Source organism: Triticum aestivum, chromosome 1B (assembly GCF_018294505.1).
Source record: "Triticum aestivum cultivar Chinese Spring chromosome 1B, IWGSC CS RefSeq v2.1, whole genome shotgun sequence".
Classification (NCBI taxonomy): domain Eukaryota; kingdom Viridiplantae; phylum Streptophyta; class Magnoliopsida; order Poales; family Poaceae; genus Triticum; species Triticum aestivum.
The window spans coordinates 10,374,427-10,446,515 of NC_057795.1; the positions used below are offsets into that span (position 1 = coordinate 10,374,427).

A 72,089-nucleotide genomic window follows, 5' to 3' on the forward strand; every position below is an offset into this window, starting at 1 on the left:
TTGGTCACTCAGAGGCATCGGGTGTTCGGCTCCAGCCTACTGGGACCAGAACAACTTCTCCGTTGAGCTCCCCTCTTCGACACGGTAGAACTCCGCGACATCCGATATGCTGCGTGGTAGATCTGCGAATGCCCCTGGGGAGCTCCAAATTTAGGTAAGTAAAAGAAACGCCTCCTCCACATGCTTGCTTTGCATAAAGAATGTCTTACCCGCCGCTATCTTCTTGGCTGCCTGCATTTCCTGCTGGGCCTTTTCGGCTTCGGCCTTGGCGTCTTTCATGCTCAAAAGGGCCTTCGCAAGTTCAGACTCCTTCATCTTGAAGTCACGCTCCAAGGACTCGAACTTCTTGCCGAGCTCCTGGAGCTCTTGCTGTACCTCGCACACCCTGGCATTTTGCTTTTCACACTCAATGTGCTCCATGGCCACCTTGTTTTCGGCCTCAGATAGCGCTTTCTTCAGGGACGCCACTTCAGTCGTGGCCCCTATTGCAAAATCATGATGTTTTTTAGCGTCACCAATCTTTTATTCTTTGTGATATGTGAACGGGGTATCACTCACCTTTGTTTCTTCGAACTGCTTCTTTGTGAGGCTGAGCTCTCCCTGGGTCTGCTCCAGGTCCCGCTTGAGTCCAGAGACCTTCGTTGTGCGGGCAGCAGCGGCAAGCAGCACCGCCTGCTTATCCACATAGACACCTAATATTAGACTCCTGCGGATTAAAATTGACCCCCGTTTGGCTTTTCTTTCTGAATACCAAATAGAGTGTTAGGGGCTACTGTCTATCGGGTGACAATTTCACACACTTTTGATTACTTACCTCAAAGCCTGTCAGGAGGCTGGTGCAGGCTTCGGTCAATCCGCTTTTGGTGGACCGAACCTTCTGAATCACCGCACTCATAAGAGTACGGTGCTCTTCATCCATGGAAGCGCTATGAAGCGCTTCCAGTAGACTATCCGACGCCTCTGGCGTAACCGAAGTCATAGGCACGGACGGCCCGCCCGCCTTAGTGAGGGGCTGCCTGCCCGAATCCGGAGCCTTTGGAGGTTCCGGTACAGTGTCCGTTTGGGAACCCGACTTGCTGCGGCTCCCGTCGGCACAATCTGCGGGGATTTTGCGCCCCGTGTGCCCGACGTCTGGGATTTCGCCTTGGGGCGTCTCCAGAGTCGCCTCCCCTTGCTCAGGGAGCCTTTGGGACAACACCTCCGTGTCATCCGCAGGCCGAGGGGAAGTGGCCGTTGGGAGCGAATTCATCGCCGAATCGCTCAAAGACCCATCCGAAGAGGATACCTCGGGATGGGCCCTGGCCGGACTACATATGCGTGTTCGGCGTTATAACAGACTATGAAGCAAAGTCGCACTAAAATACAACGGAAGTGCGGATACTTATGATCTTACTAGGGGCTTCCCCCTGGGCAGCCACTCCTCCTCGCTGTAGGCGGCCGTGGTGGAGTAATCCGGAAGGGACACCTTTTCCTTCTTGGGCGTCCTAGCCTCCCCCTCCGGGGCGGCTTTCCTTTTCTTCTCCTCCCCGGTGCGTGGAGGTGGAATTTCTTCGTGATCCCTCCCGCCTCCGTGGGAGGAATCCGCCTCGTCGTCCTCAGACGACGAGCCTATGACGGCCTTGCGCCGGGGACCTTTCCTGGTCCCCTGGGCCGCCCTCCTAGGCCGATGGGGCGGCCCTTTCCTTCTCCTTCTCCTCCTCCCCGTAGTGGGAGGAGTGTGCCTTGTCGTCTTCCGACGAGGCGTCCGGTAGGACCTTACGCCGGAGACCCTTCCTGGTCCCCGGGGCCTTCTTTTCGACCTTCTTTCCTGGCACCTTGTAGGGCGCTGGGACTAGCATCTCCGTCAGGAGAGCGGTTGCCGGAACTTCTGGCAGTGGAGTGGGACAGTCGATCCGCTCCGCCGTCTCCACGTACTCCTGATTAAGTACACACGATGACTTAAGATCCTCCCATGAGTATGCTGGGAAAACTACATCTAGTGATGGTTAGAAAACTCACCGGACGGGGGGGGGGGGGCGTGGAGTCCGCAGTCCTCAGATGTGGGAGGGGGTATTTCGGAGGCCTTGAACAACACCTTCCATGCGTCTTTGTGTGTCGTGCCATAGAGCTCTTGAAGTGTCTGGTGTTCAGCCGGGACGAAGTCCCACAGATTAAAAGCCCGTCTTTGGCACGGAAGGATTCGGCGGAGGAGCATGACCTGGACCACGTTGAAAAGCTTGATTTTCTTGTCGATCATATTCTTGATGCAGTTCTGAAGTCCGGTCAGCTCCGCAGGTTTGCCCCAGGCCAGGCCCTTCTTTTCCCAGGAGGTGAGCCACATGGGAATTCTAGATCGGAATTTGGGGGCCGCCGCCCAGTTGGCGTCGCGCGGCTCGGTGATGTAGAACCACCCCGATTGCCACCCTTTCACGGTCTCCGTGAAGGAGCCGTCAAGACAGGTGACGTTGGGCATCTTGCCCACCATGGCGCCTCCGCACTCCGCTTGCTGGCCGCTCACGATCTTCAGCTTCACGCAGAAGATTCGTAGCCACAAGCCGAAGTGAGGCTTCATGCAGAGGAAGACCTCGCACACGATGATGAATGCCGAGATGTTGAGGATGAAGTTTGGGGCTAGATCGTGGAAGTCCAGCCCATAGTAAAACATAAGCCCGCGGACGAAGGGATGAAGTGGAAATCCCAGTCCGTGGATGAAGTGGGCAAGGAACACGACCCTCTCGTGGGGTCCTGGAGTCGGAGTGATCTGCCCTGCGTCCGGCAGCCGGTGCGCAATATCTGCAGCCAAGTATCCGGCTACACAGAGCTTCGTGATATGCTCCTCCTTCACGGTGGAGGCCACCCACTTGACCCCTGCTCCAGACATGTTTGTCTGTGCGGAGGAGGTGTGAACTAGGGAGCTGGGGCTCGAGGGTGCTAGAATGGATAAGCAGAGGAGGAAGAAGGCGTGGGTCAAAATGGGGAAATCCTTATCCCTTTATAGAGGCGACGAAGATGGTGCGCCTCCCCACTTGCCTGTTGAAGATCGCCTATTTCCCAAGCGCCACGATTGATGGTGCGGTTGGGTTACCCATACACGCATTGATGGGAATCCCGTGATAAGGGGACATGATCTCTGCTTCGACAAACGTGCCGAGGAAACCGCCTCGCAATATGCGTTGTGGCTAGTTGTGGGAAAACGGTTCGAATAATGGCTCGACCGTAGTGTCATGTCACGTCGTCTATAGTCGTCAGAAGACTATGTTTGTGGAATATCGTTCTCTCTACGGTGGTATGTGAAGATCATCTTGCGGATCCGGACATGATTTAAGTGTTCGATAATTACTTTGGAGTATTCGGGGATGGAACCCGCCTTGCAATGCCGAAGACAAACTGTGCGCCGGACTCATCGTCATTGAAGACTGGTTCATGAGCTACTCAGGGAGTCCTAGATTAGGGGGTATCCAGACAGTCGGACTATATACTTTGGCCGAACTGTTGGACCGTGAAGATACAAGACTCAAGACTTCGTCCCGTGTCTGAATGGGAATCTCCTTTGCGTGGAAGACAAGCTTGGCGATCCGGATATTAGATTTCCATCTTTGTAACAGACTCCATGTAAACCCTAGCCCCCTCCGGTGTCTATATAAACCGGAGGGTTTGGTCCGCATAGGGACGATCACAACAATCATAATCATCATAGGCTAGCTTCTAGGGTTTAGCCTCTACGATCTCGTGGTAGATCAACTCTTGTAATACTCATATCATCAAGATCAATCAAGCAGGAAGTAGGGTTTTACCTCCATCGAGAGGGCCCGAACCTGGGTAAAACATTGTGTCCCTTGCCTCCTGTTACCATTAGCCTTAGACGCATAGATCGGGACCTCCTACCCGAGATCCGCCGGTTTTGACACTGACAAGCGGTACTACTGCTTGCGAGCGGTACTAAAAAAATACATCCGTGCCTACCACTGCTGGACCTATGACGAGTTTTTGGTCCGGAGTAGTACTACCCCTGTAGTAGCCGCGGTAGTACCGCTCTGGGGCGGCAGTAAAAAATTACATCCGCTCCTGTCCGCGGTAGTACCGCTGCAGCCTTTTCAGAACACCAAAACTGCCACAAATTTTGCAAACGGACTCCGAATTTGATGAAACCAACTTTGCTGGGAAGCTAGCGACAAGGGCTAACACAATATTTAAAAAAATATCAATAAGATGCAAAATAGAAAAGGCCCAAGATAAAATGGTGAGAACCCTTCCTCGATTAAGACCGGTAAAACCTCCAACACCGAAAACACAATAGAAGAGGCATATGAAATCCGTTTTCGAAGTACTAGAGCTTGTCACCAAGATAACCACAAGCTATAAAACCTCAAAATAAAACACAAATAAGAATCAAGAAAGATGATGCAAGCATGCAAAGGTTTGAGCTCTCGACGAACGAAATGATCAAGCTACTCACTTGAGAGCCCCCCTTGATAGTACGGCTATCGATCCTATAACCCGGTCTCCAAACTATCACCATGAGACTAGTAAAATATAAAACCTATCAAGGGCAAACCTTTGCCTTGCACGACGTCCACTTGAGGTAGATGATGACGATCTTGACTCCCTCAAGTTGGACCACCTTTCTTGATTGCGTTCGCTCGATGAAGACTAGTTGATTGCTCCCCCATACTCCACTATGGGTGAGCCACTCTTTGGAACATCTTCACAAGTCCATTGATACCATAATGGACGGCAAGCTTCAAGCACTTGATCTCCTCGTGATACTCCACTTGAACTTGCACACGACAATCTTGTTGACGATCACCACTTGATGTCATCCTCTCCATGGGTTGAGTGATATCTTCCTCTTGACGTATGCCCATGAACACGTACCTAATCCCACATAGAACTCTCACATAGACCATGGGTTAGTACGCAAAGCACAATGGACAATGCTTACCATACCATGGGATCACTTGATCCCTCTTGGTACATCTTCTACGCTTTTTGAGTTGATTAACTTGATTCACTCTTTACTTAGTCTTGATCAACCTTGAATCTTTCCAACGCTCTTCATTTGGATGATGTCTTGAAGTTAAACATGAATGATCACACAATCTTGTTCTTCAAGACATGCTTGCAATAAGCTCGACACTCACATGACCAATCTTTGGATAATTCCTTAATAGCACCTTGCTCAACTCATAAACTCCTTGAAACCAACACATGGACTTCAAGAAAAGCCTATGGACAAATCCTTCAAATATAACTCAAGACAACCATTACTCCATAGAGATTGTCATCAATTACCAAAACCAAACATGGGGGCACCACATGTTCTTTCAATCTCCCCCATTTTGGTAATTGATGACAATCACTTTCAAGAGAGTTTATATAAGGAATTATGCATGACCATGCAATGAAACAACCAATAATGCATGCGTAAGAGATGCAAATGCTCTTAGGAACAAACCAAAGCCAGCAGAGACAACTCTCTAAACTTCTCCACAAAACTCTCTGAAACTTCTCCCCCATTGGCATCGATTGCCAAAATGGGCGAAAAGCCTAGAAGGCCAATATAAATTGTGTTCCTCCATAAATTGTGTATTTCTCAACAAGAGAGTGGAATGCCATACACATATCCAAAGGTAAATACTTGGAGGAAGACAAACTACATTGAGGCACAAAGATTGCTAAAGAAAGATATGCCACAAGGACATAACAAAGAGAGACACAAGAAATCAAGCAGTCAAAATATACCAATTGAAGCAAGCAATCAAAGGATATCAATTGAACCAACTAGACCAAGGATCCTATGAGCCACAAGAATAAATGAAAATATGATATGAGCAGAGGAGTGTTCTAAAGAAACTAGAGAAGCTCCCCATGATTTGTGCACAAATAAGAATATTTGTATTGGATACAACGTGCACAAAATAGGATCATAGCTCCCCCAAAATCAATAGAAACTCACAACCAGTGCAAGTGGGCAAATAGGAGACAAAGCCTAGCACTTGCAACAAGCACATGGTTGAGCAACATGTAAACGGGGCAACTTAAGAGTAGGCTCAACCAAAATGATGTGTGTGAGTCATGGCAAAGCACTTGAGAAGACTAATGTAAGGGTGAGCATTAAGCATCAACATGGTCTTGAAAAGTATGAGGCACACGGTGCAAGGCCTATGATTCCCACACACAACTAGCAAAAGGGTTCACAAGCTTACTAATAAGAAAATAAGGAACCTATGCTTGTGACAACCCATGGTGAAGATATAAAAGGAAGCTCCGTTAAGAGGAGGGATGCCAATTAAATTGGCAAAGCCTCATCATAACAAGCAAGAGGGAAATAATCTTCACCACACAAGAGTGCAACAAGATGCAACGAGAAATGGCCTGCACTCAAGATAGATCCTTTCACGAAACCACCAAAGAAAAAGGTGGACGTGAAAGATAAGGATATCAACTAGAGATTTAACTTCTCTCAACTGTATAAGATTCTCGGTAGATCAAATCATGATGATATCAATCCACAAAGAAGGGTGTACACATGAAATAGATACAACAAGAAAAGAACAAGATATCCACAAGGAAGTCATACATATAGCAATAAGATATTTGCTTGGAAGCATAGCACATGGCTAGATATGGTCTTATTGTATATAAATGAATTCCTACCACACAACCATCAAAGACATCACAACTAGCAATAAGAGATCATTGTTGGGATGCTTTGAGAAATGAAACAAGTATCACAAGAAAGAATGAATTACATGCCATGATACAACCTACACAAGGTTGATGCAAGAAATGTGTGCATGAAGTAGATGATGATACTTGTTACCGAGATACCATCTGAAGGATGTAGTAGATACCAATTGAAGGTAGATAGTAGTTCATTGATCATCCTAGCTTGACTCCAATAAGCACATGGTGGAAACACCTTCCTTGTGAGTGAGCCGAGCATCCAATGCACCTCCAAATGTTCCTAGAAGAACAAGACAAACTAAATAGTACCCAAACTCATTGGGACCACATAGTTAGAAACACCAATACATAGGACAAACTCCACATAAATATGTGCATATAGATATGAAAATAAATATCATGCACATCTCATCCAATTTGAGACTTGGTGGAGTTTCCCCTATATATTGGTTCAAAGAAAGAAAGCATGCCAAATAAAATACGTGAAGTAAACATGCATGCTCAAAACTTTCAAGAACCGAAAACAAATGAAAATGAAATGCCAAGTGAAAAATGATACCAAATAGATAAATCATCACTTGGAAGATATCATTAAAGATACATCAAGGAATGAGATATCCATTGATACACACTAAATTAAAGATGTCAAACTCCCAAAGAGAGGATGGTTCCAAACAAACCAAGCTCTCAACAAAGTTTCATGATGGCACAAGGTACCAAAAGCAAACGGCTTGCCTTCCACCAACACACACTTGATAAGGATCACAAGATGAGCATTTTATAGAAAATAGGATAGCTCCCCCACGAGCTGTGCATTATAGAGAATTTGCATTTGAGTACACAATGCACAAGGTGAGATCACCACTTTCACTATATCTAGAAAACACTAGACAAGAACAAGAAATTAACAAGATCCACAAGTGGTATGGAAGACAACGGGAGTGACACAATCCTTGGCAAGAGAAAGGGCAAAAAAAAGCCAATGTAAAGATGATCAATAAATTCTACCACACATAAGTGACTACCAATTGTCAAAAGACAAGAACTATTTGTAAATAATTTCCGGTGGTAGATAACAAGGATATCCAACATCATCTTCACAACAAACACAAGCAAATTGCCACTTGTAGAGCTAACATGTCACCTAGGAACAATATAATTAATAATATCAACTCTAAGTGACAATATCTCAAATGTACACATTTTCTAGGCTTGTAATATGCACATAGCATATTACTCCCCCATAATGTGATACCAAAGAAAACTTAACAAGAGGTAATAAGTGGATCCAACGAGAGATAGTCAATGGACTTTTAGAATTTGAATTTCTCATAAGAGATATACCACCTAGCAACTAGATAATCTTGTAATATCAATACTAGATGGTATTCCTCATGTACACACATTTATAGGATTGTGAGGTGCACAAAGCACATCACTCCCCCAAAATGGGATTTTCCATTAATCTCTCACACAAGCCAACTAGGATACAAACAAGAAGCAAAAAGGCTCAATGCACGACACACACGTACATGATGTGCAAACCAACACACACATACTTGATTGCTCAAGATAATCAAGTTGTAAGCACAACATATACAAACACATGCAAGGAACAAAACCAAAACATGCATGGGGGCAAGTAACTTTCCATATAACCAATTAAAGTACAAGTTACCGCAAGGAGGCACATTGGATATAAGATAGAAACTTGATAATCCAATTGACTTGGCTTGAGACAAAAGGAATGATGAAGTCCCCTTAATTCTTCATAATGTAGCCAAATCTCCAATGCCGTCCAACAACACCTATTGATCAAATTTGAGCTTGGTGGTCCCCAACCAAGTTGGGTCCCAAGAGGTTAGTCACAATAGGCTTGGCTACCCAAATGGTTCTTTTCTTGACACCACTTTGAGTACCAACAAACTTGGCAAACACATTGCCAACCTTATCCTTCCCAAGAGAATAGATATCATCAATAGTAATTGGGTTGGATAAGTTACCACTAGTGCATGAAGAAGCGACGTGACCTTTCTCACGACGTAAGTAGCAACGTCTACTCTTCACTTTCTTCTCACTTGATTTCTCAACAAGAGAAGCATTAACTTGAGTCTTCTTGGGAAGTGGCCTTTCTTAAACTTGAGGTTGAGCATGAGATTGAACTTGTCGCCTCTTCCCTTGTTGCTTGACACTAATGGCCGCCTTCTTCAATGGGAAAGATCTAACATGATGCCCTTCAATTTTGCACTTGAAGCAAATAATCTTGGCCGAATTCTTGACTTGGGCTGGGGAGCCGAGCTAGAGGCCGCGCCGGGTTCCCACTATGACTTCCGCCGCTCCAAGAACCCTAGGTGGCCGCCAACCTTGGCTCTTCCCCCTGGTTCGTTCACATTGGTGGCGGCGGATTGTATTCAGCCGGATTCTTTCCAGGGGCACCCAGGAGGAAAGGATGACATCTAAAAATCCTTCATAGGTTATTCATTTCATTTCTTGCCCCCTGATTGTACGCAGTTTCATCTGCAAATCCTTCCTAGGTTCTTTGGTCTGCCTGTGGCCGCGTCCTTCTAGGATTTAGAGCATCTCTAGCAGATCACTTATATCGGGGACCTTTAAAGTGAGTATAAGGGCCGTGAAAAACGTGTTTTGAGGGCTGACGTGGGCTGCGGCCGGGTCTGTTTGGACGCAGCCCGCACAAGCCCTCAAACCAAGAAATGAAGTCACGAACAATCGCAATGGTGAAAAGTAAACACAACTAAAAGAAAATCATAGTTTCATACCTTGCGCTCATTTCGTCGAACACCTCGGGGGCGCTGACAGTAGAGGCGGCGGCGGGCGTCCTCGGGGGAGCTCTTGGGGTAGCAATCGGAGGAGGTGTTGGCGCGGTGCTCGCAGGACCTTTTGTGGCCGCCTTCTTGCGTTTCACCCCCCACCTTGCGCATCTTCACCGACAGGGTGGGAACGGCCTGCACCGGATTCTCAGCGGCGACGGCGGCGGCGGGTGGGCGTTCCTTCCCGGCGGCGGCTGCGGGAGCGCCGCTCTGGACGACGATGTTGACCTGGCGCTTGCGGGGATGGGCGGTGGAGGCTTGAACGACGACGGGCGCGACACGACCGGCGACGAGATCTGCTTGAGGGGTTGGCGCGTCCATGACTTCCACGATGACGGGCGACGGCTGGGAGGTGTCGATGGCGGTGCTACAGAGCCGGGGAAGGTGGTCTGGAGCGGACGGAGGAAGAAGAATGGCGGCGGACAGAAGGGAGAGTGGGAACTGCCGCACAGAAATGTCCCTCCCGCCAAATCTCGCTAGCGACAGAGGTCACCCTCGAGTCGGCCTCCTGCCCCGTGTTTCTAAAGGTTGAGGGGAAGAATTTGCCGCGCCCCGTAATTTCTTTTAAAGGCCGTGGTCCGGTACTGTATCTGTTCGTGCCACTTTTTTCACGCAAAACTGCAAACCGGCAGTTATTTTGCAGTTCGGCGCGATATAAGGGGTCTGCTAGAGATGCTCTTAAGTTAACCAATACTAGATCTTATTTTGGAGTTCAAACCAAGATAATTTTTACCTGTGCCCCTCTTGCTTGTATGACTGTCATATGTGCAAGGTGATTCTTGGATTTACCAAAATACATTCCAAAAGTTTGAGGTGGACAGCAACTATAAAATTTGGAAGTAGGGACAAAAAAAGGGTCCGGTGTGAGCCATCCTATGAATTGAGAACATCGGAGTTCTCGTCCAACAATATGTCCATTTGCATGCTCCGAAAAAAAATGAAGCATTATGCCGGCTGTTTTTGCACACTTCCTCTCTTTTTGTTTTTTTCTCATAGAACGCAGACTTATACAGTAGTAAAATTTTAGCTGAGAACATTGAAGTTGTCGTCCAATAATTTGTCCATTTGCCTTTAAAGTTGTTGGCGGAATTTTGTTTTGGAATAAATTAGATCACACATTGTAGGTAGCCAACCTTACCAAACCATTCGTACGTCCTCTGCCTCCGATACACTAGCAACAGTCCTGCACTCCTGCTCCTCCGATAGCAAGAACCCTCTGAATCTGAGCTCAAAGCCTCAACAACCATGGCGGAGGGTGTTGTTGGGCTGGTGGTGGCGACGCTCGGCGCGGCGCTGGCAACAGAGGCGGCGACCTTCGGCTGGTCGCTGCTACGCAAGGAAGCCGCCGCCATCAGGGACGTCTTTGGCAAGATCCGCCAGTCCAAGGCGGAGCTGGAGAGCATGCAGGCCTACCTGCACAAGGCGGAGCGGTTCAAGGACACCGACAGGACCACCGACATCTTTGTTGGCGAGATCAGGGGCCTCGCCTTCCAGATCGAGGACGTCGTCGACGAGTTCACCTACAAGCTGGAGGACTGCAAGCATGGAGGGTTCACCGGCAAGATCAGAAGTAAAGTTACCACAGTATGGGGAATGCCTGGTGTTGGTAAAACCACTCTGGTTGCTCATGTGTACAACATGTTGAAATTGGATTTTGATGCCGCAGCGTGGGTAACCATGTTGAAGAGTTACTGCCTCAAAGAACGGCTGAAGAAGATAGCCGCCGAGTTCGGCATCGCAGTTGATGTGGCCACCAGTGAGATGAGAGGCCTAGCAGAGTCCATCCATAACTACCTTCAAGGTGAAAATTTCATCGTGGTCCTGGATGATGTTTGGACTCCGCTTGTGTGGTCAGAGATAAGGAATGTCTTTCCAACATCTAATTGTACCGGCCGATTTGTTATCACATCAAGAAAGCATGAAGTGTCACTGTTAGCAACTAGGGAGTCTGCAATTCACTTGGAACCGCTACAAGCATATCAGTCCTGGCTGTTGTTCTGCAAAGAGGCCTTTTGGAATAATGATGACAAAGAGTGCCCATTGGAGTTGCAAGAATTGGCCCGGAAGTTAGTAGCAAAGTGTCAAGGCTTGCCTATTGCAATTGCATGCATTGGCCGCCTACTCTCCTGGAAACAACCAACTTTTGCTGAATGGGAGGATGTGTATAGGGGTTTGGATTCGCAGTTCATGAAAGATGTGATCCCTGATGCTCATATGATCCTAAAGGTCAGCTTGGAGGACCTTTTGTATGATAAGAAGAATTGTTTCTTACATTGTGCATTATGCCCAGAAGATCATGTATTAAAGAGGAGGAAGGTAATGAGGCAGTGGATTACGGCGGGGTTTATCAGGGAAAAGGAAGAGAACAAAACATTGGAGGAAGTGGCAGAGGGCTACTTAGCCGAGCTTGTGAATCGAAGTCTACTGCAGGTAGTGAAGAGGAATCATGACGGGCGACTGAAACACTGCCGGATGCATGATGTCATACGCCTACTTGCCCTCAACAAAGCCAAGGAAGAATGCTTTGGAAAATTTTATAATAGCTCTGCTTCTGGGGCACTCTCTGTAGAGGGTGCACGTCGCATATCTGTTCAGGGTGAAAACATTGAACAACTGAGCCGTTCTGGTGCAACACATCTCTGTGTGCTCCATGTGTTAGGGAGGTGTATCAATGTTGATTTTCTGAAGCCTATTCTAACATCTTCGAAATTTTTGTCGACCCTTGATCTGGAAGGTACTCATATCAAAATGCTGCCCAATGAAGTATTCGACTTGTTTAACCTGCGTTATTTGGGTCTTAGAGATACCAAGATTGAAAGCCTGCCTGAAGCAGTTGGGAGGTTACAAAACTTGGAAGTCTTGGATGCTTGTGAATCTAAGCTGGCGTATTTGCCAAACAATGTTGTTAAACTACAAAAGTTGAGATACCTGTATGCGTTTACTCCTGGTTCACCAGTAAATGAAACTGGAGATGGAGTCAAGGTGCCTATTGGCATACAGCACATGACAGCACTGCACTCTCTCCAGTGCATCAAAGCCACTCCAGAGTTTCTGTGTGAAGTTGGATCTTTGATAGAGCTAAGAACACTCAGTGTCTGCAACATTAGAAGCGAACACTCTGCTGGCTTGAGCAACGCTATTACCAAAATGAGCCATCTTGTTCATCTTGAAATTATCGCTGCAGCTGAGAGTGACGTGCTGCAGCTGGATGGGCTACGTTTACCTCCAACCCTTTCTTGGCTTTGTTTAGGAGGGCGGCTAGAGAAAATATCGATGCCTCAGCTTTTCTCTTCCTGGTCACACCTTAATGGCCTGACTCGGTTGCAGCTGGGATTCTCTAATATTGATGAGCAGACCTTTTCCTGTCTCTTCGTTTACATGGTCTACGCTCTCTTGGGCTAAGGAAGGCTTTTGAAGGGAAAAAATTGGACTTTTGCTCAGGGTCATTTCCAGAACTTAGGCATCTATACATATGGGACGCAACAGAGCTCAACCAAGTTGGAATACAGGAGGACGCGATGAAAAGCCTTGCCAATCTATTGTTCATAAACTGTCCTGAGCTAAAGTTTCTTCCTGATGGCATTGAACACCTTGCAGCTCTCGAGAAATTGCGTCTGGAGGACACATCAGAAGAGTTGATAGAAAAGCTCCGGCAGAAGAGAGATTCAGATGAATGCAACGAAGATGTAATGAAGATTAGTCACATAAGAAATGTCACAGTCAGATTGAGCCATAAAGGACTTTTGGAGAGGATTAGGTGATCGTCGTTATTCACAAGTTTAGCTTTCGTTTTTTTCGTACTCATTATCCTACGTATGTCTTTCATACTTATTATCCTAAATTAATAGGCTGAGTCGACTGTGCTATTAAGTGGCGTTTGCAAAGATTCTCCCCTGATTGGCCGACTAACTGAATCTTTTGCAATTTTTATCAGACACATTTTGCTCAGCAGGGAGGAGGCAAGGACATTTGAGGTGTTGTAGTTGTTACATTAGTTTCTCAGTGTAAATTTGCGCTGTTCTTTCTTGTTATGACTTCTCTTTATGAGCTGCTTCCTGATTTGCATTGAAGACAAGTAAGAAGACCAGCTGTGGGTCAGCTTCTTGATTTCCGTGGCATGATGATTTTCTAGCTCCAAAGAAGAAAAAGAACTATGGGCCGGCATACTTGCCAGCACACAATCCTGAAGGGGAGAACACATGTTCTCTTATTCCACAATACGTCTTTCCATAGTTTCTGTTGCCTAGCTACTTTCTTTGGCCACATGCTGCTAGAAATTCCATCTGGAATGGTGTTGCTGCAAGCTAAAACTGTATTCAGTAATTTCCTGATGAAATTTTGTAACTGATTTGTCCTCCTGTTATTAGAAAAACTTGTCGTATTCGTCCCACGGGAGGCGGAATTAATTGTTGGGAAACGGAGCATGTAATTTCAAAAAAATTCCTACGCATTTATCCATGGAGATGCATAGCAATGAAGGGGAGAGTGTGTCTACGTACCCTCGTAGACCGTAAGCGGAAACGTTTCACAACGTGGTTGATGTAGTCGAACTTTCTTTGCGCTCCAACCGATCAAGTACAGAACGTACGACACCTCTGCGTTCAACACACGTTCAGCTCGATGACGGACTCACCTTCTCGATCTAGCAAGACGGCGAGGTAGTAAATGAGTTCCGGCAGCACGGCGACGTGGTGTCGGTGATGGTGAAGTGATCTCCACAGGGCTTCGCCTAAGCACCACAAAAATATGATCGAGTGTGTAAACGACGGGGGGGGGGGGGGGGGGGGGGGGGGGGGGCGCACACGGCTAAGCAATTGTTCTGGATGTGCTAGGCGCCCCACTCCCACATACCCACATATATATATATATATATAGGTGGGGGGAAGGAGGGAGCAGCCAGGAGGCACCCCAAGTAGGATTACTTGGGGTCCTCCCAAGCCGGCCGCCCCCCTGCCATATTTGCCGGAGGAGGGAAGAAAAGGGGGGAGAGGGAAAGGAAGGGGAGGCCGAGTCCCCTCCTTTCCTTCTCCCACTTGGCCGGCTGCCATAGGGGGGGTGCGCCAGCCCCTTGTGGGCTGGTGTGCTCCCCACCAATGGCCCATTAGGCCCACTATCCTCCCGGGGGTGCCCGGTACTCCGATAGCTATCTGGTTCTCTTCAAACATTTCCAGTGTCTGAATACCATCATCCCATATATCAATCTTTACCTCTCGACCATTTCAAGACTCCTCATCATGTCCGTGATCTCATCCGGGACTCCGAACAATATTCGGTCACCAAATCACATAACTCATATAACACTATATCGTTAACAAACGTTAAGCGTGCGGACCCTACCGGTTCGGGAACTATGTAGACCTGACTGAGACACTTCTCCGGTCAATAACCAATAGCGGAACTTGGACGCCATATTGCCTCCTACATATTCTAGGAAGATCTTTATCGGTCGAACCGTTATGACAACATACGTAATTCCCTTTGTCCATCGGTATGTTACTTGTTCGAGATTCGATCGTCGGTTCTCTATACCTAGTTCAATCTCGTTACCGGCAAGTCTCTTTACTCGTTCTGTAATACATCATCTTATAACTAACTCATTAGTCACTTTGCTTGCAAGGCTTCATATGATGTGTATTACCAAGAGGGCCTAGAGATACCTCTATGAAACTTGGAGTGTCAAATCCTAATCTCGATCTATGCCAACCCAACAAACACCTTCGGAGATACCTGTACAACATCTTTATGATCACCCAGTTACATGCTGACGTTTGATAGCACACAAGGTATTCCTCAGTTATCCGGGAGTTGGATAATCTCATAGTCCAAGGAATATGTATTTGACATAAGAGAGCAATAGCAATAAACTGAACGATCAATATGCTAAGATAACAAATGGGTCTTGTACATTACATCATTCTCCTAATGATGTGATCCCGTTATCAAATGACAACACATGTCTATGGTTAGGAAACCTTAACCATTTTCGATCAACGAGCTAGTCTAGTAGAGGCTTACTAGGGACACGATATTTGTTCATGTATTCACACATGTATTTAAGTTTCCGATCAATACAATTCTAGCATGAATAATAAGCCTTTATCACGAATAAGGAAATATAAAATAACAACTTTATTATTGCCTCTAGGGCATATTTCCTTCATTAATTGCCTTTTGACTGTTATTGATAGCATGAGTTGGAACGGAACACTGTGTGACTGTGTCATTGATTGAAAATCTAGTTTTGTATACAATATCAACCAGATGGGCAAGCTGTGTCTCACAAAATCTATTCACCATACCAATGTATCACTGACCAAATTAATTATGGTTACGTTCTAAGATCACCATCTCATATTATATACAAAAAATTTTCTGCAGGCGATTAGGTACCTTGAAATGCCTAACCTGTCAACCTTAGTTAGGTTCTAGAACTTCAGTGTAATGAGGTATGGAATGAATTCTAGTTATGGAATTAATTGTAGTTCCCTTAAGTGATATGAGTGCAGTGTCATCCTGAAGCAAGATAGTGTCCTTAATTGACATGAGTTTTTGTTGGTTGCCTTTGGCATGCTAATACGCTGCTGGAAACTCAGTCTGGAAATGATGTTGCTGTAAATTATAAAGACTTCAATTTTGTAATAATATTTTTTGTATACAAATTCATATTTGAAATATGTATTAGATGTACACAGGTTGCCTGTTACAAATTCTGTTCACCATAAAACTATGGATCATCTCATATAATGATGTTATGTACACATTTTTGTCTATAGGTGGTTATTAGTTGCCTTGGCATGCCTAACCTCAACCTTTGTATTCATTTAAGCTTTGAACTGACAAGTATAGTTCTGATTTTAGAATTTCGTGGTGTAATGAAGTAACTAATGAATTTTTGCTCACAATTTTTACTAACTCTAATTACTAATGAGTTCATCCTGGAGCAAGACAGTGTCATTGAAGCCCTGGCCTTGATATGTAGTGTCATCTATTTATCAAGAAGATACCACTTAAACATCTTCAATTCTACCACTTGTCCCGCCTGGTTTCTCAAACACATATGTGGAGGAAAAGGTCCAGTCCCAGTGGTCCAACATCGCGCTTGAACCAAAGGTGCACATTTTGGCATTGTTTCAGTTATATTGTTAAGATGTCAGCAAATGCAGGCAATTATCATATAAGTACCAACTCTGCACTCTGTACCATTAGCTGCTAAGCTATTTTATTAGGAAAAACAAGTTTAGTTGCTTTCATATTCTCTCCGATTGATGTTCGTTGGTCTAAAAATTGCAGTGAAGTATGGGATGCATTGCTGCCAACAGTTTTTGTGGATTCATCTTTTCTTTTTCAGTATATCATTGACAGGAGCTCAACATAGCATACTAGTGGACTTATCCCTAAGCCTGGCTAGCGCACATGTTTCACTTTCAGGCACACAACACGGTTTTGTTTTTCTCGCATGTGCGCACAGTTCAACGCTAGTGCCATAACAAGACACTTCATCCACCCCAAAGAAAGCACGTTGAAAAACACCAATAGTTTTTAATACATTTTTAGGATTTGCAGAACGTTCAATAATTTTTTTTGAAAAGGAGGCTCACCCTCGGCATCTGCATCTGAGAGATGCATGCAGCCATATTATTAAAAGGTACGAAAGTAACAAAGTTTTAGATCCATTATAGCTCGCAAAAGGAGCAAAAAACGGAAGTACAAAAGGGAAAAACATTGCCACAACCAGCACGATAAATAGGACAAGAACACTAGCCACCTATCCTATTATGAGACCGCCATCCAAACCGGTTAAATATAGCCCGTGCTATCATCTTTCACTGGTTGCACCCAGTAACCAAAGGCTCCCTGGAGTCCATATGAGTGAGTAAGGACCAGGTACGGATCCACGCCATAGCTCTGAAGATGACCTGCAAGAAAGTTAAAGCGTGTTGTCTGTTAAAAATCATATCATTCCTGCAATTCCATATACCCAAATGAGCTCACATATTCCAATCCAAATACGAGACACCGTAATATGATCTACTCCAGCTAGCCTTGTTTCAAATAACACTTCGATGCTAACTGGAGGAGTAATGTTAAGAGCTATATGAATAGTTCGCCAAAGTAATTTCGCGAGAGGGCAATCTATGAATAGGTGTTGTATTGTTTCGTCTCGATCACAAAAATTACAACGTGCACTACCTACCCAACATTGCTTTATTAAATTGTCTTTGGTGAGGATCACTTGCTTGTGGACAAACCACGTGAAAATCTTTATATGCAAGGGACCCTTAACTTTCTAGATATTAACCGATCTTGGGATTGGGCCAGAATTAATAAGATCCAAATACATAGATTTGACTGTAAAAGCACCATTTGTGGTTAGTTCCAATGTAAGGAATCAGATTGGTCGGAAAGTTGAATGTCCATTAACCTCCGTACCAAGTGCAGCCAGGAGTTCCAGCGTTCCCCAACTAAAGATCTCCTGAACTGTATATTTAAGGGCACCTCCTGTAGTATGGTACCTACGTAAGCCTCCTTACATTGTACAATATTATATAAGGTGGGGTATTGTAATGCTAGAGGCGTCTCCCCTAACCACGTATCATCCCAAAATCTTATTGTCATCCCATTGCCAATCAAAAATTTGGCCCTGTGAAAAAACAAATCTTTCCTTCTCATAAGTCCCTTCCAGAATGGCGAATCGTTAGGTCTTGCGGTAACTTGGGCCAAAGTTTTAGATTGTAAATATTTGCTTCGTAATATATGTGCCCACAGACCATCAGTCTCTATTGATAACCTAAAAAGCCATTTACTCATTAGGCATTTATTTTTAAACTCTAGTTTTTCAATACCGGGACCTCCTTGGTCCTTGGCTCGACAAATGCTGTCCCATCTTGCCAGATGATACTTTGTTTTAAAATTATCTCACTACCAGAAAAACTGAGATCGATAAAAATCAAATCTCTTCCGCACCCCTTTAGGTATTTCGAAGAAAGATAATAGGAACATGGGCATACTCGCTAATACTAAATTAATGAGTACCAATCGACCTCTATAGGACATTAGCTTCCCTTCTAGTAGCTTAATTTCTTTTCAAATCGATCCTCGATGCATTTCCACTCTTTATTAGTGAGTTTACAATGATGAATCGGGATACCCAGATAAGTAAAAGGTGAAGACCCCAATTCACATTCGAACAATTGTATATATGCATCTTGTTCCTCTTTGGCCCGCCCAAAGCAGAACAATTCGCTCTTGTGAAAATTAATCTTTAGTCCGGATAACTGCTCAAAAAGGCACAAGACCAGTTTCATATACCGGGCCTTAGCGAGATCATGCTCCATGAAAAGAATAGTGTCCTCGACATATTGTAAGATGGATACCCCCCCATCCACCAGATGGGGAACGAGTCCACCAAGTTAGCCATTTTCCTTGGCCCAGCCTATAAGAATTGTCAGCATATCCGCCACTATATTAAACAAGAGAGGAGACATCGAATCACCTTGTCTCAATCCCTTATGAGTCTGAAAATAGTGATTGGTATCGTCGTTAACTTTCACTCCGACACTACCTTTTTGGACTAGGGAATCCACCTGATTCATCCATGTCTCATCAAAACCCTTCATGTGCATTGCCTGCTACAGGAAAGTCCATTTGACTTTCAATAATGGGTAGGAAAGCATTCTGCATGAGTTAAATTAGCAATAGGGGTAACCCTTGGTAAATCCGAGGAATAGAAGAAATGGGACACTGCAGAACTTGCGCAACTTCTTTCGCAAGTGCCGGGGAGGTGTGCATGTGGACTAATGTTTTTTTAAAACTAATGGCTAGACGGCGAAGTCTTGAAGGATTACTTCAATTAAAGCATGAACAATAATTAACCTGTCAATGGCATATAGTAGGGTTGTCGGAGAGAGGTGTGTGAAGATGGGGTGGTGAAGATGGAGTGTGTGCGTGCTGTTTGATGTACCATCTGTTGTCGTACGTCGGGAATGATAATAAAGTGGTAGGGTGAGAGTGTCATTGATCCAGGAGCAGAATTTGTCTGGGAAGCTCCGACAGTTTACGCCGACGCACAAGGAGGACCAAGAGAGTGAGTCAAATGCTTTTCAGAAATCCCGGGGAAGCCACAAAAAACCACCACATTTGGGGACTTCGTTTTTGTTTTCAAAAAACCACCATGTTAGTGCTGACAGTTTTCAAAAAACACTGATTGAACGGTTCAGCGTGTCTGAGTGGAAAACTGACCGGTTGGTCCCGCTGTTAGGTGCCACGTGGACAGGGGGAGACAGCGGCCGTGACGCGTGCCGTTAGACGGCGTCACACATGACCTAGTGAGATGGCTGACCCAGCCCGACCCGTTCGTCCATTCTCATCTCTCTCGCCTTCGTCTCTGCCTACGGCGCGTTGGCCACCGCCTCCGCCATCCATTTGTTGGCGCCGGCCGCCGCGGCGATGGTGTCCTGGAAGAACAGTGAAACTAGCAGCAAAGACTCTGTGTCCCCCCTCTTCAACTCGCAGGCGGACGAGACCTACGTGAGTATCATTTCTGTTTGACTTAGGGTTAGGGTTTTCGTTAATTGAAGCTTAGTTTTCACAGATTTGATTTGGGAGCACTGTTGCACTATTGTAGATCCAACAGAGCAATGTTGACCCACAGTGGTGCGGCATTGTCGCCGGAGGACCGATGTGCTGTCACAACGTTCCTGTTCATAGGGTTGTTGTGTTCCAAGGAATCAACACCGGCCGTAGGTTTTATGGATGCGGTAATCAGGTTAGTGGCAGGTCCTCTCTGGAACATGTAGATTATACAGATCCTTTGTTTGGTGCTCAGTGAACTGAATATAGGTTTATTTTTTCTGTTAACTGAATATAGTTGTGTACTTAGTTTTCTGAAGATGTTGTTTTATCTGCTGTTTTGAGGAAAGAATGTGTCAGGTTTAATCAATGCTTATCTGAATGTGCAGGTGTTAAATGAGCTCAGTTAACTGAATATATGTAGCTGTTAACTGAATATAGGTGTTAACTGACTTCTCTGAATGTGTAGTCCTATTGTTAACTTTTGTTTTGTCTGAATTATTATAGGAAGGTGACAATTGTGGTCTAGACAATAACATTGACCGCCAACATCACAACAAGTTATCAACAATAGCAAGTTCACCATACCAAGTTTACCATAGCTTGCCAACATCACGGAAAGTTATCATAGTTTGAAAACACCAAACCAAAAGTTTTGCCCAAAATACAAATCAGAGCATGATTAACCTTCTACCGCAACAAGTACAACATAACTGCCTGACTAATTGCCACTAGCATAGAAATAGTCTCTAAACTTGCTTGGCTTCTTCCTGACCCTTGTAGAACCAGATGCACTAGCAGTAGCAGACCTTGGAGGAGCAAATGAAGAAGCACCAACTCTTCTTGCACTAGATGAGGAAGCAATAGTTCTTGGAGCAGATGATGAAGCAATAGTTCTTGGACTAGATGAGGAAGCAGCGGCTCTAGGAGCAGCAGCAGTTCTAGAAGCAGCAACAGCTCTAGGAGCATAAGAAGGAGCAGCTCTAGGAGCACCAGAAGCATCTGCAGGTCTAGGAGCACCAGAAGCATCAGCAACTCTTGCACTAGAAGCGCCAGAAGCTACAACAATAGCTCTTGCACCAGATGATGATGTTGTTGCTGCTTTTCTGGTACCAGAAGCTGCAGCAATAGCTCTTGCATCAGATGATGCTGGTGTTGATGTGGCAGCAGTTGATGGAGGGGCAGTTCTTGTTCCCTAAAACATGTCAAGTATTTGCAATATTTTTTCAGTATAATACTATAGACAAAACTAAACATGGCAAGGACAACAATTATTTATTATACCTTGTGCTTGTTCTTCCTAGCAGCAAGGGATGGCTTCAATTGATCACCACAGTTTGTGTATATATGCCCTTGCTTCCCACAGTTGCTGCAGGTGATGGTTCCAACTCTGGAACTGTCCTTGGATTTTGGCACTTCAAATTGACCATTTCTTCTTTGAGTCCGATTTCTACCCTTCTTCTTATGGAACACGTGGGGATCTATGAGCCTGTTTGGTTCGTGTCCTGCACATTGTGCCTGACAAAATCGAGTGCCTGGAGTCGGCCTGGGAAAGTGCTGCTCTTTGCCTGGTCAGGCTTGTGTTGTTTGGATCATGTCCACGCCTTGTTGATGTATTAAAGAATGTCAAATCATGCATGTCTTCTTCAGTTTGGATGGGACCACAGATTAGCAATCCAGGAAGGAAGCCAGGCGTCCGATCCAGGTTGCCTGGGCCAGGCTAATGGACGTTCAAGGTTTTGCGCCAGGCTAATGATGTTATCAACTTCCCCAGGCCAGGCTAGCTCCAATCATTCAGGGTACAAACCAGACAGATCTCGGGCAGATCCCAGGCAAGCTCCAGGCGAGGTAAGTTTGCCCCAGGGTTGCAACCAAACAAACCCTATGTCTCTAGTGTCTGTCTTTGTCAATAGGTCAGGTCTAGGAACTGGGTAGATCATTGGTTTGTATGCTTGTAGGTACATATAGGCTTCTTGAAGAACTCATGGACAAAATCTTCTAGTTGCTGTTTTGATTTACAGATTGCACGTACAACATGGTTACATGGTACACCTCTCATGTCCCATTTTCTGCAACCACATGTCCAATTCTTCAAGTTCATAGCATAGGATTTCTCACCACTATTCACTTGATATAGATCAGACCCTGCGATCATAGCTTTGCAATTCCTATCCCATTCCTGCGATCATACCATTGAAATCAGCCAGATGGACAATTACCCATCTAGACCTGAAATAAGTACAACATAAGAGATGCAACAATGTTTATGTGAAAGACAAATTGCTATAGAGACAAACATGCCAATGAAATGACTATATCCTTTAAGAAAACCCTCCCTTTCTGCCGCAAGACAAATCAATAGTCTATGAAATATGGGAATTTTGCTGGGATGCTCGTTGACAACTCTAGTTGTTACAATGCATCTACTCCCAGTGTTTCTTTCCAAAACAACTTGAAGATAGTCTCTAATCCTAGTATACTGTGCTTCCTGATCACCTGAACAACACTGAGAGCTTGCTGACTTGTCCTGTATGCCATCATCTTACCAACCTCCACACCATACTTCTCCTTTGTCTTGTCTATGAGTGTCTAAATGCCTGCTTTAGGATCTGTCCTGAAGCATTATTCAACTACTTTGGCCACAAACCTAGCAGGAACTTTGCAATTCTCACCACTTGGAGTACATGTATGTTCTAATTGCAGCTTCCTAATACAAATTATTTTTTCTTGCCCAACTACAGATGCAACCCTGTGAAAGGGGAAACCTTTCTCCACACAATGAAGTATGATCCCGTCTTTGTTGTTCATGTGGTAATGGAAGTTCCTTCTCCGTGTCACATGCAAGTTAACCAATGCTCTTCTGAACTGGTAAACATCAACAAAATACATGCGCCAACAAATTTGCTCCTGTGGCATAAGCCTATTTTCATCATACCATATCCTAGATTTCTTATTTTTTGCCTTGGACTATCTACCAGATGAAGGACAATACAACACTACTTCTTCAGTAGAATCATTTTGAAGTTCATCATCTATACCTTCATCACTACAAGGAATGTAGTCTGCCTCAAGTTTGGCTTCTGAACTGCAGTGTGATATACTTGTTGGAGGTCTTCTAACAGGTAATTTCTCAACTAGTGCTGCTTTAACAAAACCCTCTCCTTCATCCTCCTCCTCAACAAAACGGAATAGATCTTCTGGCTCTGAATCACCTTCAAAAACCCTCTTCCTCTTGCCCCTCTTCCTCTTTCTCCTCTTCAGAGCTATCCACATCAATCTCTTATCTTCATCAACTCATCATGTTCCATGTCATTAGCAAACTCAGTAAGAAAATCATCTAACTCTTTCACACCAGCTATGTCGTTCCCCTTTTTAACATTGCAACTCTCCTGAGTGACAAGATGTTCTCCATAGAAGTCCTGTGTGTGAGCACTAACAACTGGAGCACACATATCTGCTTCATGTTCAATGGTCTGACTTTGGTAGAGCAAAACTTTGTCATCTATATTGTACACCTTCCAATCTCAGAAACTGGAATATGCTTTTCACATCCATATCCAATTTTGATCTACAACTTTGCCATCTCTGAGTCTCTTCCTTTCATTACTGTGATAGTAACACACCTCTTCTCCTCATACAATATCAACATTTCATCTACATCTTCCCCAGATTTGATTAGCTGCATGCCTGACATTCCGACACCCTCTTGCTTCACATAGTACATGGAATACTTTTGATCATAGCCCTCTAACCCAATAATTGCTAGCATGTTGATATATGTGATATCTGATTCACATAAGGTCCTTTCTAGATTGTCACAACCTTGGAAATGAAACCTCATGTCGCATGGTTCATCATCATCCAAACTGCAAGTTCAGTTTACAGTGTCACATAATAGTAAATATCATTCATTTAGTTAATAGTAAATATCATTCAGTCAATTGAGCTCAATTAACACTAAATTCATTCAATTTAGCTGAGCTAATACTAAATTCAATTATCAACAATTCATTCAGTTCATAGAATATTCAGTTAACACAATTGAGCTCAGTCAGTTAACACTAAATTTAGTTATCCACAATTAAGCTCATATTCACTTAACAGTAAATTTAGTTGATCAAAATTATTTTGTTAACATAAAGTTCCTTTCTTGGACTACAACCACTAATTCCTAAAATGAACTACAAACCCTAATTACTAAATTGAGATTGAAACCCTAATTCCTAAATTGTGATACAAACATAGACAATAGTATAGCTACACTACCAAAATCACACAAATTGGAAAACTACACTAGCATATTCAAAAAATATTAAATGGGGAGCAAAAACACTTACTCCATGCCGCCTAGGCCGGATGTGAAGTGGTGGCTCTGCCCTGGATTGGCCTTCCAGACCTAGGCAAATTTGGCGGCCGCCTGTGCCTCAATGTCGTCAGAGCTCCCGTTGAAGATGTTGCCATCCTCGCTGCGCTCACCTCCGCCACCGACGGCAGATTGAATGACGCCAACCGTACCAGGGAGCACCATCGGAAAGCGAGGAAGGACGGGGAGGCCAGCAGCACCGGCAACGGAGAGGTCGCGGTCGTCCCTGCCGTCATCGGATGCGCCTCCACTGTTGACGCCGCCGCCGCCACCGCCGATCTCCATGCGGGAAGTGAGCTAGGAGACGAGATGCGATTTGGGGGGAACTGGGTGCGGTGGACCGGCTCATTAGGTTTTGTCTGACGCCGTCTAATGGCGTGTCATGGGCGCCGCCTCCCTCTTTCCACATGGCACCTGATAGCAGGCCCAACCGGCCAGTTTTCCACTCAGACGCATCAAACCGTGCAATCAGTGTTTTTTGAGAACTGTCAATGCAAACGTGGTGGTTTTTTGAGAAAAAAACGAAACGTGGTGGTTTTCTGTTTAAGCGCCCGCAAATGTGGTGGTTTTTTTGCAATTTACTCAAGCCCTGACAGTTAGGATGGCTATCAAGGAGGCCCAAGAGAGTGAGTCAAATACTTTTAGGAAGTCTAGTTTTAGGACCATGGTACCACCTTCTTCCATCTATATAGGGCCTAGTGCGTTTTTCGAGGCTAACTTTGATCAAATGTTTAAGCAATAATATATGACATGCAACTTACACAAAGTAGACCATCAAATTCCTATGTGAAAGAAGCTTCTAATGATATAATTTTCACATTATACATCTCATGTACTATTAATCTTTTCAATAGTCAAAGACAGTCTTCAAAAACATATTAGGCCATATATAGATGGAAGGAGGGAGTATTTTTTTCGGGTATATGGTAGGTACACTCTTATTATGGCAGGAGGAGACTTGGTTGGCAGCGAAGACGAAATTTTCGGCAGTATTGCGGCCAGTGATGAACCCAATTTGGTTTCGCGGATGAGGAGGGGGATGAGAGGCTTCAGTATGCTAGCGAAGATTCTTGCCACCCCTTTTGTAGGCCTATTTTTAAGAGAAATGGGCCGGTAAGCGTCGGGTGTTGCTGCAGAGTCCTTTTTGGGCAATAAGCCCAACTAATTCTTTGAGTCTATGCATTAAGGTTGTAGAACTCATCCAAGAAACAGGCTGCACGAATTTCTTGCATATCTAAACATGGTCGGATGGGGATATATTAAGTACGATGTTTGATAATTCGTGAGTATTAAATACTAGTCCGTCCATGGCGCAACAATTCCATTCAAATGTCTCCATATCTTACATTAATTGATTATGGGAAATAATGTGCCTGGATGCTACCACTAGCATCACCCAAACTTCTATATAGGTCGCCCCTATTTGTTGCAAGAAACCAAGCAATACAAAGTTTGTTTTGTGGGGACCAAGCAATACAAAGCTACAACGCAGTTATAGTTCAAATCTTCAACACGCCCTTGGTGCACACGGGAAAAATGGGTGGCGTCGAATTGACTGAACTGAAACTACTGGCCTCATGGGCGAGACCCTGGGCTTTCACAGCGAAGCTCGCGCTCCACCTCAATGGCTTGAGCAGGACCTCGAAAAAAAGTACACAAAGCAAAAACTACCATGGTGCCCTAGTACACCAAGCAAAACTAAAATCATGGTAAGCTAATGGTCCTCACATGGTGTTACTTCTCTTGGCACACACTCCAGTGCTTGTTGTTGCTTTTCTTGCCAACGTCCCTGCTACCAGATGCAAAACCATGACATTCGATCTTTTTTCCTCTATCAGTGAATCCACGATACCAGTAGTTCCCGCTTGCAATCTCCAAAACCTGCAACCAAACTTCTGATGCCAATTATTAAAAAAATCTTTGTCCCATATTGTGTGATTTTTTCTCCTTTTATGATTGACTGACTCATATTTTCTAGCCTTAGTTTAGCACATGACCGATCCCGACTTTGTTGTTTCCTGATCCAGCCAACAACTATATGTCCAAGAGAGGCAAATTCAATGGCTGATGCATTAGCTACGTGAGGTTGTAATTCAACAACGATGGTCTGGCTAGACAACCCACTAGACTTTTACACAACTATTCCGTTTTGATTTGAATCTAAGAAGCAATCTAAGTAAGCATCTCTGCGAAAAGAGAAAAAAAATACTGCATACTATACTAGTGATGTACCCAACCCAAATATATTGTCATGGAACATGATGTTTTGTATTGGTATCGTTGAGCTTTCCAGGGGCAAGATTAAACTGCTAACATATTACAATACTTTAATCTCAAAATCAATCCACACATTTGATCTCATGAAACACATAATAACTCACTACAATAGTACAAATTTCCTGGAACAACAAATACAACAAAGGTTGACCCTGATAGTTACCTATCTTATTCGACTTAAAAATACATGCTGTTGAAACTTCGATCCAGAAACCAACCTATGGATGACGGGACCTATGCAGCGTGAGAAGGCGTCCTGCAAAATTTTTCATTGATGGTCTTTGATCTACGTCAAGGTTAAGACACTCAAATTCCAAGTCTCCCGTTGTTGCAATTTCTTATCGACGAGTTCAGTCAGTCTCTCCCCATTTTGGTGACACTCCAGGAAGCTCCTCACTAGGCTATTATTGTCAGAATAAGTGGCCTTCTTCCTGCTAATGAGCTCTAAGATGACAACCCCAAAAATTGTAGACATCACTTTTGTCAGTCAATCAACCTGCTTGTAGGTACACTGGATCCATATAAGACATGTCACCTATGATGTTTCTAGTGTGGTCCTTGCCTTTTGCAATCAACCTTGATATGCCAAAGTCCGCGATCCTAGGGGAAAAGTTCTCATCCAAGAGTATGTCCATGATCCTCAATATGCTCGGTAACACCTTTGAAAATAAAGAAAGCACACTCAAGTCCCTAGGATCGACTGGCTTCATCATCTCGAACGGGTCGATGCTGCGGCGCCGCATGCTGTTCCATCGTCGGAGCCAACCTGTTATTATGGACCGCGGACAGAAGTCATCAAGGTCACGGTCCTATTGGACTAGAACCTTGGAGAAGAAGCCATCACTGTCGGAATAGCCGCAAATCCAAAAGCCAAACCACCATTATTTCTCACAGGCCTCACGTCGGCATTATACTTCCAATATCTCCATTGAAATACGGAAATGGAAATAGGATAATGATAAATGGAAAAGCGAGAAAAATCCTTTAGGAGTATATATGGTACAAATGTAGCAAAGTGGATCAAGGCGGTAGATTTTGAATCCCCCATGCGTGGGTTCAGTTCCCTATGTTCGATCATCACATTTTTGCAACTTTTAAAATGTAAATTTTGATATTCATAGTTACTACGGTGATGAAGAATGGTATTATTGCTATTTCTTTTGCTTTTCTTAGTTTTTCTTCGAATCGCAGGATAACCCAAGAGGTGGTGAGTTTTTGTGGGCTTTCTCTTCACTCGATCCATGGGGTGGTCCATATGGTTCTTAACTACCCCGCTTACTACAGGGTGTATAACTATGCATTCATCTACCCCTGTCATCCAACTAGCTGTGCCGGCCCCATCCTTACCAAAACAGAATATAATATAACAATTAGAATATGAAAAAAGATGTGTTTTGTCTGATTAGGGTGGCAAGCCCAAAGTATGATGTTGTTACGATATGGCAGGCCCAAAGTCAATGACAAGATCGAGCTCTTTATAATAGGGTGCTAGTATCGCTGACTTTGCTAGGTCCTTTGATCAGTCATTATTGAGAAATCATAAGTAGTTAACACCATACACCATTTGTTTTTTCATATCCATCTCTATCTCTAGTGACATAAAAGTTAATAATACCACCACTACGACATGCATGACACAGACGTCTTTGTAGATTATGCCGAGAAGCACAGTTGAATGTATCGGGTTGCAAGTTGCATCTTGAAGATGTACTTGCACCCCAGCTTGGCCTCGACTGTTGCCCAAACAAATTAATGCAGCTAGAGGCACTCTTCCCATGTGAAGACAAGTTTGCCTTTGGTCTCATTGCTACGATGACTCTCCACCCTCTATTGAATTCTCACTTTTATGATAGTTTTTTTTTGAAGCACCAACTGTGCAACAATTGTCCTACGGTGATTTTCTCAATAACATGAAAAAGTAATATTTACAAGACTAGTTACAAAGAGAGAAAAGTAATAATTTAATCATTCATTTACATGCATTTCGAAAAGAAAAGAAAAGAAAAGAAACATTTCAACTCTAAACAATGTATAAAGTGTTAGGGACTTCAATTATTACGGACACACTCATCCAAGAGCAATGTTCACCATTAGAGGATCTGGATTGCTATTTCTCAATCGGCTGAGAAATACTATTCCTCAATCAGCTCATAAATCACTAGATGTGTACATAGTGATTCGTTAGGATTATTCGTTCAGCTTTTCTTCTTTCCTTGGTGCATGCTTTACGTCGTTTTTAATTACTTTTGCGGGTTATTATTTTATTTTTGTTCCCCTTTTCACACGCAGCTAAAGTTGCATGCTCAATGCCTGAGTACAATTATAGTTGCACGCATGTCCAGCCTCGCACAACTACAATTGCACATTCGTCGACCTGGTGCAACTACAGTTGCATGCCCGTCGGCCTAATGCGACTGCACGTCCGCCACTCTAGCACAACTACATTTACATACCCGCCACCCACCACAACTATATAGCTACATGCCGGCTGCCCTAGCACAACTGCACATCCACCGCCCATGCGCAACTAACACTACACACCCCTAGTCAGCCCACGTGAGAAAACATTTATTTGTCAAACGATGATCTACCACACCCTGTAAGGTTGAACAAGTTCAAGACTTGTTGGCACTAAAGAAATGAAAGACGAAATAACATGGGAAAACTTCTCCAAAACATTAGCAAAAAAAAGGTCCAATGGCTAGATCAAACTCTTCATCAAGGGTTGTGACTGTCAAGGATTTCCTAGGTCCTTTCACAAATCGTCATTCACAAATAAGAAATATTATTAATATACGCCTTCTATCTATTTCACAACTAATAAATCTCATTGAATAACACAATATGTTCATCTTGGTTATCCGTACACACTTAACTGTTCAAAGTATTGCGGTTGTTGTGTAGGCACAACTACGCATGTTGCATTTCTGAATGACTTCACCCCTGCTTGACCTCGATTGTAACCCAAACTCATTAATGCAGCTGAAGCAACACTTTCCATGTCAAGACAAGTCTGGCTATGTTTTCATTGCAATGATGCATCTCCCTACATCCATCCTAAACTAAATGATCACTTATAATAAACTGAATATTTCCTTTACGTACATTTCAAAAAAAAAAATACATGTTTCAACTCTAAACTATGTCAGATTATTACTGAAAGATTCATCCAAGTGCAACGTTTATCATGAAATGTTCAACAAGCTCAAGACTTGTTGGTCTTACAAAAATAGGAGACATAATAACATGGCAAAATAATTTCAATAAACTTTGGCAGGAAAAAAAATCAATGGCTAGATCAAACTCGTCATCAAGGGGTGCGGAAGGACATTGCCAACAACTACACAGAGAAAAAACTAGTATGGTGCCCTAGTACACCAAGAAAAACTGAAGTCATCGTAAGCTTATATGGTGTGCAGTTAGCAAAATCCAACAAGGAAACAATGTCCTATGGTCCTCACCTGGTGGTACTTCCCTTGGCTGATCCATTTGCTATAGGCGAGGCTGCATGCACGGCCCAGCGAGATATTTACTCAACTATTCTGTTTTGTCTCGAATCTTAGAAGGAATCTAAGCCTGGTGTTTCTGCTAGAAAAAAACACAGCGTACTGTACTAGTGATGTATCTAACCAAGATATTGTTATGGAAGATGATGTTTTGTAATGATCTCGTTGAGCTCTGAAGGAGCAAGATTAAATCGCTACCCTATTACAATATAGTTTAATCATAAAATCAATCCATAAATTTGGTCATATGAAACATAAAGTTACTCACAACAGTAGTACAAATTTCTTGGAACAACAGATACAACAAAGGCTGACACTAATAGTTACCTATCTTATTCGACATAACATACATGTTGAAACTCCGACCCAGGAACCAACCTACAGATTGCGGGCCCTATGCAGCGTGAGAAGGCGCCCTGCAACATCTGTCATTGATGGTCTTTTATCAGCATCAAGGTTAAGACACTCAACAGCAATATCTACCAACTTGTTAAGAAATTCCAAATCTCCTGTCATTGCAATTTCCTTATCAAAGAGCTCAGTCATGCTCTCCCCATTTTGGTGACACTCTAGGAAGCTCCTCACTAGGCTATTATTGTCAGAATGAGTGGCCCTCCTCCTGCTAATGAGCTCTAAGATGACAACCCCAAAACTGTAGACATCACTTTTATCGGTCAATCGACCTGTTTGTAGGTACACTGGATCCATATAGGACATGTCACCTATGATGTTTCTAGTGTGCTCCTTTCCTTTTGCAATCAACCTCGATATGCCAAAATCCGCGATCTTTGGGGAAAAGTTCTCATCCAGGAGTATGTTTGCTGGTTTAACATCACCATGCAGGATTGTGTTGTGCGTTTGTGAGTGCATATAAGATAGACCATGTGCCGAGTCTTCAAGAATACTTAGACGTACATCCAAGTCAAGAAGGTCCTTGTTGTCAGCTCTATGAAGATTGTCATCCAAGCTTCCTTTGGAGATGAATTAATAGACTAGCATGGGGTTATCCACTTCGAGGCAACAACCTATAAGCCTTACGATGTTCTTGTGGCTGACTTGAGATAGGATGGTGACTTCATTTGGAAATTGCTCCTTCTCTAGGACACTACGACCATTTGGTTTCTTTACTGCGACGATAACTCCATCCACAACACCCTTGTAAACTTCACCAAAGCCACCTTTACCAATTACATTGCTACTCTTTAAAATTGGTTTGAGATCCCCCCTTGTGTAAATCTTAATAGTTCTAGCTTTCTCTAATGTAAGACCACCATTCTTTCGGTAAAAGTCTCTGGCCTTCTGCTTCTCTTTGCGAAGAACAAAAAAGAATGCAAGAAATGCCAAGACAAGAATGCCACCTATTGCACCTACATGGGCAAAGAAACAAACTTAACTATTGTAATAATCAAAATTTCTGGTCATTAATTACTTTGCCATCAAACTCAACTATTTTAATAATCAAGCTTAGTTTTTGAGTTTACGCTTGGTTTGAAGCGCGTGCAAATATTTAAAAATGGATGGCAAGATACGAAATTAGATGAAACCGTTCAATTAGGGATCTTAATATATATAATATTGGGCACACATCTTTTTGTTAATTTCTTGTGACTTGACTTGGGAGTCTCAAACAATAAAAATACATATTAGAGATAGTTGCAAGAATGATTTAACTAGCTCTGTGTATGTATTATGAGGCGATTGAGAAAAAAACAATTTAGATATATAGCTAATCAGAAAAACTGGTAAAATACATTAAAAAGTAACTTGTGTATTAGGAGTATGATGTTTACCTACGGAAATCTGTGCTGCAAGTGGGAACTTTTGAGTGCATTGTTCGGTTCGTGGGTCATGGCTCCGATAACCTACAGGACAGTAGCATCCGTACCCTCCTTGGGTGTCTCTGCATACACCGTAGCAGGGATACTTGGCTGGATTTGCACATTCATTTATATCTGTGTTGCATAAATTACAAAATCAATTAATTATTAGACATCTATTATATATTAAGTCCACCAGGGCTAAACAGAAAAATGACCGAGAAATAAGCCAGAAAATCCCACAAAATTAGAAACATCATGCCATTAATTTAAGTTATCTAGACAATACGTACCACGCTGCTGCGGAATTGGATGTATAGTAGTATCTAAATATTGTGTATAATACTAATTCAGTCCTAACGATTTATACTATGTGAGAAATTTCTGCACAAGGAAAAAAAAATCTTAACATGAAAAGTTATGCATGTCACAATTAAATACAATGTGATTTAAAACCTACTTAGAATGCACATGTTGTATGGTAGAAGATTCTCGTACGTAGATCGGACGGAAGCTAGTGGGTCAAGCTAGCAAATCTAACGGCTACAATGATTTTGATGATGTGTAAGCACACATGCTGACATAATTAGAAATAGTGTGACTCATTCTCTTATTGGATCTATGAAATAATCAATGGACATTAAAGTTTAAAATAATATCCTACCTATACCCAAGATTATTTTTGTTGCCGTACCCCTTTGATCTATAGTCCAACGAAGCGAATAGAAGATTGCTCACACCCCTTCCATATGTCCTCACACATATGTGGCCGCCACGGCCGTGTTTGCTTCGTTGCCCTGATCTGGTCGGCATATCGTTTTGGCCAGCCACATAAGGGCATGAACAATGGAGGCATCACCATGCGTATGCCCCAGCGAATCACGCAAGCCTGAAGGAACGAAACCACCATCTTGCAATATTCTAGGCAACAGAGGCACTAGTCTGTGGTCCAGGTTTTCCAGTAACTCTCTTCCTTTCCTACGTCAAGCATACCGGGGCTTCTCTTGCTTTTTCCGTGCATACTCCTCTTTTCTCTTCTCTCTCTTTGCTTTTCGCATGAGGAGGCTGGCTCTTCTGCAAGCATCAACCTTGGTCTGCAGGCAACATCTTTCGCTGAGCTGGGCTCGTTAAGACAGACGTGGCAGCTGGGGCACTAGTCCATGCTGGAGCATTGGCCATGCCCTAACACACATGCGTAACAGTGCATCTTTCGACCATGATATTACAATATATGGCTCTATTTTTTGCATGTTAATGTTAGATATTAGAACATTTACTATTCTTCCCGATAGGTGCTTTACGATTTAAGCTTAACGGTTGCATCAATTCACATTCCAGAGCCACTAGGTTTGTCAGTTAGAAATATGTCCAGATTCAGTATTAGTTGACAGTCACTCCAGTATTTGCATTTAATCATGTAGTGTTTCCTATAATGTCAATTAATAGGGAAAAGGAGTAACATTTATTTTTTATTTTTTATAAAGATTAGTTTCCCCCATTCATTAAATGTGGCCAACTTTTATTTACACTGTAATATATATTCGCAGGGCTAAAGAAGTTAGCACTCTTGGTTGAATTGTGTTTTGAAAGGACATAGAGATACATCAAACTTCTTGTAATGTAAATGTAGGAAAAAACATCCTACTACCTGATGGTAGTTACTCTCATGTCTCATATACTACCATGTCGTAGCATATATACTACTTTATCATTTTAAGTATGTTTATATATTATTTATATACTACCAACTAGGACGGCTGTTTGGGACACCTAGGTGCCCAGGCTCCTTGCTTGTCTACCTTCGGATTGCTTTAAGATGTGTGTCGTTATGTTAGGTATAGACACTAACAGGTATACCCGTTTGCAGTATTAAAGGCGGAGAGCTATTGCAATTTACTATTCATTCCATTTAAATGCATGCTAATTAGCGACCACTTGCTCTAATTTGGACGTAGGTATTAATTAGCATGCACGCACCAAATACTTGCTTAGAAAAGAAGAAACTACCTAATTTATTCATGCATGTATGTGTGAAACAATAAAAAAACCTATAGTAATTAATGCATAGAAGGAAATTATTAAAAATTGCCTAATTTTTTCTGTACATAGTAGTAGTATTATTAACATGCCTTTTAAACAGATTTAGGTGTGCGTCTGTGGGTATAAGAAAAAACTTGCTTCTCCTTGTACTCTAACTAGTTTTTTTAAGCTATATACCCAGAAATTGTGTGAGGATAATATGTTATTTTTTGGTATCATTCATCAGTATCATCGCATTTGATACATCTCTATCGTGGTATGTTGTATAGGTATTCGTATTTATATGAACATAGCATATCATCTGTCGTGACCTTTATGGGCATGTACCAATAAATTTCACGTCGAGGTATTCACAGAAATATCTTCAGTATTTTTTTAAAACTTGAGTATCCACTTATAATATATCGGAGTACGTTTGTAGGTTTCTAATATCTAGAATAAATTATAGGGTATATACGTGCATGCAAATTATTTGGAATAAATTCTAGGGTATATACGTCGGTGTGTCTCTAATACCTAGAATAAATCATATGGTATATACGTGCATGTAAATTATTTGGAATAAATAATAGGGTATATACATTTGTAGGTATCTAAAATACATAGAATGAATCATAGGGTATATATGTACGTAGGCATATGTTCTAATACATAGAATAAATCATGCAGGAATCATCTACAATTAATGGTCGTGGAGGATACAAGTGCATGCACATGAAAAAGGAAAGCAATTTATTTGGAAGGGTAGTAGCGGTTATTTATAAGCAGGAAATGCATTAGCGGGTTGGACCCGACCCGAACAAGGTGCCCAGGCAGCTAGGTGCCCCCCACATGTTACCCTACCAACTATCCTTATATACTCCCTCCATTTCTTTTTACTCAGTATATAAGATTTATGAATGTATTTTCTAAATATGAATGTATCTTCTAAATATACCAAAATTAACATGTTTTAAGATATTAGCCGCACATGCGCGTGGGCCACCCTATATATACTAGTTTATCGATGAAGAAAACCATAATTGTAGTAAACACGGCGTCTTACTGGTGCACCCGTCGACAACGTAAGGGTTGCCCGCGTAGCCTTTGGAGCACTTGCAGTTGTAGCCAGGCCCATTGATAGAGTCGATGCAGTCGCTGTGGTTGCTGACGCAGGCGTGCTGACTTGTCGTGGCCACTTGTTTGCATGATAGTATGTCGTTGCCGGAGATATCTGCGGAGCCGCGAATGGCCCAGTCGAGCCACACCAGTGAGGTCCGACGTCTGTCCATCTTGAGATCAGACCTGTGGAAGGTGTAGTTGTTCCTATCGACGAGGAAGGCGTAGTCGCACGAGCTGAAGTTCATCATGGCGGAGTGGTTGTATTCGGCGTCGAAGTCGAAGTAGTTGTCGGTGAGCCCCGGCGGGATGTCGACGTGGCAGCACCCGATGCCTTTGCACTGTCCGTTCTGCGCGCTCACTGAGTTGTTGCAGTAGGACATGCAACCGATGTTGTAAGCGTAGTCGTCGCCACCCCCAACGGTCTCCTTGCTGGCGATGTAACCGACGGTGTTGCAGCCGACGACGATGAGCATGTTGTGCGTGTCGGAGATGCGGTACACGCCGTGCTCGTTCATCATCGTCTCTCCATACATGATGTCGTTGGTTTCAGCTGGACTGGAGGTGTTGAAGCACTGCGACCCGATGGGAAGCATCACCTGCGACTCGTCTGGATCCAACGACAGCTTCACCACCCGGAGTGGCGTGCCGGCGAGCACAGGGCCGCCCTTGGTGCACTCGATCTCGAAGCCCTTGCGGAAGCAGCCGGCGCCGATACCGAACGGGTAGGGGATGTCCACGCCGCCACAGCTCGGCGGACACCCATCAGTCGCCGCGGTGGTAGCTGCTGTTGTAGCTGCCGCAAGGAGCAGCTGGAAGATCAATGACATCCACATATTATGTCGCATGCTCACCGTTTCCATGTTGGTTTCCGGCAAGTCACTGCTTTTATAAGTAGCGACCGAGCACTCCTGCACTGCTGAGCCCGCCTCTCAGCCATATCACAATCTTTCTTCTCCGAAAATACATAGCTGACCCTGAGGTCACCCGCTGCCATGTGAACAGTAAATTCAAATACAATAGCCAGAGAAAAAACTTAATTTTTTGTACATCAAAGATGTCCAACTCTGTTAGGTGCTTGTAAATTTTTGTACTCTGATTATATGGGAGGAGCTCGGTAAAAAAGAAAAAGAGAACAGAAAATCAGATCTCCAAAATGCCCAAGTTCTGAAAAATCTCTGATTCTGTTTTTTTTTGTACCGAGCTCCTCCAAAATCATCTCAAGACGAAAATTTGCAACACCTAAAAAAGTGAAGCATCTTTGATGCCCCCCCCCCCCCAAAAAAAATCAGTTTTTTTCTTCAAAAATACTACTTTTTGGAATTACTGTTAAAAAACCGGAGCAGCAGCAGATGTATGTGGGCACCAAACCATCACCCTTTTCTCTTTTTTCTCAAGAAACTCTGGGCAAAACTCAATGGTTAGTATGGAGGCCTCGTGGAATTGCTACGTCCTGATTGGTCATCCTTAACAAAGCACAGCCAAATATCATTGAAGCATGCCATCTTTATATTTTGTGCAGTTAACTTTTTTCCTCTATAGAAAACATTTAAATCCATTAATCAAACCAACTGTACAAACAACATGGAAAATAAAGAAGTTACATCGAAGTGCCTAGGATCCACCTGCAAAAAAAAGTGCCTAGGATCGACCAACTTGATCTATTGTATGGGCCAATGCCTCGCCGCTACAGGCCGTTCTATTGTCAGAGCCAGCCTGTCATTAATAATCACATATCGAATGTCATCAAGATCATGGTCCTATCGGACAAGCACCTCGGAGAAGAAGTCATCACCGTCGGAAGAGCCGAAATCCAAAACCCAAACCACCATTATATCTTACGGTCCTCACGCCGGCATTCTATTTCCAATATCTCGGTTGAAGTACGGAGATCGGAATAAATAGGATCATGATCAATTGAAAGGGGATTAAATTCCTTTAGCTAGATAATAGAGAGATGTAGCCAAGTGGACCAAGGCAGTAGACTGTGAGTCCACAATGTGAGGGTTCAGTGTTCCCGTCGTTCGATCATCCCATTATATCATTTTTTAAAATTTAATTTTCTAATTCCTAGTTATATAATTACTTACAGCCATGGAGCATGGCGCTGTTGCAATTTCTTTTCCTTTCCTATTTTTTCTTCCAATCGCAGGATAACTCAAGAGGCAGTGAGTTAATTTTTACGGGCTTTCCCTTCACCGGATCCATGGGGTGGTCCATAGGGTTTATAACTACCCCGCTTAGCATTTAACTACGCATTTATCTACTGCTATTATCTAACTAGCCGTGCCAGTTCCATCTCGCCAAAACAGAATATAATACACACAATACAATATGAAGAATAAACACGTGTTCTTGTCTGATTAGGCGTGACAGGCCCAAAATACGACGTTGTTGTTTACGATATGGGTGGCAGGCCCATAGTTAATGAGATGATCGAATTCGATGGTTATTATAGTGTGCAAGTATCCCTTACATGTTAGTACTTTTTTTGACTGCTTGAAGGTGCTCACCACATACGCCATATGGTGACTTTCTTGTTTTGCGGGTATTACTTGCTAGGTCCTTTCATCAGTCATTATCCACAAATCACAGTTAACACCACACACCATTTGTTTTTTAAACAGCCATCTTTATCTCTGGTGACACAAAAGTTTAATAATATAACCACTACAACATGCATGACTGCGACATCTGCACACGCCAGCTCCAAAGCTGCGCGCCAGCCGAGCCGACGACCATGCCACCCTACAACACAACACACAATTATGGAGCCGATGTTCCGGCGTCCACACTAGCCCCAAGGCCACATACCAGCCTGGCTAATGGCTTTGTTGCTCAAGTGACCAAAGGAACCACTCTACTCGTAGGAGATCTCCGGAGCCGCCGCTCGCACAATCCCACTTCCACACCAAACCCAACACCGTGATCCCATCCATTCAATAACTTCATCGCCCAGATAACGAAAGTCAACACAACACGAACAAGATTTCCGGAGCCGTCGCTTGGACTTCCACACCGGCCCCGAGACCACGCACTCGCCCTGCCGATGACGAAGCTCCAAAGCCACATGAGCCACCGCCAGCCGACGAAAGACCGGACCTCCAAGGCATCACATTTTAATTGTAACCTATGCCTAAGGTGTTCAATATTCAAATTATTACAGAGACACTCCTCCAAGAGGAATGTTCACCATAAAATGCTCGAGATTGCTATTTCTCAATCGACCGAGAAATAGTTATTTCTCAATTGGTTGAGAAATACTAAATCGGTGTGCGGTGATGCATGTGTTCTTTACTTTCAGGGTTTTCCTTTTTTTTCGCTTCTTGGTCCATGTTTTACATCATTTTTAATTATTTTTATTGGTTATTATTTTATTTTTGTTCCTGAATCACGCTCAACTAAAGTTGCATGCTCGACGCCCAAGCGCAACTATAGTTGCATGCAAATCCAGCCTCGCGCAACTACAATTGCACATTCACTGACCTGGCACAACTATAATTGCAGGCCCATCGGCCTAGTGCGACTATATATTCGCCGGTCTAGTGCAACTACGGTTGCATGCCCGCCGGCTTAGCACAATGGCAGGTCCACCGCCCAGCGCAATTATAGTTACGCGCCCGCTGACCTCGCGCTGCTACATTTCCACCGCCTATCCGCAACTAAAATTACACACCCCTAGTCGTCCCACTTGAGAAAATAGTTATTTGTCAAAAGATTGAGATTTAGCTATACCCTATAAGGTTTAACAAGATCAAGCTTCGTTGGTACTAAGAAAATGGAAGACAAGATAACATGCTAAAATTTCTTAAAAACTCTAGAAAAATTAAGTTCAATGGCTAGATCAAACACTTCATCAAGGGGCAACTATCAAGGATTTGCCAGGTCCTTTGATCAATCATCATTAAGAGATCACCAAAATTATTAATATGCACCTTCTATTTCACTACTAATATATTGCATTAAGTAACACAACATGTTCGCCATGATTATGTGTACACACATAACTGCTCAAAGTGTTGCGGTTGTTGTGTATGCACAATATGCGTGTTGCATTTTCGAATGACTTCACTCCTGCCTAACCTCCTTTGTAGCCGAAATAAATTAATGCAGCTGAAGTAATCCTTTCCATGTCAAGACAAGTCTGGCTATGTTTTCACTGAAGTGACGCCTCTCCATATGTCCATCCTGTACTAAATGATCACTTGCGATAAATTGAATTGTTCCTTTATATACATTTCAAAAATAAATGAAAATACACATTTCAACTCCATACCATGTCATGTTATTACAAACGGACTCATCCAAGTGTAATGTTTATCATGAAAGGTTCAATAAGCTCAAGACTTGTTGGTGCTTACAAAATGGAAGACATACTAACATGTCAAAAATAATTTCAAGACACTATCGTAGAAAAATTCAGTGGCTAGATCAAACTCTTCATATAGTGGTGCATCAATCAAGGACTTGTTGGGTCCTTTGATGAAGTATCATTCACAAATCACAAATATCATGAATATACAACATCTTATAGCCAATATATCCCATTGAATAGGATCTGCCATCTGCATATCGGAATGAACAAGACAATATAGCCATTACATTGTACATGACATAGACATGTTCGTCATGACTATGTGCACACACTTAACTTCTCAAAGGATTGTGATTGGTGTGTACATACAATATGCATGTTGCATTTTCAGATGACTTCACTCCTGCTCGACTATAACAAAGACAAGTTAACGCAACAACCATGTTTGGCTTTGTTTTCATTGTAATGATACCACTCCCTACGACCTTCCTGCATCGAATGATCACTTACAATTAAATAGGTCATCTACATATACTTAGAAATAAAACATGTTGGTACAATGACAGGCACCTTATATTTTGAAGTTTGTTGACGCAAACATTTTGACTTATGTGTTTGCTGGTGCTCACAGAGTAACAAGTCCCTAAGTGATTGAGGAGTTTGATGCAAACGACGAAAATAATCTCCCTTCAATGCAGTGAAGGTTACCACAGAAGAAGATGATAAACAAGAGTGACCCATAAAAATTGCTGAAGTTCAAGCAATTGGTACGGTGTCTATCCGAAGAAGGTGACTACGTAAGAGGAAGAATGAAGACGAAGTAAGGACGTAGCATTTATTTCATTGTTCTTCTTCTTTCATTGAGTTATAGGACCATCATACTATTAAGAAGGCTGTAGCATTCGAAACTTTGATTCTCTGATGCTAAACCCAAATCCTATGAAAGTTGTGAGAGAAATCTCTTTGTGGTCCGAGCAAATACTTGCCAGCAAGAGACTGTTATCTTCTTCGCTGCGAGAGATTTGTCTCGGACCGAGGAGTTAGCATTACTTGTTCCTCAAGTAATGTTACCGTTGCTCAAAAAATCTGACCGTTGCAAACGTGTCGGTTGGCCATTGGTTGGAACTCGTGTCCAAAATGGTCATTTCCCTTCTGGGAAGGCTGCGGCTATAAATAGCCACCCCGACGCCGGCTTTGTCTGGTAGCTGCTCCATTTAATTCTGAGAAGATTGTTGAGCAACCCACTCTTTGAGCGATTTGAGTTTAAAATCCACCGAGAGAAAAACTCTAGAGCCGAAGAATTAGATAGTGGTTAGCATCACTCGAATCTAAGTCTAGTACGCTCCGTCTATTACTCTTGAGAGCTGCAAACTCTCTAGACGGTTAGGTTTCAAGTTCTTCGACGGAGGTTCAACACCATTTGACCAATTTTGGTTGGGCGTTAGGGTTTGGGAATGTTAATAACTAAAATTTTATGTAATGCCTGCCTGCCCAAGTAATCTGAAGAACACAATGTGTTACGCAAAAGCTGGTTGTCTTTGAATTTTGCAATTTGTTTGGTTGCATGAGTTTTTCTTGACATTCCTCCCTCTAGTAACCTGCTTGCCTCGCCTTGCTAATTTCTATTTCATATCTGCCATAAAATTAATGTACAATTCCCATGATCCAGGATTTGTATGGTTTATTTTAACACATAACAAAAAGACATACACATACCAGTTCAAACAGTATGCCTGGACACACATGATTCTTTTAACTGTTTTTGCGCAATCTTCTTTCATGGTAGCAAATATATTTGAGGGAATGTTCCGGTAAGCTATATATTTATCTTGTTAGCATGCTTTTATTTACAATGTTGACTTGCTGACTTGAGTATAATGTTTATCCATTTCTACCATGTTTTGACGTTTGACATATATTTATTTGGTGTATTTTAAATATCCAAGTTTCTTGGTTTAAAAAGCACCTGAAGTTGTTGAAGTTACTTGAAGATGCCTAATTTCTTGTACAGCCATAAAAAATATGTTGCCATGAAGTCCTGAACCTCCTCAACTTACTAGGAGTTTCCTAGATTACCACCCAATGTTCTTCCTTCAAAAAACCTGTAGCCTACAGTTCTTACTTTGGTTACAGTGGTAATATCGCTGAATTGGCCATATTAACTCATTTGCAATTTTGTTCTAGTAGGAGTTTGACCTACCACTGTAAGAACATCCTGGTCCTCACCAGAAAGAATAGAAAAGAAAAACTTAGGAGTGCTGGATGCTACAGCAACACTCAAACTGCTAACGTTTATGCATGTTGCAATTTGATATTTGTTCGTTGATATATTCATTTTTTCTTTTATCTGACTTGAGTTAAGCTACTTATGACAACAACACATTGATGAGTAATATATACTGTTGAGAAAATTGTCTAATTTGGTTCTATGCATGTTAATTAAGCAAGTAACTATTGACATTTTAGCCAGTGCATTTGACAAACTCCATACATCTTCAATGCTATGCTTGTACATGTTTCTTCTACCTGCTTCACTCATTGTGATCAATGACATTGCTGCCTATTTATTTGGGTTCTTTCTCAATAGAACACCATTGATCAAGTTATCTCCAAAGAAAACATGGGAAGGCTTTATTGGTGCATCAGTGACAACCATCATTTTTGCTTTCCTAGTGAGATGAAAGCCCTGGTTTATGTACTAAAGAGATTACTAGTACCTTCAAGGGGTTGAATCTGTAAATAATAATTTATGTTACATATTTGGTGCACAGAATGATTTCGATGCTACATTTGTAATTCTTTATAATAGCATTTTTCACTTTCACTTATTTTCTTTGGCAGTTAGCGAATGTAATGGGTCGCTTCCAGTGGTTTACATGCCCAAGAAAGGTAACTTTATCTCTTTCAGAATGTGCTATTAGTTTGATTAGCAAATTGGTGTATTGCTGAATTTATTCTTAGTTTTTGTTTTGGTAATATTTTCAGGACCTGTCAACAGGATGGCTTCAGTGTGATCCTGGCCCTATGTTTAGGCCTGAGCGTTATTATCTGGGAGATTGGGTACCACATTGGTAAGAAGATATCCTTTTCAATTTGTTAGTTTTAATATTATTTCTTCTAGTATATAGGCTGGCATAAGCATAAACTTCAAATTTCTAAGCCCCCTCCCTCACAACCGTTGTCTGAGTCCAAAAAACAAACCTCGACTCCTAAAACATTTGGTTGATAACTCTCAATCTTCAGCAAGACAAGGCATGTCACTCCCCTTGAGTCAATTTACTCTAGCTTCATCCTTTGTGGCTAGTGTGGTGTTTTGACATGCAAGTGGTTTTGTCATGCCAGCTACGCTCTTACCAAAAAAGAGAAGTAAATCTTCTTTGAATGCCTGCTCAGTATGAAGGTACAGTCTGGCTTCTCGTCGAATATAAAGGGAATAATTAATATGGCAGAGAAAAAGTTTCAGAACCTAAAGTCTCAGGACTGCCACCTGATTATGATGTAGCTGCTTCCGGTTGCATTGAGGGGGCTTCTACCAGAAAACGTTTGATTAGCCATTGTGAAGCTGTGTGCATTCCTCAATGCAATATCTCAAAAGGTAATCGATCCAGAAATCATACCAAGGTTGGAGAATGATTTGGTGCAATGCCTTGTCAGTTTCGAGTTGGTGTTCCCACCATCCTTCTTCAATATCATGACACACGTCCTAGTTCACCTATGCAAAGAGATTGCCGTTCTGGGCCCTGTATTTCTACACAATATGTTCCTCTTTGAGAGGTTCATGGGAGTCTTGAAAAAATATGTTCATAACCGTGCTTGGCCAGAAGGAAGCATCTCCTCCAAGGGCCATGAAAATGAGGAGGTCATTGAGTTTGGTGTTGACTTTATTCCTGACCTTAAGCCGATTGGTATTCCTAAATCGCGGCATAAGGGCAGACTGGGTGGAAATGGCACGCTAGGACCGGATCAAATAATATGTATGGATGGGCATTCCGTCACCGAAGCACACTACACAGTTCTACAAAATTCCGCCTTGGTGGCTCCATATATGGAGGAACACAAGAATATTTTAAGCTTCAAATTCCCGGAGCAGTCTGAAGATTGGATTACACATGAACAAACGAGGACTTTCACCTGTTGGTTGCAGACACACACCTCTCACACACCTCTCCCAAATAAAACAGAGCAGTGAGGTGAGCTGAGCGTGCGGGCACTATATATAGGCTTCTCTTTAGTCCCGGTTTGTGGCTAGAACCGGGACTAAAGGACCACATTTGGTCCCGGTTCTAGCCACAAACCGGGACTAAAGGTGTTGGGCCAGGAGCGAGGCCCATTGGTCCCGGTTCGTGTGTGGAACGGGGACTAAAGGCGTCAGACGAACTAGGATAAATGGCCCCCCGAGGTCCGGCCGGCACCCTGGCCTCACGGACTGGGACTGATGCACACATTGGTCCTGATTCGTAGGAGAACGGGGATTAATTCCCTTTTCTGGCCTGGACCAAAGCCCTGTTTTCTACTAGTGTTCTGACCAGCCACCATGGAGCACTCGACCTCCACCTCACCATCGTCGCTCAAGCTTTTCTTTTGTCAGGATCAGGATGACCCACTTGTGTGTGCTAGATCGAATATTCAGCGCTGGTGAGCATCTAAATTGCCGTCGGTACTCCATGGGGACGATAGCGTTGGTGAGAGCATGGAAAAGGCTTGATCCCACTTATATGTTGATTTTCTTGCATGGTAACGTGTGTCTCATGTATATCATAAATATCATAGTACAAGCCATAGACACCAATCTGACAGAACTAGAAAAGACATCAGAACGCTAGCCTTTGCACGAAGGAACACCAGCCAAGGAAGAGGAATACAAGCAAGACCGAAGCATCCCCTTAGCTTGACAGCAATGTGTGTCACCTGCCTCAGGCACCACCAGAGCAGCCACCAAAGGAAAGATTGAAGGATTGCCTCCCCAATGGAGCTAGCCGCGGCTCCATCGCTGATATGCAGCTTTACGGAACTCCAAGGTAGCCCACCAAAGGTGAAGCCATTGCCATTGAACGAATCAGATCGGGGAACACCCCAGACACGCCATCGAACTCCACATATGGCACCCTCACAATATTAAGACGTAAGAAGAGGAAACCATATCTGCCTACCATTACCATGAACCCAGCACATGATCCACCATCTTCTAGATGTCGTCGATGCATAAACAATATGCATATGCTCCTGGACTACCCCAAGCTCCATGACGGCGCCGTAGCAGGTCTTGTCACAATGGCAAAGCCCGAGGAGACAAGTCCACCATGAGGATGTGGTCGCAGCCATGCCAGTCTTGCTTCCATTTGCCATCGCCGAAGCCAAGATGATGAACAACCCAAAAAAATCCTAAGCTAGTATGCCTAAAATGATCGACACGCATGGATCCGACGACCTCCCTCACCATCTAGACCAAGGTCGTCGATGGAGGAGAGCCGTCGGAGGACATCAGCGGAAGGAAGCTCCCTAGTGGCTGGAGGCGATATCTCCTTTCTTTCTTCGGCTGGAAGAAAGAAGATGATGTCCTTCTTGTCCCTACTCTCCTAGATTCGCTTCACAATTGTATCTACTATTGATTGTGACCTTAATTTAGTAGCAACCTATAGATTTTCATAACCATGTATAAGCATCATCAATGAAGACTTCACATAGGGATGGTAGGTTGTACATTCACATGGTTAACCAAGTGAAGTACACTAAATTATTTGATTGCCTCTACTTTATTGATAGTTTGCAGCACATAGATGTTAATATTTTCACATATATAACATGTAGAAGCTATCAATTCAAATTTGAGTCTTCCCTCCGTGTAATTACCTATTGTCGCCTAGCAAAATATGCAATAATATGCTTTGCGTTTTAAATCTTCACTTCTTTTGTGAAGCTAATCTTGATAAGTGAAGATGTTGCATGATTTGTTCATGTGCTTTGATCATTGTCTGGTTGTCAAAGTTAACATCTTCTATATTGTGTAAAATAATGGATTTCTGACTTGAAAGACTACAACAACAAGGTAATGTGTTTAGAATTTGATGTGTGGGTGTGAAAGGGTTGAGGGATTATGAGCCAGATTTGCCGTTGAAGGCGGTGCCGTGCTTAGATTGGGGAGGCGGAGATGGCAATGGAAGTGTTGGGAAATGTTGCATGGAAAACAAAAAAAATTCTACGCACACGCAAGATCTATCCATGCAGATGCATAGCAACGAGAGGGGAGAGTGTGTCTACCTACCTTCATAGACCGTAAGCGAAAGCGTTTAGTAACGCGGTTGATGTAGTCGAACTTCTTCGCACTCCAACTAATCAAATAGCGAACGTACGACACCTTCGTGTTCTGCACAAGTTTTGCTCAGTGACGTCATCCGGCTTCTTGATCCATCAAGACGGCAAGGTAGTGGACGAGTTTGGCCAGCACGATGGCGTGGTTACGGTGATGGTGAAGCAATCTCCGCAGGGCTTTTCCTAAGCACTATGAAAATATGACCGGGGGTGTAAACGGTTAAAGGGGGTGCCACACACGGCTAAGCAATTGTTTTGGTTGTGCTAGGCGCCCCCCTCCCACATATATATAGGTGGGGCGAGAGGGAAGAGGCCAAGAGGCACCCCAAGTAGGTCTGAATCCTACTTGGACTCCCGCCATTGGCTGCGCCCCCCCTCCATATTTGTCGCAGGGGGAAAGGAAAGGGGTAAGAGGGAAGGAAGGGGGTGGCCGAATCCCCCCCCTTCCTTTCCCCCACTAGGGCGGCTGCCATGGGGGGTGCGCCAGCCCCTTGTGGGATGGTTTGCTCCCCTCTAATGGCCTAATAGGCCCACTATCCTCCTGTGTGCTTCTGTGTGCTTCTTTGGTTTCATTCATCTCTGCCACTCTGTGTTTGTATTTAGGTAGGTAGCTACTTCACTCCTTGAGTACTCTTGGGCAGCCGGGCGATGAGCATGGAACCATCGTCATAGGTGGTACCTTGCTACTCGGGTTGGTTCATGGAAGAAGCAGCTGCGTGGAGTAGTGAAGATAGGATTAGCTTCCAAACATCCTTGCCTAGCCATAGTGATAGCGTGCAGCTGCAGATGGTTAAGTATGCAGCCCCAGCCACACCCACACCCACACAAGATAATGACTGTAGTGATCCGACGATCCAGCTGTTCAAGGAAGTAGTGCAATCGTTCCATACTGACTATTTGGACAGTATGGAACGGAAGATGCACAATGTTAGGCAGTAGAATACCATCGTGTACGCACTCTGTATAGTCACCGCGTACACGACGCGCACCGGCTCGTGCAGCCAGATCGTGGCGCACGACGGGTAGTTTCTCCACCCCATGATCTCCACTCTGTAGGCAGGTAGCGCTAAGCTGTACATATACCCCCTACACGATCAATGAGAATGCATGGTGTGTGTTCTCCCTAATCTCGATCTTCTCCCTCAACATGGTATCAGATACCCCCGATTCTGCTCCCTCTTCCGCTGCCATGGAAGGTGCCGGCGCCGGCGACGTCTCCAACGACGTGCCCCTGGCCGCCGCACCCCCTGCTGACTCTGGTGCGGTTCCCATCGCGCCCCCAGCTCCCGTCGCGCCTCCGGCCCCTGTCACGCCGGCCGCTCCGGCTCTGCCCGCACCGCCCGCGGCTGTCGCGCCGGCTGTCGCAACTGCCTCCCCTCTCCCCTCGTCGATCCTTCAGACCGTCGACATCCGGCGTCACGTCCCCGTCATGCTCGACCTCCTCTCCGGGAACTATTCCCAGTGGCGCCGGCACTTCGACACGGTCATCGGCATGTTAGGCCTCCGCGATCACGTCGACCACGAGGCCGTTCCCCGCCTCGACGTCCCTGAGTGGCTGATGGCTGATCACGTCGTCATCCACTGGCTCTACTCCACCATCTCGCCGGAGCTCCTCCACGCTGTGATGCAGCCCGACGACACCACGCTCGCCGTCTGGGGCGCCGTCGACGGCATCTTCCGCGACAACCAACTCGCCCGTGCCGTGTACATCGACGCCGAGTATCATGCGCTCGTTCAGGGCGACCTGACCGTGATGCAGTACTGCACCAAGCTCAAGGCGTTCACCGATCAGCTGCGCGATCTCGGCCAGCCCGTGACGGACACGCGCCAGGTCTTCCACCTGCTCCTAGGGCTCAACCGTCAGTTTCATGCCGTGAACCCCCACATCATGTCGCAGGTGCCCCTCCCGTCCTTCCTCCAGGTGCGCTCCTTCCTCCTTCTAAAGGAGCACCGGGCCGAGCAGACCGCACGTCTGCAGACCGCGCACGCCATGCTCGCCGGGCGCGCTGCTCCGGCCCCTGTCCCCGTGCTCACCAACGACAACACTCGTGGGCGCGGGCGCGGCCGGCGCCGCGGTCGAGGGAACGGCTCTGGCACGGTCCCGGCTTCTCCAACACCTCCTTCGCCGCGGCCAGCCTCCCTCCCCGCCCCCGCCCCTGGTGCCAACTCCTGGACTGGCCTCGTCCAGGCCTGGCCGATGCCCTGGCGCGCACTGGGCTCTGGTGTCCTCGGACCGCGCCCCGGCACGCCGCATCAACAGGCCATGCTCGCCGTGCCGGCTTCGCCTGCGTTCCCCCCGCACGGGTACGGCACGCCCGATGCTCCGGCCGGCCACACCTACCCCAGCTACGGGCACCCTGGTGCCGGCCCGTCCTCCTCGCCGTCCCCAGCCTGGGACATGGCGGCGCTGCAGGCTGCGCTTCACAGCGCCACCGCTGGGCCTTCGACGTCCGGAACCACGCCAGAGTGGTACCTCGACTCCGGCGCCGCCTCCCACTTGAGCTCCTCCTCTGGTAATCTTCTTTCTGCCCAACCTTACCTCTCTGATTCTCGGGTCATTGTTGGGAGCGGTGAGTGCCTGCCGATCACACATGTCGGGACTGGCTCCCTCATCTCCGGCACCTCGCCTATCCAGCTCCGCAATGTTCTTATCTGTCCCTCTCTCATAAAAAATCTCCTTTCCGTCCGCCAGTTATGTCGTGACAATCTAGTTTCAGTTGAGTTTGACATTTTTGGTTTCTCTGTCAAGGACATTCGAACCAAGGCGGTGATCCTCCGATGTAACTCCGGCGGCGATCTCTACCCCGTTGGACAGCCCTCGCCTCCCTCCTCACGGCGGTTCGCCGACATCGTCACCACCGATGTCTGGCATCAACGACTTGGGCACCCCGGCCGTGCGTCGCTCGGTGCCCTTCCTCTCGCGTTCAGCAAGTCTACGCCTCACGTCTGCCATGCGTGCCGTGTGGGCAAGCACGCTCGTCTCCCGTTTCAGTCTTCTGCTAGCCGTAGTTTGTTTCCTTCTCAGTTGTTGCACCTTGATGTATGGACCTCCCCTGTTGTAAGCATCTCTGGTTATCAGTTTTATCTGATCATACTAGATGATTACACGCATTATGTCTGGTCTTTCCCTGTCAAGCACAAGTCTGAAGTTTTTCAAATTCTGCTTGAGTTTTTTGCTTACGTTCAGACGCAGTTTCAGCTGCCGATCCTTGCACTGCAGACCGACAATGGACGCGAGTTCGATAACTCTGCCATCCGCTCGCTTCTTGCTCGTCATGGCACACATTTTCGCCTCACCTATCCATACACCAGTCAGCAGAATGGCAAAGCGGAGCGTCCTCTGCGCACTCTCAACGACGGCGTGCGTGCTCTGCTGATGCATGCATCCATGCCCGCTCGCTTCTGGGCTGAAGCCCTCAGCACCTCCACCTTCCTCCTCAACCGCCGTCCTTGCCACACCAGCAAGCCGCAGTCCCCGCACGAGCTCCTGCTTGGCGTGCCGCCCGACTATGCTCAGCTCCGCGTGTTCAGGTGCCTCTGCTATCCCAACCTCACCGCCACCTCTCGCCACAAACTAGACACTCGCTCCGCCGCTTGTGTGTTTCTCGGCTACCCGCCTGACCACCGTGGCTACCGCTGTTTTGACCCTGTCTCTCGCCGCGTGATCACTTCGCGCCACGTCATGTTCCATGAACACATCTTCCCCTTCGCCACACCCTCCCCTTCTTCGGTCCCTTCCCCACCACCACCTTCTCCTTCGGCCACTGTTTTGCAGGTCCCGCTCGTCGCTAGCTCGTCGGGTGTGCGCGTTCTGCCCCCGTCCCCTGACGCGGTCGCCCCGCTCCCTCCACGCGCGGCGCCACTCCGTCCACCTACCACCACCGGATCGGGATCGGGCGGCTCTGCGTCCTCATCTGTTGGCGCGCCGAGCCTCCCTTCAAACTCCACCGTCCGATCCTCTCCGGGCGGCATCCACGACAGCGCGGCCCCGCCACATTCAAAAATGGGCTCTGGCTCCCGCGCGAGCTCCTCGGGATCGCCGTCGACCTCGCCCGTTGCTGCTCCATCATCTCTGGCGCCCGCGGTTCCCTCCAGGCCAGTGACGCGCGCGCAGCGTGGCATCTTCCGGCCCAACCCGAAGTACTTCGACGCAGCTGCCGTCGACACCTCACCGGCCCTCTCGCCGGTTCCTGCCTCCGTCCGCGTTGCGGTTCGCGATCCCCGGTGGCTCGCCGTCATGCACGACGAGTACGACGCCCTGGTCCGCAACCGCATGTGGGAACTGGTGCCGCGTCCCCCCGGCGCCAACCTCATCACCGGAAAATGGATCTTCAAGCACAAGCTCAACTCCGACGGCTCCCTCGCCCGCTACAAAGCCCGCTGGGTCATGCGCGGCTTCCGCCAGCGTGCCGGCGTCGACTACGGCGAGACCTTCTCGCCGGTCGTCAAGCCCGCCACCATCCGCACGGTCCTCACGCTCGCTGCGTCGCGGGACTGGCCTGTTCATCAACTTGACGTCTCCAACGCCTTTCTGCACGGCACCCTGGACGAGGAGGTGTTCTGTCTTCAACCTGCCGGCTTCGTTGACCCCGATCGTCCTCACCATGTCTGCCGCCTCTCAAAGTCGCTCTATGGCTTGAAGCAGGCGCCCCGCGCCTGGTTCCTTTGGTTCGCGGGCTTCGTCAAGACGCTTGGCTTCTCCGCCACGCGCTCGAACTCCTCCCTGTTCACGCTCCGCCGCGGTGGGGACACGGCGTACCTTCTTCTCTACGTCGACGACATTGTGCTCACCGCGTCCACGCCGGCCATGCTTCAACGCATCATCACTGGACTCACGGGGGAGTTCGCCATGAAGGACCTCGGGCCTCTGCACTTCTTCCTGGGCATCAAGGTCACGCGCACGCCCGCGGGCTTCTTTCTCTGTCAACAACAGTACGCCGAGGATGTGCTCGACCGCGCCGGCATGGACACCTGCCGGCCCTCTCCCACGCCTGTCGACACCAAGGGCAAGCTCCGCGCCGCCGACGGCCCTCGTGTGGACGACGCCTCCGCCTACCGCAGCACTGCAGGCGCGCTGCAGTACCTCACCATCACCAGGCCGGAGATCGCTTACGCCGTGCAGCAAGTCTGCCTGCATATGCACGACCCGCGCGAGTGCCATCTCGCTCTGGTCAAGCGCGTTCTGCGCTACATTCACCGCATGGCGCACCTCGGGCTACATCTCCGCGCCTCGCGCTCCCTGGATCTTCGCGCCTTCACCGACGCCGATTGGGCCGGCTGCCCCGACACACGGCGCTCCACCTCCGGCTTCTGCATCTATCTTGGCGACACCCTCGTCTCCTGGTCCTCCAAGCGACAGGCGACAGTGTCCTGCTCTAGTGCGGAGGCCGAGTACCGCGGCGTTGCCAATGCCGTGGCCGAGTGCGTGTGGCTGCGCCAACTCCTCGGCGAGCTCTTCCTGCCGGTCGACAAGGCGACCCTCGTCTACTGCGACAACGTGTCCGCGGTGTATCTCTCCGTCAACCCCATCCACCATCGTCGCATGAAGCATGTAGAGCTGGACATTCACTTTGTGCGCGAGCGCATGGCCCTTGGCGAGTTCCGCGTTCTCACATCCCCACGCGCCAGCAGCTCGCCGACATCATGACGAAGGGGCTGCCCACGGATGCCTTCTGTGACTTCCGTTCCAGTCTTTGCGTCGCCGCTGCCGACGTCACGACTGCGGGTGGTGTTAGGCAGTAGAATACCGTCGTGTACGCACTCTGTATAGTCACCGCATACACGACGCGCACCGGCTCGTGCAGCCAGATCGGGGCGCACGACGGGTAGTTTCTCCACCCCATGATCTCCACTCTGTAGGCAGGTAGCGCTAAGCTGTACATATACCCCCTACACGATCAATGAGAATGCGTGGTGTGTGTTCTCCCTAATCTCGATCTTCTCCCTCAACACACAAGATCCCTCCAAGCCTGATAGGTGTTGGCCCATGGTACATCCAACCGGTGACTGTGGCCATCGGCCCTTACCACCATGGTCTTCGTCCCAGCGTGCTGGAGGCGGAGAGGGTGAAGCATGTGGCTGCGACCCAATGCATCACGGACTCGGGCCGCCCAGTCCAGGAGATGTACGATGCCGTCTTCGCCGTGTCCGCCGACGCCCGCAGCCTCTACTACCCGGACGAGTTGGCGAGATTCCGCGACGACGACTTTTTGCCGATGATGTTCCTTGATGGTTGCTTCTTGGTGCAGTTCATGCGTTGCTATGGCAACATTGACGACATGGATGGCGCGCTGAACAGCTATTTGTGCGCCAACTTCGAGCGCCTCTACACCGACATCATGATGCTTGAGAACCAGATCCCCTGGGTGGTGGTTAAAGCCATCTTGAAGTTCATGCCAGAGCCCTTGCTCTGGGAGGAGTTTGTCGCTGCGATGAGAGCCGGCATGAAAAACCAAATGAATTCTAAGGAAGTCCCACCCATCCACGTAGATCCTACCTATGAACCGCCGCATCTCCTCGGCCTTGTCCGGTTCTACATCGTGGGGAACAACGACGACATCAAAGTTGAACGCCCCACTGCTCCGGACGGAGACAAGCCCATGTCGTTATCCATCAGCGTCGCCGAGCTTGCCGACATCGGTACCACACTCGTACCCGAGACAGAAAAGTCAGGGTTAGTGCACATGACCCTCCAAAAGAAAAGGTTAGTGGACACGGGCCTCGGCGGGAAAAAGTTTGGCTTCTTATTTGGCGATCTCCGCGTGCCACCCCTGTTCCCAACCGACGCAAATGCGACTTGGCTCCTCAACATGGCCGCCTTCGAGTTATGCAAAACCGCAGACTTCCGCCATGTTAATGATGAAGAATCCGCTGCCTGCTCCTACCTCCATCTCTTCGCCATGCTGCTGGACTAGAAGGAACACGTGCATGACCTGCGGAAAAGTAAGGCCATCGAAGGAGGAGGACTCACCAGCATTGGCAAGAACATGCGCCTCGGAAAGTGCTACCTCGACATAATAACAGAGATCGAGAACTTCAAGGGGAGGAGATCAATTTGGCTAAAGTTGTACCTCTTCTTTATCAAGCACTGGACTAAAATCATGGCGGTGGTCACGGTCATTGGTGCAGTTATAGGCATTTTGTCGTCGCTCCAAGCTCTCAAGCCAAGCTAAGACATACCGGACCTGATTGTACTAGCATTACCTTGCATGTTCTAATTGTATGCCTCTTACTATCCGCATTGTAAAATTCCTTGTATCTCAATCCGATTTCAAGTGAAATTCATTGTATCTGTATTACGACAACATCAAGCAATTAGCATCAATTATTTGCAAGCAAGTAGACGTATGGGTACTCGAGCATTAGTTAGCCGCCGGGCCCTAATTGATGCTAATAGGATATAATATGGTTGGTGTTATATTAACTCTTGTCGTGAGTGAGAGGCAGCTAGCTAGTACAACCAACAGAACCCGTATGCATGTTCGTTGGGTACTGTTAGATGCGAGTGGTATCTATAATATAGTTCATTCCCACTAACCATTTTCTCTTAATATGCAGCCTATCCACCTCAGTAGCCTTGCACATCATCAGTTTCTCTTAATTATTATGGTCATGCAGCTCACCACGTCTGCATTCTTTAAAGAATCGTGTGAATCTGCTCTCTGGAAACCGAAGAGGCCCCTTTGATATACCGTAACCGAAGAGCAGAGAAGTCCGACAGAACCCCGTTGCTTCATCACACCTCGGGGCTTATACAATGCAAGGTGCTTATAGAAACAAACCAGGCTTTCTTTAAGCACATATGCTTATTTGTAGTGGGTAGACAATTAATTAGTCATCTCTCCTACAAAAATAGACGCTGGTGCTTCAGAAAAAACCGGTTTATTTTTCTAAGCATCTTCGTAGGCACCTAGCATTGTACAAGGCCTCATGCATTCTGTAAGACATATGATTTGGAAACTGCTTGACACCCCTAACCCGGGGTGTGGCTATCTCATTATATAGGGGTACTCAAGGGGTACAATACAATGTTACAATACAGATATACAGAGGCTACGTATATACAGTCTAACACCCTCCCTCAATCTTAACTATGTCCTGAAGTACAAAGCAAGTTAAGATTGCGCCTACAGCCTACAAACTGTGGTTGTGGAAGAGGCTTCGTGAAGATGTCAGCAAGTTGATCCTTTGATGAGATGAACTTGATACAGAGTAGCTTCTGTGCAACACGTTCCCGAACAAAGTGATAATCCACCTCAATGTGTTTTTTCCTAGCATGAAACAACGGATTAGAAGAAAGATATGTAGCATCAATGTTGTCACACCACAGGACCGGAGGACGAGCTTGAGGAACACGCAACTCTCTCAACAGAGACTGTACCCATATGATCTCAGCAGTCGCATCAGCAACAGCTCTGTATTCAGCCTCAGTACTACTACGTGACATTATTGCTTGCTTGCGAGCATTCCAGGCGATCAAGTTAGGACCCAGAAATACCGCATAACCCCCCCGTGGATCGCCTGTCATCTGGACTACCAGCCCAATCTGCATCAGAGAAAGCTGAGAGCTCATACGACGGTGCAGACTAAAGAAGCAAACCATAGGAGGCAGTAAAACTGACATAGCGCAAAATACGCTTCACAGCTGACCAGTGAGACGTCATGGGTGCATGCAGAAACTGACAGACACGGTTGACTGCATAGGAGATATCAGGCCTGGTAATAGTAAGGTATTGCAGACCACCAACGAGACTGCGATACTCAGTAGCATCATAAAACAAGAGAGAGTCGCCATCAAGAGCAGACAACCGATCAGTGGCAGACATCGGAGTGTTAACATGTTTGCATTTGAGCATTCCAGCATGACGCAACAAGTCCAAGGAGTACTTTTTCTGAGTGAGAGTCAAACCAGCATAGGACCGTGAAACCTCAAGACCAAGGAAAAAGTGAAGAGAACCCAAATCCTTGACAGCAAAATCATCATGGAGAGCAATCACAAGGCGATCACCAGCAACAGCAGAGGAACTGATGAGGATGATATCATCAACATAAACCAAGAGATACATCGTGACCTCAGGGCGCTGGAGGAGAAACAATGACGTATCAGCAATGGAGGGAGTAAACCCAAGAGCCCGAAGAACAGATCCAAGGCGAGCATGCCATGTACGAGGAGCCTGTTTGAGTCCATATAGTGCCTTAACCAGACGACAGAGATGATGAGGTCGTGTCGGATCAACAAAACTAGGTGGCTGACGCATATAAACCTCCTCCTCCAGAATGCCATGTAGAAAAGCGTTCTGCACATCAAGCTGACGAAGGAACCATCCGCGAGTAACCGCAAGAGACAGTAGTAATCGAATGGTAGTAGGCTTGATGACTGGACTAAAAGTGTCTTCATAATTAAGACCATACCTCTGTTTGAAGCCCTTGGCAACTAACCGTGCCTTGTAGCGTTCAATGGAGCCATCAGCATGTCTCTTGACTTTGAAAACCCATTTGGAATCAATGACCTTGACGCCAGACACTGGGGGAACAAGACGCCAAGTATCATTCTTTTGGAGGGCCTGAAACTCTTGTTCCGTTGCATCATGCCAATGAGGAATACTCAGTGCAGCCTGAAAACGACGAGGCTGTGCAGTGGGATCGACAGCAGTGTGAGCCATGCACGCAGCAAGACACGCAAGCGTCCCATCCATACGCTCCTTCAGACAGAAGACACCAGACTGGCTTCGTGTGCGAGGACGAAGAGTGACAGCAGGTTCTGCTGGCAAAGTTGGTGCAGCAGAGGATGTTGGTGAGGCCTGCGCCGAGTCTGGCGAGTCGGGCTCACCGGTGACCGGAACAGGGCTGGTCGGCGACCCAGGCGCCAAGGCAGACCCGGCCGAAGCAGGTGATGGGGCCTCCGGGCCAGTGACAACAGTAGCCGGCCCGGGCGAGAGACCCGCCAGTGGCCCGGGCGAGCCACGCAAGGCGGGTGCTGGTGAGGCCTACGAGCCGGGCGAAGGTGGCGCTGGCGAGGCCGCTAGTGTTGACGAGGCCAGCAAGCCAGGCGAGGCTGGCGCTGGTGAGCCCAGCGCCCGCGGGGCCAGCGAGGAGGCAGGCCGACCCAGCGCCCGCGAGGAAGTCGGGGGAGCCTCCACAGGCGAGACGGGGACGGATTGGCGGGTGCCGCCCGTCATGCATGGCGCATGCACGTCCCGATCAGGACGCTCATCGGTGATCTGTTCATCAAGTAGCTCGAGCCGGGCACCGCGTTCAATACCTGCAGCATGATTAGGAAGCAACGCAGGGGCATATGCAACACCACAAATTGACCAGGCATAGGTGTAGACACAGGAACTGGTGGTGTAGAAGTGGTACAGTTAGTCGGAAGTGCACGAAAAGGGAAAACATTTTCATCAAACACAATGTCACGAGAGATGTAGACGCGGTTGGTAGGAACATGCAAGCACTTGTACCCTTTGTGAAGAGAACTATACCCGAGAAAGACGCACTTCTTAGACCGAAACTCTAGCTTGTGCTTGTTGTATGGACGTAAGTGAGGCCAACATGCACACCCGAACACTTTGAAGAATGTGTAGTCTGGATTCTCATTAAGCAGAAGTTCAAGAGGGGTTTGCATTTTCAGAAGTCTTGAGGGAAGCCTGTTTATGAGAAAATAAGTTGTAGAGAAAGCATCACTCCAGAACCGAAACGGGACGGAGGCATGAGCTAGCAGGGTTAGGCCAGTTTCAACAAGGTGACAATGCTTACGCTCGGCAGTACCATTCTGCTGATATGTATGAGGACATGACACGCGGTGCGAAATCCCAAGTTTGTTAAAAAACGAGTTGAGGTTGTGGTATTCACCCCCCCCAGTCGGATTGTACATGTATGATTTTCTGCTTAAGAAGACGCTCAACATGTGCTTGAAACTGAATGAAGACATCGAACACATCAGACTTACGTTTAATAAGATATAAAATAATTGTGACCGCTAATAGATGTCTGGGCATGACTCCATACATCAGAAAACACAAGCTCAAGAGGATGTTCACAACACGACTAAACTCTGAAAAAGCAAGTTGATGACTCTTGCCCTGCTGACAGGCATCACAAATAGTTTCAGCAGTTTTATTGGACACAACTGGTAGATCATGACGATGCAAAACATGTCGAACTATGTGACGAAGCCATGTACCTATGGTAGGGTCACGGACCTGTCTAAAGTACCCTACCCAAGGACATCTCTAGAAGAAACTACCTTTCAGTCGACCTGGAAGGATTCCACTCGACGGACTCGAAGACAGTCGACCATGAAGACTCACTTGACCACCAGAAGATCTAAGGTCACTCTACAGCCAAACGGTCTGTTATTAAGTAGTCTTTATGGCCATGATATCACTTTATGTAAGGCGTTATCAGTAACGTCTGGCCTTTATGTACATTGAACTCTCTGCTACGTGGGCTGGCTGGGGTCCTGGCGCACTCTATATAAGCCACCCCCCTCCACAGGCAGAAGGGTTCGCACCCCTGTAACTCTCACGCATATAATCCAGTCAACCACCTCCGGACACCGAGACGTAGGGTTGTTACTTCCTCCGAGAAGGGCCTGAACTCATAAAACACTTGCGTGAACAACTACTCCATAGCTAGGATCTTGCCTCTCCTTTAGTACCCCCTACACTACTGTCAGACTTAGAACCACGACAGTTGGCGCCCACCATGGGGCAGGTGTCCTAGCGATTTATTGGAGAAGTTGCAATTTTTTCCGATCGCCTTCATCATGGTTTCAGGCGGAGTTTTGGTGGAGGGCCGCGAGATCCGTCTCGGCGCGCTCATGTTCATCGCCGACGACTCTGCCTGGCTTCAGGAGGCTCCGCTCGACGTCGACGCGCTCCTAGTCCGCGGAGCGACGCACTTTCGCGCGTGCGTCCGCGGTGTCCTCCTGCGGCAACCGTCGACCCAATATCGACCGGTTTTTATGTCATCCTCCCTCCCAGCTTCCCGCCGGTGCAAGCGCTCTGGTCGGTCGAGGCTTCAGCGGTGGGTGAGGCACGCGGTGGCTCGCCAGTCGACCACCGCCCAAGTCGCGGCAATCGAGCCCGACGAATCTCTCTACGGCTTGTTCGACCTGTCGATTGGCTCCGCAGAGACTGCATCCGAGTGCGACAACAGTGATCCAGCGGTGGAGGTCCTGATGGTCAATGGACCACACGGTCCCCCCGGCCTTCCCGATGCCGAGGGAGGTAACGGCGGAGGCGATCCGTCGCATTCCCATGAGGAGTACCTTCCTGAGCCCCTCAATTCGCTGCAGAGGGAAGAACTTCGCCGCCGGAACATGGATGCCCTTCATACTCCTATCATTGGAGAAACCCCTGAGGCTCGCGCCTTGGAGGACGCGCGCTTGGCCAACCTGGCTGAGCGCACTCGATTGAAGAACCTTCAGCGAGCACTCGACGAGCGTGCGCGACAACGGGTCCCTGACTCCAGTCGACGTCAGCTCTTTCCACCTCCGACTCAGGTATATCGAACTCCGATTCAGAATTTGGCAGCTGCAGCCCGTATAGCAGAATCAATTCAGCCTTCCCAGTCAGAAGCTGTCAGAGGCTTGATGCAGATCAGAGATTTGCTCCGGGCGGCAGGAGATCAAAATTCAGCTGTATCACAGTCGCGGAACAGGATTCACAGCAAATCCGTGGCTGCGAATACGGTCCAGTCGGCTCATAGCCCCAGATCGCCCCCGAGGCGTGAAGGGCGTGGAGACCGGCACGATCAGTACAGGAACCGTGAGCAGTATGATCACCGATTCAATCGCGATGATCGACGTCGAGTGCCCACCCCTCCCCCTAGGGGTGGATCCTACGTACCTCGACAGCAGGATGATAGACGCCAGCATAGTGGCGGGCGAAGAGTTCCAGTCGACCCCAGGGAACCAGGCTTTGATGCGAGATCCATCATCGTTCAAGGTCTGGTCGACCGGAACAGAGCTCACAGAGAGGGTCACGACAGAGATGTACCCACCAGCAGCCGAGTGCATTTCTCCGGACCACAGTGTTTCAGCAGAGCCATCAGAGCCACAGTGATTCCCCCCAACTTCAGGTTGGCGACTGGAGTCAGTAAGTTTAACAGTGAGTCTAAGCCCGATACTTGGCTTGAGGACTACCGAGTGGCTGTCAAGATCGGCGGCGGAAATGACGAGGTGGCCATGAAACATCTGCCTCTTATGTTGGAGGAGTCAGCCAGGGCATGGCTGAATCAGTTGACACCCAACAACATTTACACGTGGGAAGATCTCTCCCGAGTGTTTGTCAGAACATTTGAAGGAACATGCAAGCGACCAGCAGGACTGACGGAGCTGCAATCTTGTGTGCAGAAGTCGAATGAGATTTTGAGAGATTACATCCAGAGATGGATCACAATGCATCACACAGTAGAAAATGTATCTGATCACCAAGCAGTCTGCACCTTCAAGGAAGGCGTTAAGTACGGAGAGCTAAGCCTGAAATTCGGTCGAACCGGAGACATGTCTCTGAGTGGAATGATGGAGATAGCCACCAAATATGCCAATGGTGAGGAAGAGGATCGGCTCCGGAGCGGCAAGCACAAGTCAGTCGCCCAGGAAACCGGAGGAGGGAACTCCAGTCGGAAGCAAAAGCGGAAACCGAGCCAGCTGCTTCTGGAGAAACCTTGGCCGTGACTCAAGGAAGATTCAAAGGAAAGCCCAAAGGACCTTGGAACCCCAAGAAAGTGAAGGATAAAGAGGGAAATGACGTGATGGACTTGCCGTGTCACATCCACACGAAGAAAGATGAAGAGGGTAATTTCATTTACCCAAAACATACCACTCGACATCCTCAAAACCCTCGACATGCAAAAACGTCAGGATCCCCGAAATCACAAGTCTGGCGGAACCCTAACTTTTCAAAAGCTTTCCAACGCCACCTCAACCGCCTCAATCCGAGCACGTATGCACCGGCTACGCCTCTCGCAAAAAGCTACCGACCCGTGAAATCTCCGGGCCCAAAAGTCAACCGCGGTGACCAAGCAAGTATGCCCGTGCCGAAATTTAGGCAGGAAAACGAAGGCACGCTAACAGGGGCCGCATGATGCCAATATTTGTGTGGGAAAGCCCCCAAATCTCCGGGAGCATGGCGTGGCCTCCAAGGAACGAGAGAGAGACACAGAGAGAGAGAGACAGAGAGGGACTAGAACGTCGGTATCGCTCATGAGATCCCATGCATGCGAATAGTGACGAGCACGGTTGCCTCGGCAGTCGTGCCCCTCATCGTTTCTCTTTTCAAGCTCCCTCGGAATCGTCCCAAACTTCGCGGGGTCATACCCGAGGCTATCTTCCGTCCCGGGCCATGACCGCGTGCATGCAATCATGCATCCCCGCAATTTTTTTCAAAACGAGCAAAGCGCACTACAAATGATGTCGAGGCATGGCGATATACTCAGGGTGGCTCCCGAATATGACCTGACGGAAAGGTGTCTAAGGTTTTGGCGCGGGTCCCGATGCACAACATCGGAAGGGAGTTGGGGTTTAAGTATTCGCCGTTCAACGAAGCGGTGGACTGAAAAAGATTCACGCCAATCAATCATTGAGAAAACTACTGGCTGAATTCCAGCTGCAAGCATGACATAGTACATATTGTAATATTTTCCATGTTGTAGGAACCAAGTATGAATAAAAGAGAGAAAATACTAGATGACTAGTTTAGAAGAATTTTTAGAGTAACTACACAATTATTAGATGTGTGTTTCATTAATTTACAAAGAAGTTAGCACTTGGTAGGAAAAGTGAATATACAATCCCGCCAGCGGGTTCAAGTTCTCATGGACATGAATTTATCTTATTATTATAGTCATTATTCTTAACAGAAAACATCTATTACCCGCAGTTAAAGAAATCTGATGAACATTGTAGTCAAAAAATAGAGGAAGATATGTATCACGACAGGTTGATTGGTGACGTCAGCACAAACACTTATCATTCTACTCCCATCATTGTGGTTGGACAAGACGAAATGCCATGATTTTTCTATCCAATTATTGCTTTCACGATCAAATCACTAACCACATTAATGCAACCATGTGCGGTTGGCATCTATTTTCTATTTTTTAAAGTTGACTTGCAAGGCTTGTTTGGCCATCCTATCGCCTTCCTTTGTCTTTTATGCCAATACTTTTGATCTAGCCTTCACCTATACGTCACCCTTTACTGCTAAGATCGATACCAAGAAAATAACCTTGCAAAACCAACATGAAAAACAACCATTAGGACTCGCATAATTTTGTATTCCAAAATGCATAATCACAGATATATCCCCTCTTCAAGAATTTGCCCAATTAACTAGTTAACTTACTGATTAATCCCTACTCATAGTGTCACCGAGTAGTATAATCTGCTGATTAGCCTATAAATCCCCTACTCGCCAACCAACCGAGCAGCTACCAGTTAACGATTACCTCAACAATGGATATATCCCACATCTACCTATATTCTGATGGACCTTGTGTCATATCCCATAGAACCGAGGTGCCCACACATCACCTGGTTTCACGAACCTTATCGGAGGCTGCCATCGCCACCACCGAAGTTGAATCCATGGAAAACCAAAGATCCTAAATTAAAAACCTGGTTCCCCTTCCCACTGCCGCCGCTAGAGCAGCCCACAGAGGTTAGTGAATCCCAGTGATCTTGGACTGCCTTCTCTTTTCTCCTTCTTTAGGAAGATTAATTAGTTGTCCATGGACACATCAAATATGAATTGCATCACATGTCACATGTCAAATATGAATTGCATCACATTTCCCGGCTGGCATCACATTCCAAACATGTTTTTTCCATAAAAATGTAAATATTATACTTTCTCCTCTCACGAAATGAGAGAGTTTTGTAGGCCATATTACCATAGCAGGCCATCAGATAGATTTTTGATCACCTGCCCAGGATGAGCCATTTGTGGGCCGTGATGGAGTACATAGATTAATTCGGAGACACACATCCAGCTGGATTTAGGGTCACTTCTTTTGGGGCTTATGACTAGTTGTCAAAATAAGCTGCCCCCCCTACCGAGCTTAGTCTGGCAGCCCAACCTAAATTTATTTTAGAGGCCTACTAGTTAAGGGTTAATTAGTAGGTTTTTAGAATAAAAATCTAGGTTGGGCAGCTAAAATAAGCTTGATAGAGGGGCAATTTCTTTTGGAAACCACTCATAAGCCTCAAAAGAGCCGGTCCTTAATCAATCGTCTGTGGCAAGTGGAAATCATACGTGGAGTGAATGAAGAGACCGACATGGTGCGATGTGGCTGGCTGGCTGGTCTATAAGTGGAGCTACAAGGCTATGTGCTTCCTTGTTCCATCAGTAGTTCATCTCTACCACTCATCTGTGTTTCTGTTAAGGTAGACAATGAGCATGGAACCATCATCATAGTGGTACCTTGCGACTCGGTTTGGTCCACGAAAGAAGTAATTGACAATTAAAAACTGTCAAGTCCTTACATGATGCGATTGCCCACGGCAAGGTTCCTGTTGATAACTAAAAAATGTGGGAGCTCAAAATTACTCTTCGTGTGAAGATATTCATTTGGTTTCTAAACAGATGTGTGATCTTGACCAAAAATAACCTATCATGCTGTAGTTGTTAAGGGAGCAAGACACGCGTCTTCTGCCAACATGTCGAGTGTATTAAACAACTTTTTCGTGTAAGTTTGCTTGTTCAATGTGGGTTGTAGTTGAAGTAGCTTCAAATCTTTACCTCCACATAGTGGGCATAATATAATCGGCAATTGGTTGCGGGATATTGCTAAATACATTTCTTCACATATCTTATGGGAGTGGCAACATTATGTTGGACTATGTGGCTTTTCAAAAATGATGAGATTTTAACAAAAAAAAACTATATGTTTTATCTGTTGTGCAGGTTATACATTCATGTATGTGATGACTCTGCAGTTGGCCTATCTTGGAGAGGTCAGACGACGACGATGACTTTTGTATGATGACGTCTAGTTAGCTAGCGTATAGAGTCCTCTCTATACGTATAGTATGTAGCGTCGACCAAGCCTGAAGATAAGAGAGGACACTTCTCTCTGTTAGCTAGCTAACACAATATATGAAACCCCTAAATTAACCCTACAAAACCCCCAACCCCCCCCCCCCCTTTCAGGAAAAAAAATACAAAAAACCCAGCCCCTGAACTGCTGACGTGTGGAAGCCTTTTGGTCCCGGTTGGTGGCACCAACTGGGACAAAAGGTCCCCCTGCCTGGGCAAGCGGCAACGGCCATGTGGAGCCCCATCTGTTCCGGTTCCTGGGCGAACCGGGACTAAAGGTATTGGGCTTTAGTACCGACCCTTTACTCCCGGGTCCAGAACCGGGACAAATGGGCCTCACGAACCGGGACGAATGGCCCTTTTTCTACTAGTGTGTATTAAACAACCTTTTCATGTAAGTTTGCTCTTTCAATGTGGGTCGTAGTTGAAGTAGCTTCAAATCTTTACCCCCACATAGTGCGCGTAGTATAATCGGCAATTGATTGCGGGATATTGATAAATGCTTTTCTTCACATATCTTGTGGGGCTGGCAACATTATGTTGGGCTCTGTGGCTTTTTAGAAATGATGAGATTTTAACAAAAAAACTATATGTTTTATCTATTGTGCAGGTTACACATTCGTGTATGTGATGACTCTACAGTTGGCCTATCTTGGAGCAGGGTTACAATTGAGCGAATGCCCGCATTGAGCGAATCAGAATATACTAGATGTCTTGACCTTTCCTGGACAGTTGTAATGATCAATTGGCCCCCACTTTGTCTAGCTTCAGCTGCAAGTTGATGAGCAAGCTGGTTGCACTCACGGGTGCAGCATTTATGTCCTGGAGAATGCCATAGCTTTTACCTCCATTTCTCTTTGTACCTTTGCAGAAATAGCACCAGAGCAGTACGTCTCTCTCATATGCCGGCTCCAGGCATGGAGTACGTCTCTCTCAGAGCATCTCCAGCCGTTCGGCCCCCCAGGGCGCTTAAAAATCGCCCCTAGGGGCGAGCCGGCGATTCTTTCGGTGCTGGGGGCGGTTTTGCGCCCAGTCGTCGCCCCCAGCTCGCCCCCAGTCGCCGATTTTGGCCCACTTTTGAAGCCCCATTTCGGCGAAAAAGGCCCATATGGGCGAGAATAGGCCCATAATCGGCGTGGTTCGCCGTGGCTCGGCGTTCAATTATCAACATAAATAATTTTTTATCACATATTTCATCACAGAAAATTTAAGTACTTCAACAAAATAGTACAACAACAAATAGTTCAATACTGAGATAGGCAGTCCAGGTTGCCGGTAGCTGGTGATCAACTTGGGCAAGAGGACCCTGCCGGTGGTATGGTTCAGTGTCAAACACTGGCTCCTCCTGCTCGCTCTCAATGATCATGTTGTGCAAGATGACACAGCAGGTCATGATCTCCCACATTTGATCTTTGGACCAGGTCTGAGCGGGGTACCGGACAACAGCAAATCGAGATTGGAGCACACCAAATGCCCGCTCGACATCCTTCCTGCAAGCCTCCTGAATCTTCGCAAACCAGGCGTTCTTGCCTCCAAGCACAGGGTTTTTGATGGTCTTGACAAATGTGGAAATTGTTTCACAACTAATACCGCCTGGAATACCATAGTATGATGGTGTGTCCGAACATCATAGCTACACCCTATTGGATATGGTGCATACCATGATGTCTCTTATCGAATTACCACTATCGTTTATGGATTAGGCATTAGAGACTACCGCATTCACTTTAATAGGGCACCACATAATTCCATTGAGATGACACCGTGTGAACTATGGTTTAGAGAAACCTAAGCTGTCATTTCTTGAAAGTTTGGGGCTGCGACGCTTATGTGAAAAAGTTTCATCCTAGTAAGCTCGAACCCAAAATGGATAAATGCATCTTCTTAGGTCACCCAAAACAGTTGGGTATACCTCCTATTTCAGATCCGGAAGCAAAAGTGATTGTTTCTAAAACGGGTCCTTTCTTGAGGAAAAGTTTCTCTCGAAAGAATTGAGTGGGAGGATGGTGGAGACTTGATATGGTTATTGAACCGTCACTTCAACTAGAGTGTAGCAGGGCACATGAAGTTGTTCCTGTGGCACCTAAACCAATTGAAGTGGAAGCTGATGATAGTGATCATGAAGCTTCGGATCAAGTCACTACCAAACCTCGTAGGTCGACAGGGATGCATACTACTTCAGAATGGTACGTAATCCTGTCTTGGAGGTCATGTTGCTAGACAAAGATGAACCTACGAGCTGTGGAGAAGCGACGGTGCGCCCGAATTCCGACGAATGACTCGAGGCCATAAAATCCGAGAGAGGATCCATGTATGAAAACAAAGTATAGACTTTGGAAGAACTACTTGATGGTTGTAAGGCTGTTGGGTACAGATGGATTTTAAAAGGAATACGGACAACGATGGTAAGTATCACCATTAAGAAAGCTCGACTTGTCATTAAGATGTTTTCCGACAAGTTCAAGGAGTTGACTACGATGAGACTTTCTCACTCGTAGCGATGCTAAGAGTCTGTTGGAATTATATTAGGAGTTACTACATTATTTATGAAATCTTGCAGATAGGATGTCAAAACATTGTTTCCTAGACGATTTTCTTGAGAAAAGGTTGTATGTGATACAACCAGAAGGTTTTGTCAATCCTGAAAGATGCTAACAAATATGCAAAGCTCCAGTAATCCTTCTAAGGACTGGAGTAAGCATCTCGGAGATGAAATATACGCTTTGATGAGATGATCAAAGATTTTGGGTTTATACAAAGTTTATGAGAAACTTGTATTTCCAAAGAAGTGAGTGGGAGCACTATAGAATTTCTGATGAGTATATGTTGTTAACATATTGTTGATCAGAAATGCTATAGAATTTCTGGAAAGCATATAGGGTTATTTGAAAAGTGTTTTTCAATGGAAACCCTGGATTAAGCTACTTGAACATTGAGCATCAAGATCTATAAGGATAGATAAAAAAACGCTTAATAGTACTTTCAAATGAATACATATCGTGACAAGATTTTGAAGGAGTTCAAAATAGATCAACAAAGAAGGAGTTCTTGGCTGTGGTATAAGGTGTGAGTATTGAGTAAGACTCAAGACCTGACCACGGCAGAAGAGAGAGAAAGGACGAAGGTCGTCCCCTATGCTTTAGACGTAGGATCTATAGTATGCTATGCTGAGTACCGCACCTGAAGTGTGCCTTGCCATGAGTCAGTCAAGGGGTACAAGAGTGATCCAGGAATGGATCATATGACAACGGTCAAACTTAACCTTAGTAACTAGTGGACTAAGAAATTTTCTCGATTATGGAGGTGGTAAAAGAGTTCGTCGTAAAGGGTTACGTCGATGCAAACTTTGACACTAATCCGGATGACTCTGAGTAGTAAACCGGATTCGTATAGTAGAGCAGTTATTTGGAATAGCTCCAAGTAGCGCCTGGTAGCTGCATATACAAGATGACATAGAGATTTGTAAAGCACACACGGATCTGAAAGGTTCAGACCCGTTGACTAATAACCTCTCTCACAAGCGAGATATGATCAAACCCCATGGGTGTTGAATTCATTACAATCACTAGTGATGTGAACTAGATTATTGACTCTAGTGCAAGTGGGAGACTGTTGGAAATATGCCCTAGAGGCAATAATAAAATGGTTATTATTGTATTTCCTTGTTCATGATAATTGTCTATTGTTCATGCTATAATTGTATTAACTGGAAACCGTAATACATGTGTGAATACATAGACCCCAACATGTCCCTAGTGAGCCTCTAGTTGACTAGCTCGTTGATCAATAGATGGTTATGGTTTCCTGACGATGGACATTGGATGTCATTGATAACGGGATCACATCATTAGGAGAATGATGTGATGGACAAGACCCAATCCTAAGCATAGCACAAGATCATATAGTTCGTTTGCTAAAGGCTTTTCTAATGTCAAGTATCATTTCCTTAGACCATGAGATTGTGCAACTCCCGGATACCATAGGAATGCTTTGGGTGTACCAAACGTCACAACATAACTGGGTGGCTATAAAGGTGCACTACAGGTATCTCCGAAAGTGTCTGTTGGGTTGGCACGAATCGAGACTGAGATTTGTCACTCAGTATGACGGAGAGGTATCTCTGGGCCCACTCGGTAATGCATCATCATTATGAGCTCAATGTGACTAAGTAGTTAGTCACGGGATCATGCATTATGGAACGAGTAAAGTGACTTGCCGGTAACGAGATTGAACGAGGTATTGGGATACTGACGATCGAATCTCGGGAAAGTAACGTACCGATTGACAAAGGGAATTGTATACGGGATTGATTGAATCCCTGACATCATGGTTCATCCGATGAGATCATCGTGGAACATGTGGGAGCCAACATGGGTATCCAGATCCCGCTGTTGGTTATTGACTGGAGAACGAATCGGTCATGTCTGCATGGTTCCCGAACCCGTAGGGTCTACACACTTAAGGTTCGGTGACGCTAGAGTTGTTATGGGAAATAGTATGTGGTTACTGAAGGTTGTTCGGAGTCCCGAGTGAGATCCCGGACGTGACAAGGAGCTCCAGAATGGTCCGGAGGTGAAGATCGGTATATTGGACGAAGGGTATTCAAGTTCGGAAGTGTTCCGGGGGTACCAGGCTATGGTCAGCATGACCAAAAGGTGTTTCGGGGGCCCCGACAAGTGTTGCAGGGCCTCATGGGCCAAGGGGAGGGGGCAAACCAGCCCACTAAGGGGCTGTGCGCCCCCACACCCTTTCCCACGTTGCTTGGGAAGGTGGGGCGCTTCCACCTGACTTGGGAGGCAAGCCTCCACCTACTTGGCTTGGGAGGCAAGTCTCCCTAGGGTTTCCCTAGGGAGATCCAATCTGCCCTGGCCGCCGCCCCATAGGGGAAACCCTAGGGCGCCTCCCCCTATTCCCTTCCCCCTATATATAGTGAGGAGGTGGGAGGGCAGCCGTGACCCTTCCCCTGGCACAGCTCTCTCCCTCCTCCAACACCTCATCCTCCTCCGTAGTGCTTGGCGAAGCCTTGCTGGAGAACCACGAACTCCACTAACACCACACCGTCGTGCTGTCGGAGTTCTCCCTCAACTTCTCCTCTCCCCTTGCTTGATCAAGGAGGAGGAGACGTTCCCGGGCGATATGTGTGTTGAGCGCGGAGGCGCCGTCCGTTCGGCGCTAGGTCAGATCTTCCGCGATTTGAATCGCCGCCAGTACGACTCCATCAACCGCGTTCTTGTAACGCTTCCGCTTAGCGATCTTCAAGGGTATGAAGATGCACTCCCTCTCTCTCTCGTTGCTAGAATCTCCTAGATTGATCTTGGTGATACGTAGGAAAATTTTGAATTATTACTACGTTCCCCAACACCTCCGCCACTGCCGTCAGCCGCCCGGGCTTAGCCTGGCGGCTTCCTCCAGCGGCGGCGGAGTGGAGGGATCGGAGGGGGAGTGACCGGCGGCTAAGGTTGGGGCCCCTCGGCTGCCCATGTGGGGGGCGACGGAGGGGAGAGGAAGGGAGGAAGCAGCTGGCAGCGGCGGCGCTGCTGCTAGGTTAGGTCGCGTAGGCTAGGTTCCTTTGGGAAACGCTCTCCCGATCCCTCTCAACACATGTCTTAGGGCACTGCTTTTCGAACATGCAATCACTGCATAGAATTCATCTTCCTGCCCGTTACCGCAAATCACCTTGATATATTGATCGAATAAAATCCCCTTTATCAAAAAAGACACAGTTCACTAAATTTGAACAAATGAAGATTGTCCCTGTAATCATATGAGTATACTACCAATATTTTCAATGATGTATTTTTTTCTTAGTAAGGCAACATCTATCAGTCATATGTATGCGCTTCTACGTATGTTGCTTCTCAAGAGGACAATTTGGAAATGTACCTATAATTTTGGATTAGTCCAGTGCATTTGAAGGACTATCTATGTAGGAAGATGCGACTGTTCAACATGCCACCAGTCGGCAGGATGCCTCGAAAAGGAACACGGCCAGCATCTCGTTGTCGATTCCATGAAACATGATTATCGGCCACGAGTGATAAAAGCACAGCTCGCTCTAGCAACTAGTATAACCTAACCATACAATAGCCCTTCATACCATATATATCGCATCGATCAAACAACCATACTATATGTAACCTCAGCTAATCTAGAGCATCAAACTCTGCTGGTTTCCAGAAATGTCAAACCAACCGGATGCAATATTTACTAGTTTCTTATGAATAACACTAACGTCAACTCCCTCCCTCCGTTAACAATTATAAGCTGTTTGTTTTTCTCTGAATCAAACATATATAAACACATTTTAGTATATTTATTCACTCATTTCAATCCATATGCAGTCCAGTCCATATTGAAATACCTAGAGCATCTTATAATTGTGAACGGAGGGAGTAGTAAACTTGATCTTTTGAAAATTCAACGTAACTGGGATAGCTGGTCGTCACATGCCTGATGAATCAGTTAACCGTATTATATAGCATCAAATGAGGTTTGTGTCTTATATTGTCTTGACCAAATGCTGCCATACCGTGATTCATTAAGCTTACTAGAGTTGAACATGTGAAGACCAACCGTGAAGAAGCTTCATCTGAACGACCGGCCCGCCTGTTTGGCGTCGTGTTTCGGCCAGGAGCCAGCTAAGGTATACTCGACCGGGTGTGATTAGTTATTATTTCGGTTTTCATTACTTGCTTGGTTAGTTTGTTTGATGGTAGCTCCAGCTAGCATGGCTACACCGGCAGGAGGCGACAGGAAATGAATCGGGAAGGCATAAATAGCTTCATATATTTGTTCCTCGTATATTAGGGCAATGTGCTGCAGCCACGGTGGACATCACTTAATTTGTGTGTTTTACAACTTTTTATAAGTATAATTCCTTCACTACTCTAATTACTTTCTGTTTATCTCATTTCTTTCTTGGTATTTGCTGGTTCACGTATCAAAGTTATTGCAGGTATTTCTCAAACCAAGTCTTTTTAACTTCCAAATATGAAGGGAAAATAAAAGCCTTGTCTTGTACAACTTCTTATTGTTGGCGACTATGACTCTTGACATCCTCTTATCATAAAAAAAATACTCCCTCCGGTCCAAATAACAAGATGTTCCAATTTTTTTTCTAAATAATATGTATATAGACACATTTTAGCTTATTTGTTCACTCATTTTACTGCTTATGTAGTACATATTTAAATATTCAAAACATCTTATAATTCGGAAGCAAAGAGAGTACCTAAGTAACAAATTTTAAATCCCTATGTAATATGTTGATGACATATTATTTCCTTATTCAGCAACATCATGGGTGGCCGCATTTTTCGTTCTTTTGGTGACGGTGGCCACTTCACTTTATCTTTCACCAAGACAAGATATGATGAGGCCCCGTGAAAAAAAGACAGGATATAATGAGGAGATAAATTTGAAGGTCGAAATGTTTCTCAAGACATACTTCCTCTTTAGTACTTGGGAAAAAAGACACGATATAATATGGCACATTGAAACCCATGATTAATTGTTCATGATTCTAGCTAGACTAATCAAATGCTTTCCTCTTTAGGACTTGGTAAACAAGACATATGAGTATTTTACAAACATGCATGCACGAAGTATGAAAACTAATAATTTTATCCACATGAAAAATAATGTGAATGTTGTTATTAGGCAGCAAGACAAATGCTTGGAATATTGTCCCTGTATCGAAAAAGGCTTTCGCCCCGCTTTATAAATAAAGCAAAATACTGTCCCAGCTTTAGAAGAAAGCACAGCTTGCTCTAGTATAATTGTCAACAGCTTGGAACATGATTATTGGCCACTAGTGATAAAGCACAGCTTGCTCTAGCAAGTATAACCATACAATATATCATAGCCATACGTAGCATATATATACCACATCGATCAAACAAACATATTATATGGTCTTAGCAGATCTAGAGCATTAAATTTGTCAGGTTTCCCAAAACGTCACACCAACCGGACGCAATATTTAGTGGTTTCTTCCTAGTACATCCAATTTTTCTCTCTTGAAAATGCAACACAATTTAGATATAGCTGGTTGTCACATGCATGCCAGATCAATCAGCTAACTATATTATATAACATCAAATGAGGATGGTCTCTGATGCTCTCTTGACAAAAGATGCTTAAGCTTCTAGAGTTGAACATGTGAAGACCGACAGTGGCAATGTAGGACAGAGGTACATTGACCAATAAATAATACCATCAAGCAACACCATTTGCAGACAAAATTACCAATTTGCGCATCGATATATTCTGGACCCCGGCCGAGCCATGTGTGTACTGCATAGATAGATTCCGAGACACACATGCATCCAGCAGCCGGGAAATTGTCCGGCATGGGCGACGTTGCTGGCTGGCTGGTTGGTCTATAAGAGGAGCTACAAGGTTGTGTGCTTCTTTGTTCCAGTTAGTACTGCATTCATCTCTGCCACTCAGCTGTGTTTATTTTTAGGTAGGTAGCTGGGCGATGAGCATGGAACCATCTTGGGTCGTGCCTTGCGACTCGGGTTGGTCCATGGAAGATGCAGCTGCTGCGTGGAGTAGTGATCATAGGATTAGCTTCCAAACATCCTTGCCTAGCGGTAGTGATAGCGGAATGCAGCTGCAGGTGGTTGAGTATGCAGCCCCAGCCACACCCACACACGATACTTGTACAGATCAGGACCAGGTGCTCAAGGAAGTAGTGCAAGCGTTCAATGCTGACTATTTGGACATTATGGAAAAGAAGATGCACAGGTTCCCTCCCAGCCTGGTGGATGTCGACGGCCGGTACAAGGTCCCGGTGACTGTGGCCATCGGCCCTTACCACCACGGTCATCCCGGCAGGCTGGAGGCGGAGAGGGTGAAGCATGTGGCTGCCAGCCAATGCGTCACGGACTCGGGCCTCTCACTCCAGGAGCTGTACAGCGTGGTCTGCTCCGTGTCAGACGACGCCCGCAGCCTCTACTACCACAATGAGGCGGCGGGTAAATATATGGGCAACGACGATTTTCTGCCAATGATGTTCTTTGATGGTTGCTTCTTGGTGCAGTTCATGCGTTGGTATTACCCCGACAGAGACATGCATGAGGCGCTGGACAGCTACTTCTACGCCCACTTCGAGCGCATCTCCACGGACATCATGATGCTTGAGAACCAGATCCCTTGGGTGGTGGTTCAAGCCATCTTCAACCTCATGCCGCCAGCGGCCTCGCCCTGGCTCTCGCCCTGGGAGCAGTTCGTCATTAAGATGAGAAGCGGCATGAAA

General features: G+C 45.8%; 2 protein-coding genes and 3 pseudogenes across 2 annotated transcripts in view; 3 read left to right on the forward strand and 2 right to left on the reverse strand.

Annotated features, from left to right (window-relative positions):
• Positions 1-10,739: 10,739 nt before the first annotated feature.
• On the forward strand, positions 10,740-13,255 carry LOC123103453 (disease resistance protein RPM1-like; annotated as a pseudogene).
• A 17,332-nt stretch (positions 13,256-30,587) lies between these two features.
• Positions 30,588-36,000, reverse strand: LOC123103430 (wall-associated receptor kinase 2-like; annotated as a pseudogene).
• Positions 36,001-46,436: 10,436 nt separating this feature from the next.
• On the forward strand, positions 46,437-52,960 carry LOC123075696 (UPF0481 protein At3g47200-like; annotated as a pseudogene).
• A 14,847-nt stretch (positions 52,961-67,807) lies between these two features.
• The window catches only part of LOC123084214 (wall-associated receptor kinase 2-like), a 10,647-nt gene continuing 6,365 nt past the window's right edge, over positions 67,808-72,089 (reverse strand). The window contains exon 4 of the mRNA XM_044505938.1: positions 67,808-67,976. Within this exon, the coding sequence (XP_044361873.1) occupies positions 67,874-67,976 (103 nt within the window). The 3' untranslated portion in view covers positions 67,808-67,873. The remainder of the gene's footprint in view (positions 67,977-72,089) is intronic.
• Positions 71,261-72,089, forward strand: part of LOC123084225 (uncharacterized) — a 1,703-nt gene continuing 874 nt past the window's right edge. Inside the window, exon 1 of the mRNA XM_044505942.1 lies at positions 71,261-72,089. This exon is cut by the window's right edge and continues 874 nt beyond it. Coding sequence (XP_044361877.1) covers positions 71,310-72,089 — 780 coding nt within the window. The 5' untranslated portion in view covers positions 71,261-71,309.